General features: G+C 34.6%; 1 protein-coding gene and 1 long non-coding RNA gene across 7 annotated transcripts; both read right to left on the bottom strand.

The window, feature by feature from the left end:
• Positions 1-25,079: 25,079 nt before the first annotated feature.
• Positions 25,080-46,860, bottom strand: LOC128239824 (uncharacterized). Of its 6 annotated transcripts, none has more exons than XR_008261936.1 (9): positions 46,709-46,860; positions 44,141-46,298; positions 41,311-41,742; positions 40,723-40,774; positions 37,254-37,595; positions 32,552-32,893; positions 31,455-31,631; positions 27,478-27,663; positions 25,080-27,195 (listed from the first exon to the last, which is right to left on the bottom strand). XR_008261936.1 is itself a non-coding variant. In XM_052956261.1 (8 exons), exons 2-8 carry the CDS (start codon positions 44,174-44,176, stop codon positions 27,629-27,631), a joined length of 1,416 nt encoding a protein of 471 aa, XP_052812221.1. In that variant the 5' UTR covers positions 44,177-46,298; positions 46,709-46,860; the 3' UTR covers positions 25,080-27,628. The 6 variants fall into 6 exon arrangements, 4 of the variants coding, with proteins under 4 accessions (XP_052812221.1, XP_052812224.1, XP_052812222.1 ...); XR_008261937.1 differs by having other exon boundaries at positions 27,539-27,663; XM_052956261.1 differs by having other exon boundaries at positions 25,080-27,663.
• A 12,215-nt stretch (positions 46,861-59,075) lies between these two features.
• Positions 59,076-68,192, bottom strand: LOC128241667 (uncharacterized). Its single transcript, XR_008262430.1, has 4 exons — positions 68,127-68,192; positions 66,167-66,215; positions 64,648-65,013; positions 59,076-61,092 (listed from the first exon to the last, which is right to left on the bottom strand). It is a non-coding gene; the product is annotated as an uncharacterized LOC128241667 (long non-coding RNA).
• Positions 68,193-72,089: the final 3,897 nt, after the last annotated feature.

Here is a 72,089-nt window from a genome sequence, read left to right as displayed (position 1 = left end):
GCAAATGATTATGTCACTAATTGACATAACGCGCGCTGTCAGTCAAACTAGCCGGCCAATACCCGACCGACCAATCAGCGTCCAAATAAGGCGTGGCTTATCAGTCGCCCTTTGTTATCCGCCATGACCTCCGACAATCTGCACTTCAGTAGTATAATACTCTTTTTTTCTAAATATTTATTACAAATGAGTTCTTTATGATTGAGAGAAAGATTAAACAAATAACGAGAGCCAAAAACACTGACATTAACACAATTACATTGATTTTGACTTCCTTTGCATTTCTTTTACATACATAATAATAAATGAGTATTAAAACTGCACTCTCACAGATTGACAGTTTTGACAACTTTTTTATCTGGAATGAGTCAATTTTGTGTAATATTCTGGCATTCAATGATATAAGACTGCTGACAAATGATCAGATCACAATTGTTCATATTTAGGTTTGAAAATTGATGTTTTATGGCTAAAAGCGTTACAATAATACTAACGTTTTAAAAACACTAAATATTTCGGCAGTTTTCAAACAGTTGAGATCTGTTATACTGTGAGGTGTCTTATATGACTGAAATGAAGGCATTGATGCCAAATTCATCAGATGAGACCAAACATAAAAAATGTTAAAATTGTCAATCTTTAAAGAGCATCTTTATTTCAACTCCCTCATACCAATGGGAGGATTAGGGTAAACTGCTTTTAATGAAAAGGAAGTTCATAATAGGAATCAAACGATGAAGAAAGTAAGCTAACAATTAGACCCATTTTCAATAAAATTAAGATCAAAACAAATCTGGTTCCTTCAAAATTATAGCTTAATGCCGTTTTAATAAAATGCAATTAGAAAACGTGAAATCGATGAATATTTTTGTTGTGTTAAATAAGTAATCGGTCTCTTTTGACGCCTTATCTTAGATATGATCTTCTTTTATCAGCATTCATCAAAGCAGATGTCACAGATAATATTAACTTGTTTTAATACAATTTTAAGTGAGATATACCTGCTGGATATTTATTAACTTATTTTATTCATTCATTTATTTATTTACCATTATTCAATTCATGCATAATATGATAATAATATTTTCCGCAGCTTGTCTGTGAAATTAATTAATAATTTTAATAATTCGTGTTTCGTAGATTTATGACCAACTGGCCATATGGTTATGAAAACAAATGACCTCCGCGCGACATGCACTAATTGAAAAGGCCATAAAAGTACCCGAGAAAAAGACAGTGATGATACTTCTTAATTATATTAGGTGCCACCTTTGAATATAAAAACAACATATATTAGTTATGCACCCAATTTCTTCGGTCACCCATAAATTCGTCTGTGGACTTATCTGAAAAATGTATTAGTTAATTCCTACGATTTACTAGAAGTGATATAGCCTTATGTGTTTATATATACGAGGGAACCGATGTTTCGAACGACCCGATTTTCAATTCTCCAGTCTGTTATGAAATATATTTCAGTGTATTTTAAGTTTGAAGTCGTGTGTTTACTAAGACACCGATTATGTGTTGCGTTGTGGAAATCGCTTATATGTTCAAAGGCTGTCGTATATTATATGTATACTAAATATAAATTTTAAAAGAAATATCAATAAATTAATAAATAGAAATTTTATTTTTACAAAATTGCCATATTGCATACTCATTTACATTTCTCACAATTAACTTCTCGTCGTTAACTTCTCATAATTATCATCTCAAATGCCTATATCAACTAATATCGGTCATGTGTTAACAGTAATAAACGGTTTTTCACACCTTATCAAATTGAGTCTCAACTGTCACTGCAATTTTTACAACTTGCGAAAATGTTAACACCTAGCAAATGTTTGTTTATTTTGGAACACGCGTTCGGGAAAAAGTGTGAAATTATGACCTCGAGGGAGCCATAAGGTTATGTGCACTATTTGTATACTTGGGACCGAGGATATTGCTCGACTGCTCGACATAATTAGGTTTTGATGCAGCGTGGGTATATTCTATATGAAAATAGAAGGAAAAAGTTCGGGATCAAGCTCCGACCTCGAGGGAACGCCGGTTCTCGAACGACCCCTATAAGTGAACCCCTCCACTCATAACCTATATGCCCCATTGGTATATTCAGCATATACGGGGGAACTAAACACTAAGCATGTACGGGAAACACAACATGTCCGTGTATCCGTTTTGTACGTGTAATGTTACTTGTATATTTCCGAACATCCATAATATACGGGATTTGTACACGCCAGTATATTCATCATGTACGGGAAACTAAACATTCCCGGGCCCTAGCCGTGAATTTATCCACCCAGCATTGTCGAATTCAATTATTTCGTATCATATAGATGTCATTGTAATTTCTTCAACGGCTGTTAAAACACATAAAGGCGTTAATATTTCTACAAAACGCGACTCCTGTTACTCTGAAACACGGAAAAACGAATAAGTTAATGGTATATGTAATAAATGTTGATCGTATCATATAGCTGTCAAATGTAACACCACTCAGCATTGTCAAATCTTATTCTTCTGTATCATAAAGATATTCTTGTTTCTCAAAGTAACACGGAAAAATGTATACACGTCAATGGTATAAATGTTGTTCGTATAATATATGCTGTCAAATGATAACAAATTTCCAAACTTTTTTGCAACATGGGTGTACGGGAAAAAGTACATTTCCGTATATCAATAATGTACGGGAATTGTTACTTTTCCGTTCACTCACCGTGTACGGGAACTTGTATATTTCCGTACATCCATAATATACGGGAATTGTACATGCCCGTATATTCATCGTGTACGGGAATTGTTACTATTCCGTACACTCACCGTGTACGGGAACTTGTATATTTCCGTACATCCATAATATACGGGAATTGTACACGTCCGTATATTCATCGTGTACGGGAATGGTATAATCCCGTATTTTCAAAGTGTACGGAGACCGCACATGCCCGTACACTTAAGGTATACGGAGATGTACGGTACCGTACATCCATCAAAATAGTAAAAGTACCAGTCGTTAGTCAAATCACTCAGCATTGTCGTATTTAATTATTTTTTAGTATTCAGACCTCTTTCTAATTCCACAAAAAGCAGTCAACACCGATTAAAGCATTACATTTGCTACAAATGTGATTTTTACTAACACCTTCCAATTTTCCTAAGTACAGTGATTTTTTTAAGTCAATGGTATAAATGTTGTTCATATTATACATGTTGTCAAAGTAAACACGAAGAGACCTAATTTGATTATATAATTCATGTTTTGATTATAACATCGATGTACGGGTTAGTACACGCCCGTACATCAAATCCCGTATACTCAAGATGTAGGAATTTTGTGAATATACGGGTCCGAACACTCCCGTATATTCAACATCCCGTACACTTACCGTACACGATGGATATATGGGTTTCAGTACATTCCCGTATATTTACCCATTTTCCGCAGTGACAGTACAAGAGTCTTTATTCCGCGTTCATATTTGAAATTTCAATGGAATTGCGTCAAGGAATATTTTTTATTACGGACAGAAAGGAATGCACGCAAGTTTATCAAATTCCAATTTAGACCAGTTTGATTGTACAAACTAAAGCCCCCTTGTTGGCCTGGATGGGAGTATAGCTTGTTAGAATATTTTTTTCTATTGTGATTTTTTTTGTATCCTGTTTATTTTGATATCCTTATAATGTATAATGAAGTTCCATTCTATACATGGTCTATAAACGTATGCTTGTTGTCTGACTCATATATAATAGTTCAATGGTTTGTACATACTATACATTAATAAATCCTGCTTTCTTGCTAACTGATTTGTTTAGTGTGGCCTTGACCTTAGAAGCATGAGCATGAATGCCTTTTGCAGTAAGTATCAGACGAATGAACACACGAACTGATGCACGAACAACGTTACTATAATATGATATCCTTCAGGAACATATCATGTAAGACGATTACATTGTTTCAAGTTTTATTTGTTGGAAACAAAAACCATACAATCTATTTTATTCGGCAAAAGAACGTGCATGCAAGCTTAAAGAACATAAATAAAAAATAGATTGATCAACAATATAATAATTATACACTCCTTCATTTTCAACGTACAATAGAACCTCGCATACGCGTCCTCTTACTTACACCCTGGAAGAGACAGCACAAAACATAGTCAAAGCTTTTTTGAAACTGTTGACAATGCAACACTGCAGATGGTAGCGTGCACCTGCTTAAGATGTATTCATTTTTCAATATCTATAATGATACATTCAATATGCTAGAAGGACCAGAGACAACTGCACAACCAGTCCTATTCCAGCATGTTAAACAAGCCTTTTTTACCATGAATAATTTTCAAACGAATGATGAAACATGTTCTCCGCAAACCTAGCACTGAGAGTGTAGGGTTAGGATATGACTTAACTTAAGCGTTATGAAAGGGTGCCACACTCTGTCCTGTTTGTAACACCCTCCTGGTGAAGGGAAGTCCCGCATGGGTACTCTTTTACCTTCGGAGAATGAACTGCTGAAAACTGTCAAATATTTATTTTGTTGTGATTAAAACTTATATTATTTGACATCAACATGCAAATTTTATATATTTAAACAGTTGACACCTGCCATGATGGACATGTCGGAGTGCTTTTTACAACGGTTGTGCAGAAAGTTATATATATACCTATGCTAAGTCACTCTCGTTTGCAAAATGTTGCGCGAGAATGAGGGCTTGTATTGTGTGGGGAACTTGGAGAAGCCGGAGAAAACCACCTTGTCTAGCTTGGTGACTATCAATCAAACTTGCATACGCTCAGGCCGGTAATCGAACCCGGACTGCCTTGCTGACAAGCGAGTGCGCTAATCACGTGACGTACGTAGTAATGGCCGCGTTTTTCAAATCGTATAGGAAAATATATATTTTGGATATTTAAGTGATATTCGACGGTTCAAACTTGGGAATTTATTTGATCATGATGTGGAACTTCTTATTAACATGACTAAAAAATCAAACAAAAAGCGCAAGGATAGGAATAGTAGTGGAAATAATAGTGATTCAACAAACAATAGAAAACTCGCAAAACAAAGAGGCCCTTCAGAGGAACAATCTATTGACATTTCTGTCAGTGAAATTCTTGGTCAAACTAATTATGTTTTATATGCAGAGGATAATGTTAACACTGCAGTAGATACTAGTGTATTTTGTGCGGACTCTGAGGTGAACGTTACCCCACCCATCAGCTCCAATATGGCAGAAGGTAGTAAGGAACCCACCAACTCTTATATTGTGAAGCTACTCGAAAGCATAAATGGCAGGTTGGGTCAAGTGGAAAATAAGCTGGGGGCACTCGATAAGCTTGAGGAAAGAATGGGGAATTTTGAGAAGGAACTGAAAAGTATGTGGGTTGTGGTGGACGAGCGGAACAAACGGACGGACGAGCGCGTTGCCAGGGTGGAAGAAAAGGTAGATGGCATGGACATTGAGACGGGGCTGCTGCAAAACAGAATCTCAGACCTTGAGAAAGATAGAGCCAGTTTGCGGGACGATGTTGCGTATTTGAAATCCCAATCAATGCGCAACAACCTTGTGTTTACTGGGATTCAAGAGGACGCCGGTCACGAATCTATTGAGGCAACAGAGAAAAAGCTGCGCAAGCACATCCAGGAGGCGATGAAGATTGCGAAAGAAACCGCCGAGGGCTTCCGGTTCGAGCGCGTTCACCGCTCCCAGAGCGCACCGACTCCAGGCAAGACGAGGTCTATTGTGGCCAAGTTTACCTATTTTAAGGATAGGGAGCTTGTACGTAGGCAATACAAAGAGCTTATCGGTACGTCCTTCAATGTGTTCGAACAATTTCCCCCGGAAGTGGTTGCCAAGCGCCGCAAGCTCGTACCGAAGATGAAGGAAGCACGAAGACTTGGTAAGACTTCCTGGATAGCCTACGATACGCTATATGTTAACGGTGTCACTGTAAGGGACTAGGGATGCTTGGAGGATAAACTCCGTGTGCTCTCCTGGAATGTTCAGGGACTTACTGCTATTAAGCAAAATAGTGCCGATTTTGTAAATATTATTTCATCTCATGATATTTGTTTTCTTTTTGAATCATGGAGTAATTCTAACAGTAAGATTAATTTGAATGGTTATGTTTCGCATAATTTATATAGAAAATTCCAGCATAGAAATAGTGGTGGCGTTTTAATATATTACAAAGATCATTTAAAAGATGGTATTACAGTTGTTAAAAATAATTTAGACACTATTGTTTGGCTTAAACTCGATAAAACATTTTTTAATATGGACGATGATGTATATATTTGTGGTGCTTATATATGGGGAGAAGACTCACCAGCATATAATACTATTAATGTTGATCTTTTTGAATTGTTAGAAAATGATGTATCTTTTTTTGAGGAACTAGGGAAAGTCTTTGTTTTTGGTGATTTAAATAGCCGCGTTGGCAATAAGCGTGACTTTATTACTCACGATCATTTTAATTCTTCCATTGATGATATAGATTATGAGCCTGATTTTGCTTCTATTAGGGCCTCAATCGACCCTAGAGTTAACAATCATGGTATACGTTTATTAGATATTTGTAAATCTAAATGTTTACGCATATTAAACGGTCGAGTAGGCAATACGAACCAATATACATATTTTTCCCATAACGGCTCTTCTGCTATAGATTATCTTTTAGCACATGAGCGAAATTTTTCATTGTTAAAGTATTTTACAATCGGATCATTTAATGAGTGGAGTGATCACGCCCCGTTATATATTTCAATACATTGTAACAATAAAACACCTAAGCTTAATAAATACAATGATGTTAAGTATAGATGGAATAGTAATTGTAAAGCTCAGTTTCGAGCAGGAATTATTTCTATGTTACCACAATTTAATACTGTTGTTAGTCAAATTGATTGTACAAATAAGGAATCCGTTAATAATGTTGTAAATTCGTTCACAAATATTGTTCGGAGTGTGGCGGATCCTTTATTCTCCAAACAATGTACGTTTAGTGATGTACCTGTATTTGACAACGATGATTGTATGAGAAATGCAGATTGGTTTGATGTGGATTGTATAAATGCACGCACTTGTTATTTAGATGCTTTGAAATTGTATAATGCTAATAAGAATGATGAAAGTCGTTTGATATTATGTCAAAAGAGAAAGTTATATAAAGATTTGATCCGTAGAAAAAAAGGCCAAATGTATAGACGTAAAATGCAGGAAATAGAAAATTTGAAGACACACTCGCCAAAAGATTTTTGGAAGTATTTTAAAACTAAAAAAAAGAGTGCAAAGAACAATATTTCGTTAGATGAGTTCAAATTGTTTTTTGAAAATCTTAGTAATAATAAAGTAGATTGTTCCAATGAAGAAGCAGAATCGTTTTGTAATAATAATGACTTCAGCCAGCCTAATATTGTATACCCTGAATTAGATAATCCGATTAGTATTGATGAGGTGAAGAAAGCTATTAAAGCATTAAAACGTTGTAAATCTAATGGTAATGATTGCATGTTAAATGAATATTTTATTGAATGTGCCGACATACTTGCTGCACACATATGTGATATATTTAACTGTATTTTGAACTCCGGTTGTTATCCGGATAAATGGACAGTAGGGATTATTGTACCATTGCATAAAAAAGGCGATGTAAATGATGTTAACAATTATAGGGGTATTACTCTAGTTAGTTGCTTTTCAAAATTGTTTACGACTGTATTAAATAAACGCATTGAATTTATATGCGATAACAATAATATTATTTCGGACGCACAATTCGGATTTCGTAAAGGTCGATCGACTGTCGACGCTATATTTTTACTTACGTCATTAGTGCAAAAATATATGAACGAAAATAAACGATTGTACGTTATATTTGTCGATATGATGAAGTGTTTTGATACTATTTATAGAAATGCGCTGTGGCTGAAATTATATAAATGTGGTATTCAAGGGAAAATATTGAATGTTATGAAAGATATGTATCAAAATGTTAAATCTTGTGTAAAATCATGTTCATCATACTCAGAATACTTTAGTTATGCAGTTGGCTTACGACAAGGGGAGGTAATGTCCCCAATATTATTTTCACTATTTGTCGAAGACCTAGAATTGTTTTTACAAGATAGCGTTAATTCTGGTATAAACATAGATGACGTTATATTAATTATGTTACTGTTTGCCGATGATATGGCCATTTTAGGAAAGACACCGGCTGAAGCTCAACATCAATTGGATTTACTTAATACTTATTGTAATACTTGGGGTCTTAGAGTAAATACAAATAAAACTAAAATTATGGTATTTCGTAAGCGCGGACGTTTATTACCGCATGAAAGCTGGACCTATGATGGCCAAAACATCGAAGTCGTTAGCGATTTTAACTACCTAGGAACTGTTTTTAACTATACTGGTAATTATGCATTAAACCAAGAATATTTAGCTGGAAAAGCTTTAAAGGCTTTAAATGTGTTACTGTATAAATGTAAAGAGTATGATCTAAAGCCTCATATATTTTGTCAGTTGTTTGACGCCTTTGTAGGGTCTATATTAAACTATTCATGTGAAATATGGAGTTATACTAAATCGAAAGAAATAGAACGTATTCATTTGAAGTTCTGTAAAAGATTATTACATGTTAAAATCAACACTTGTACTGCTAGTGTATACGGAGAATTAGGTAGATATCCTTTATATATTTCTAGATACATACGTATAATTAAGTACTGGTTGAAAATAGCTAACACTAATAATATATTGATTAGTGTTGTATATCTGCAAGCAGTAGCTGATAGTAATAAAGGATATTCCAATTATGTTACCAATGTTAAAAAACTTCTTAATGATTATGGTTTTACACATGTATTTGATAATGTACAAAATGTAAACGTAAATACATTTGTTCACGAATTTAAATGTAGAGTTATAGATACATTTAAGCAGGAATGGCATGGTTCATTATCTAATAGCTCTGTTCTTGATATGTATAAGGTATTTAAAAATGCATTCCAGTATGAAGAATATCTGAATATACTACCAAGGAAATACCGACTTTATATTTGTAGATTACGATTATCTGTACATCCATTAAGGATACAAACTGGACGATATGCCAGAAATAATACACCGCGCAATGAACGCTACTGTATGTGTTGTAACCATCTTGATATTGAAGATGAATACCATTTTGTATGTATATGCCCATGTTATTTAGTTATAAGACAGAAATACATTAAACGTCATTATTATGTTCGCCCCTCCGTGTTTAAATATCACCAACTATTAAACTCTGTTAATAGATTTGAGCTTATTAAGCTCTGTAAATACGTTAAGGAATCACTATGTATCCGTAACTGTATTCTAAACAATGATACATAATTCTGTTCATCCTCTTTTATAGCCTGTTTATGAAGCTGTTACACTACTGCATTTACATATTTATACCTTATAGTAGATAATAATAATTGCATAACGCTCCTGTAACACAAATATTTGTTCAACTTTTAAACTTACCTTGTACAAACACATGACATATTTAAGCGAATTATTATATGTGATTAGACAATGTACATTAGTATAAGTCTTAATAAAATGTCTGTTCTGTTCTGTTCTGTTCTGCTAATCACTGGGCTAATCAGACAACCGCTACAATCCACAGTATTAAAACAGCAATCTCGGTTTGATTTAGATTGATTACTGACCGTAAGTGAAACACTTTGATGCAACGGCGCATTTTCAATACTACAAACATAAACAACATAAACAACTTTTTATCACATCTGCATTTAGACGCATACATGTTACCCAGACGTTAACATAATGAATAACGTTAACAAATACTTCTGACGGTAATGTAAACGTCACGATAACAGTTTTGCAATACACTGCCATTATAAAAGTTCATGGACTTTGTGACGTCATTAATGACATTTCAAGTGATGATAGATTGTTCTGTATTTATCAATGATATATATCATAGTCCTTCGCCCTTGTGCCAATCGAATATATTGTGATCACCTCTTACGGCAAGAACATGGAACTGAAATAATTAAAATTAATTGTACTCTATTATCAAAAATCTCATTAACATGTATATCAACTGATTTATTAAATGATCTAGATATAAGTAATGAAAAGGTAAACGTGAAATATCACTTGATAACAGATTATTGAAAACAATCAAATAAGAAATAGTTACCCTTTCTCTTGTTCAATAATCTAATGCAAATGATTATGCAGATCACTCCACCAAAAGTTCCAAATGGGAGAAAATATTTCCATTTACTGTCACCTTCATGCATTTCAGCTACTAAAATGAAACATCAAACAATGAATAAAAAAGGATTGATACATAAAGGATAATTGTTTAATTTGCTTCAGTATAAGATCGTAATATATTTCACCAAGTGATCAGCAAAATTTATATTCACTTTCGGTTTTCACGAGGTGACATATTGCTATCTTATACTGAAACTAATATATTTTTAATTATATGCTTTACAATGAAATTAAAAGTCAATTATTTATACCTAAAGTTATATATAGAAAAAGCGCCAATTCGTATGCGCACGTAACGTCATTTCAGCCCAGTGTGCGCTAACGTTTGATTTGGAACCGATAGCGGACTAAAATAACAAGACTGTGAAAAATATCAAAGTGTTATAGTTTCACTGTTTGAAATAGTGAAATATCAATTTTGTTGTACTGATAAATCTCTATAAACCACCGAAAAGCACATGTACATTATTTTATTTTTAGTTTTCAAACAATGTTGTGACATTACCCTAACACATTCAAGGAATAATTTATTTTAAACACATATAATACGCCTTTTTGCTAAACCATATTACATGGTACCGTTTCCTTAAATTCAACGATTTCTTTAACTGTTTTATTTTACTGGTAGAACGTGTTTTTAAAAATAATGACATCGTTTTAAAAAATAAGATTTTTTTCAAGAAATATATATGAATTCCAAATTTTACACAAGTTAAAATATGTTTAAAGTTTCTTAAGATCTCTTTGATGATTTTATAGTAGTTCACTACTCAGTTGAGAATAAATTAATTTCGTAACATGGATTTCAATGGGTATGGTACTGCTCGTAAGAACTTGGTGATGATGGCAACTATGAAATTATTATTTCTAATGAGTACATTAAACTGTACAACGGGAACTGTAAAGGTAACAAAGAATGGCGTGTTTCCTTGGTCTTATTGTATCATACATCAAACTGCATTTCCTTGCACTGCCATGAAATATTGTGTTATATTGTGTATGTGATGTAAGCGAAGTTATTATAATTACTAAACGATGTCGTCAGTGATCTAAGAGGTTTTAACACTTTAAATGACGAATACTTAATAATTATGAAATGTACTTCTTCATCTTTTACAACTTAGTGGTATTACGTTTAACTCTTGCATAAGCCCATGAAAAGTTGGTTTCTGGGACGTGAACACTGCTGATAAGAACGGCCTTCAGACCTTCTGTCTCCGAATGAATGCGAATAAGACTTTCTTGTTCAAACAATTTCTTGACCGTTAGAACACAAGTTTTATCCTTGGATATTGAAGCATTGTAAGCACTGACATCTTCTCTGTGGTAAAGATGCGCTTCATTAAACAAAGGAATACAATTCCCTATAAGTCTCTCTCCGACAAGGATATCTGTCATGTGCACATCGTTCGTCGTCCATGTTATATTGAAAGGCAATCCAGGAGCATAAAATATAGTATCTGTGCTCACATTATCTGTGGATAGAAAAACGATATCACTATATTAAGGACCCCGACAAACAAATTATTTAGATTTTAATAGCTCCATTAAACTTAATGACCAGGTATTTTTTAAAAGGCGTTTCTAGCTCAATACTAATATGTTAAACAAATAAACCGAAACTACATCGCGCATAAAGCTATTACAATTTAAATAGTTGCTGTTCAATTCAACTGAAAAAAATAATCAAACAAAACATAAAACGGCAAAGAAATAGAGGAAATAAAAAACCCATAAATAAACAACAGTGAATTATATTTATTAATGTTATAGTCAATGTTTGAATGAGTAAAATGCTTAACAAACCTAAATTAGAAATGAGCAGCAGAAGTAAGCGCATTCTGCACATCTGAAAGATAAATGTGAGTAGATATCTTACACAAGTTATAACAAATACACTGATAATAAGTAAGTACGGTACTCCACATTGTAGTGATAAAGTTCAATTACCAATTCATGACTGAATAAAGTATTCATTGTTACTGTTGCACGCTGTGTAAGGTAGAGTGTAATGATAAAACAAGTCGCAGATAAATACAAAACTCAATCAATATATGGTATTAAGTTACTTTTCAATAACTGATATGTAAACTGGTTAGTAAAAATGATGTATTAAACTGCAGATGGTGATCTATCTTAATATGCCTTTCTACCCCTTTCTTGTTTTGAAAGAAATAGGTTAACAAATTTCCCCTGTAGCATGTTTGCCAATTTCAACCGCTACACAATCAAACAGGGCTTTTTTACCTAAAAAGTTGTTCAGAAAACGTATAATTTTATCTGCAAAAATTGATGCTGGGATGTTAAATGTGATTCTAAAAAGTACAACATTTTTTAACAATTACATTACCATGGAAAAACAATGATTACATGGAACTACAATTTACTTGACAGAATCACGTGTACTACGATATGGGAAAAGGTGTTTTAACGTTTGCCTTATGTTAAAATCATTTCCATTGTCATTATTAGAAACTTCCAAAAACGCAAATATTCATAATATGTTTACATACGTTATGAATCGCCATTCTGGTTTTAATCCTTCAATTTGACATTAGTTTGAATATTTGGTATCTTGTATACAAGGTTATCGTGTAAATAACGATATCAGAGTGAAATCATTTGTTTGTGAATTAGCCACGTCTATCTAGATGTGGTATCCCAGTATGAAGTCTTAAAATAACTTATACAGTTGTTTAGACTTTCTGGTTAATATCTATTAAGTTTAAGGTTAAATGAATATACAGTTGAACATCGCAAAAGGTTTGGTAAGTCAACCAAATGTCTATCGCTTTTGCATTGAAATATGTATTTAACAAGTTAACAACTATTACTTACTTAATTAAACTAGTCATTACAGCCATATAGCAGATAGCTCGAATGACATGCAATATATTTTATCGAAACAAGTGTAACCACCACCAAACGCAACGAGGCAAGAGAAACAAGCAATTAACCTTAAACAATGACAACATGTATTTCCAATTTATATTTAAAACCGGAAAAGTGACAATTTAAATACCCCGCATAAAGAATAAAGTCCAAACATTATCAAATATTTTCACTGATTCAGGTATTTTTTAATGTAGAATTAAATCCACATAATATATTGAGCACTATATGCGCACGAAAATAATGCAGTACATTCTACAACGACCCTCAGAGACTTACCTTCAAGTTCTATAAAATCTGATACACATAGAATAAGTAGAAATATTCTAACCAATTGGTTAAAGTATCATACCAGGGAAAACGTTTATTTTTATGAATCAAGGTCACCATGCAGAGAAACCTGGATTATTAAACACTGAAGTACTGAATTTAAAATACATATACTTATATAATACAAACAACAACCTGTTTTATTGAAACAATTACACGTTGAACTTTTTGTCCAAAGCGCAACACATTTAGGGAAACTGGCAAGTGTAGCGTTTTCACGTTGTCAATTACTGCACATGTATATAACCATTAATTCCCAAAATGATCAACCAGGCTGAAGGAGAAAGCGATTCTTGAACGGGTTTTTTATCACTTTTGATACGAAAACAACTGGACTATGAACGTTCTTAGACCATTTATAGACTTTGCAAAAATGTAAACAAAAATCCAAAATGGCTGCCACGAAGTAAAACTAGAGTTTTCACTAAGTCAGATGTTTGATGATGACAGATTAATGCATAATATAGTTGCTGACAGCTTCAAACTGCAAGTACACCTTGTGTAAAAAGGTGTAAACATTAAGAATGAATACATTTTATGTCTATTCTTTAAATATTTGTAAAATAACCCATGTTTTTTCACAAAGTTAGTGTTTGCCGTAGTTTCGTACCGTTTCGTTCTCAAATATGTTTACAGTATGTAATAAAGACGTGTTTATATAAAATAAAGCCCAAGAAAAATGCCAGATTTAGGTTACATCAGTAGTTTTCAGACTGAAACGGGATATTGGGTTCATCTTAAAGTGTTGGCTTTATCGCACCTGTCATGAGCAGCTTTTGGTCGTGGAGGAACACTTAAAAGTTAAACCCATCAATTTAAACTGGTATGCCAGAGATGTGTTAATTGAGTATGTTGTATAGGCTATATGGGCGTCAATGATTGTATGTTTGGGTAGACCTTGTTGTTGATTTATTTATTTTCCTTTCTTATTATTTTAAACAGACCCGGGAGGAACTGTAAAGAACCGCCGAGCTGCCCACCCGGCCGAGCTGTACTTGATGTATGCCAACATGCCGACATGATGTAATTTGTTAGTACTTCAAGATGACATAATGGAAACTTGTATCCAAACTGAAGTATAAAGTGAGTAAGTTTAGGTCATATAAGCCCATTGATACTGTTTGTTCCATTCCTAAATGAATTTCTTTCATGTTGTTTGTCGATCATTTCTGGTGCGGCTTTAATAATAATATTATTTTCTAATGAAACTGCTGACTTGTATTAGTCTTTGAGCTGTATTGTGCATCTATTCGCACATTTTGTTTGCTATTTTAAGCAAACATTACATTAATTTAAAATTCTATAAGCAATTAAACAAAACTTACTGCACATTTAATGCAGAATGATGTTTTATTTAGTGTGCATATGATTTTCAGCTTATGGACAAGAAAACATTACTTCAACAATCACAGCAACACAATGAGATCCCTATTTTAAAGAAATAATGCCACCTTTCATTAATTCATTAATTCATTCTATCAATCATTCATATATATATATTCATTTATTTATTTATACATTGAAAAACTTGACATTTTTCAAGACAAAGAAATAAAAAGTGAGCCGCTTTCTTAAAGATTAGAGCCTTTTCCCTTCATGCATTAAAAAAAACGTAATACATTATAAATGTATTAAAACCCTAATGTATTGTTTATTTCAATAGCCAGCCTGGTTGCTGTAGCCACAGGAGAATCTTCAATGACAAGAACTAGTGCTGGTAAAATGTGGTCTCATGTGGTTTTCCATACCGGCTCTCAGCAACGATTTCAGAGAAAGAAATACCGTCTCCAAGTAAGAAGAAATTCTAAGCATGCCTGGTTTTAATGCTTTCAAAATGCATCTGGGTACTCAATAAGATGAGATTAACCTTTGAATTGTTAAAAAATGATAGCAAAATGTCCAAAAGACTACGTATTTCATAACATTTGTCCTGAATATCTTTCAATTCATGAGCTTTTCTGCATATTTATCACATTTATGACCACATAAAAAGGTTGTGTATGCCTCAAATGAGTGTTTACAGGCCTTTTTCAAACTTTAACAGTATTGGCAGACAGTTTTATAAGTGTAAAACATTGCTTTTGTGTCTTGCTTGCAGATCATGATGTGCTAATAAGCTCCAGTTAGCTGCGCATTTATCCTCCCGGCAGTAGTCCTGCAATCTGAATCCAGGAGATGCAGCTCTGAATCCAGTATTTCAGAAGAATGAAGATGTAAGTCAACTCTGTAGTACTTGTTTGTGTGTAAATGATCAAATGAGTGAGATTTATAGCAAATCAGGTGTAAATAAGCAACTTATAGACATTGGTGAAGTGCTGTACTCTGAATTAAATGCCAAATATAGCCTTCAAAACAGATACTTAAAGTAAAATAAAAATAAAAATGGGCATATTAATGCTATCTCTGCATTTTCTACATCATGTAGCCACCTCATACATGAAAACACTAGCAGGTATGAATCTTTCAGTTTTGGTTTTTTTTGCCATTTCTTTTGTTGCGCAATTTGTCCCAGAAGCAAACAATTTGGCATAAAGTGGTGTTTAGACTGTCTATAAACACATTATCACTAAATTTCTTTTGCTAAATTGAACAGTTCTGTTACCTTTGCATATAACTATAATAATTGGATAAGAAAAGCAAAATGTTGACAAGTTGGAGCATTTCAGTTGGCTCTATGTCATTTTTTTTTGGCCAGTAGAGCTTATGCGTTGGTAATTTGTACGTAGTATGTGCGTCCGTGCATCTGTAAACAATTCATGTTAACACGATACAGCCTTCAGTTTTGATTGTATCTTGATGAAACCTGTACAGTATCTACATATCCATTAGAGCTCGGTTCCTTTCGAAAACCAGCTAGAACCGACAATGCATGCCTAGATTATGGGACTTAATAGTATAAAAATCCTGTAAACAAATGCTCGTTAACACGATACATCCTTCAGTTTTGATTGTATCTCGGCGAAACTTGTACAGTATCTACAAATCCATAAGAGCTTGGTTCCTTTCGAAAACCAGCTAGATCTGTCCATGCATGCCTAGTTTATGGGCCTTGAACTGATTAGATTATGGGCTTTGATAGTATAAAAACATGTTATTGTGTAATAAATGCTTGCGAACATGATACAGTCTTCAGTTTTGAGTATTGAGATACCCATAAGGGGTAGGTTCTTTTCGAAAACATTGATGTTGACCACACAAACACAGCCAGTAGAGCATAGGGCCTTTTTAAGCGCAAACGAAGTGCAAAAACCTTATTTTGCTTAGAAAAAAATCTTAAAAGAGCAGGCAGGCCATTTTTGTGGTGCTGTTCTATAGACACCATTAAAAGCTACAAGGAAAACTTTACTTGGTCAAATTATTCCAATGCATAAGGAAATAATGGCTCTTCATAGGTTTGCAGCTTACCATTTGAGGGAAATGGCTGTTTCTGCTTTTTATGAAAATAACACAGGTGCTAATATTTGTCTCATTCATTTATTGTTTAATATATCATTTCCAAACTTTCAGTATGTGTTGCATATAGCTTGAAGATGAACTACAGGAGTTTTGAAGTCTGTTTCTGAAAAACATATTGCTTAAATAGGCTCAAGACCACAGTTATCTGTCATATATGTATTGTTAGGGTTTGGTATATTTTTCATCAACATTAAATGTTGCATGTAATTAAGATACCAACAGGTCAGGTTTTATCTACTATTTATTTTCATACAATTCTTTACATTGCATTGCATTTCTTTTTCCATCATACTTTAAATGCATGCATTTTTCAGAAATGAATCAGTTCCCACCATTTCACCTTCAAATGACGTATCTTGTTCATCTAGACCTGTTTGTGTGTGCATATAAGATGAACAACTACTTATAAATTTCAGCACACATAAAATAAAAATAGAAGTTTCTATTAAGTTCCAAAAAATTGTGTTGTAGTCACTTCCTAATTCTATAATGCAATGAATATTAATGACTATGTATGTGGTACATGTACTTTCAGAAAACTGAAGCCTTCAGGAAGTCAACGCCACCATGATATTGATTTACTCAGCTCTGATGTATACAGCTGTGATGTAACATGCCTTCAAGCCACTATCAGAAAAACATTCAGATGTTCTAAATGGACCATTGCCCTGTTGCCATGGAAATCATTATGAGGAGGAGAACACAAACTGTCACTTGTTTTGAATACGAGATGTACAACAAACTGACCATAAACATTTTGGATGCTCTGTTTATTTCATCAGCCAATTTCGATGTATACTTTAATGAATAATGACAAACAATCTTTATTAACGATGCTTAGCTCTTACTCATAAGCATCTCTTACTCATCCGTATTCCACAACTAAACATGCTTGCAATTACACTGTGCCATATATCATAATAAAGCAATGCTGCAATGACCACATTTTTTGTACCAGTTGTTGCTTTATACTGAAACTTTTATTTAAAATGGTGCATAAACACTGATAACACATAAATGTTTCATTCATACATTTGTACATGTTCATTCAGTGTATATGTTGATAATGTTGATACATTTTTCATGTGCATTTACACATGTGTTTATTGCCAACCTCATCAAAACATGCATAGTTTGCTCACATACATATTTTCTGAATGTATTACTACTTTACGTTGATTTTGATATGTAAATAAAACATTGTACTACTCGTTTGTACACTTTTCATTTGCTATTTTGTTTGTTTCCATATTCTGTCTGCATGCGGATGGTATTTTCATATCAAAATTTAGCTAAACTATTCATATGGAGAGCTATACTACTCACCCAAGCGTCGGCGTCAGCGTCACACCTTGGTTAAGGTTTTGCTTGCAAGCACACATACGTTAATATCACAGTTACAACTTGAGGTACCGCATTTCGACTTAATACAATGGTACTCAGCCATCCAACCTACTTAATTAACCAAGTAAAATAACTCTACTTTGCATTTAATGCAAATTATAGGCTTTTATTATTTGACTTAGAAATTCTGGTTAAGGTTTTGCGTGCAAGCACACATAGGTAAATATCTCATTAAGTACTTGAGGTATTGCATTGAGACTTGATACAATGGTACTCAACAGTCAAAACCACTGAATCAACAAGTCAGATACCTCAAGTTTGCATTTAATCCAAATAATAGGACTTTATTATTCGACTTAGATATTCTGATTAAGGTTTTGTGTACAAGCACACATTATATAAATATCAAAGCAACTACTTCATGTATTGCATTGAGACTCATACAATTGTACTCAACCATCAAATTTCCCCATGTAAGATAGCTCCAGTTTCATTTAATGCAAATAATTGCCCTTTATTATTCGACATAAAAATCTTGGTTAAGGTTTTGCGTGTAAGCACACATAGGTAAATTTCTCAGCAACTACTCGATGTATTGCATTGAGACTTTATAGAAAAGTATTCAACCATTCAATGTAATTGAATAACCAAGATATATAACTGTACTTTGCAAATAATTGCCCTTTATTATTAGACTTAAACATTCTGGTTGAAATTTTCTATGTAGCCACATTTATGTTAATATCTCACCACATGAATTGCATTGAAATATTATCTAACAGTGATCCATGCATGTTTCGCCAAAACGTTTCAATCGTTACACTGAAAAGCGGCGGAATAGTCGAACCCGCTGTCTCTGTGACAGCACTTGTTCAACATTAACGTGATGTTCATTTCCATTGTGAAACATATCCCTTGGGAACAATATTAACATCTTTTAGCATACATGACTGGATGAGTTTTAAAAAATGACCATATTATGCATACTTACTGCATGAAAATATACAATGGCATACATTTCATATCAACTTGTGTATCTGTGTTTCCCTTTCAACTACTTCGAAATAACAAACGTCCCAACCCTAAAATGTTCAAAAATATTCTACATACATTTTTTTTATCTTACACTGTATATATATGTTCTATATGTATATATCACGCCTAATAAAATTGAAGCCTGTCAACTCGTACGTTGTTGTGAAACATATGAACCCCACCTCTCAACTTCCCTGTGTGTTCCTATCAATTTGTTTCTGAAATTCCTGTCATCATTCGAATAAATTGCTTACTCTCTCGGGGCCACCGTTCCTCAGCGCTTTCAGCGCTTTAATTTTATTGAGGATTTCTCTGCCTTTGTCGATCGTTTAAAGATGGTTTCCACAAATGCGTTAATAAAACAATATTAATGTGTCTGTTGCTTTGCTTGTTATATAACTTTTTATATACTACTGCTAAAGTCTCTTTAATACATGTAAAACACTATTACCGAGAAATGAGTACCAACTTCCGATATTACTCAATCATTCGTTTTATTACAGTTTTCCAGTCGACCTCCGAATTGTTTGTAAGCTGATGATTGAATGTAAAGCCAACGATGATATTATGCTGACATCAATTTCATTGAGGACATTATTTATGCAATGCAATTAGTCAAATAGAACCACCAATATGTCTACTTCCAAATACACATGTATCCTTTCATTGTGCCAGTAACATGTAACTTGTTCATGACTTGCTAATACTCTTTCAAATCCTGCGTACCATGACCTACAAAACGTTCTCCATGACACAATTATCAAAATAAAGTCGTTGGCAAATATTTTGGCAGTGAACAAGTAAGAAACTCACAATAAGTTACAACATTTAAAACAAACAATAAAGATCATGCGGGCACAAACAATATATAACAAAAGTTAACAACAAAATACTACAAAACAATAAACTAAAAGCATTCGTTCAGAACTTTTACTTACAGGGCTGGTGTTTTCAACGCTTTTCAATTATACCGTATTGCTAGAATAACATGATGATATACATAACATATACATACTTATAAAGAAGGTGGTATAGTTGCGAGCTCCAGAAATGGTTCCAGTTTTTTGGACACCAACTTTAAATATCTTACTTGTAAAGCTGAACGATCCATTGTTAGCGACAGATATTTGTCATGCTATTGCTATAGCATTCTGGAGATGATTCGCAGCAGTAAATTATATAAAACTTGAAAAAGTTATCCACAGCTTATCTGTTGACTTGGCTGCACATACAAATGGTTTGGTCCACAGTAATTATAGGATAACATGGCCCGAGCAATAATCATAATAATTTGCTAACTTTAATCGAACAAACAAATACCAGTTTTATAAATTTGGCTTCCGATTTTCATGTCCGACTAAATTTGCCCCTTCCGTTCAACCACAAAAAGTGCATCACCATTGCCATTATCATACATTAACGGGCGCAGGCGAAAATCTGATTCTTTGTTCACATTCATTTAGGATCTTTCCGTTTTTATTACAAAAAATATTGTAAATGTGAGTTTATCTTTAAAAATCCAAGGGTTTGCCTTTAAAGACATGACTGATTTGATATGTAAGACTTTTTTTATTGTTCTTTGGGGTATAGTGGGGTATCCAGAGATAACCTTGCAACGTTTCTTGGTTGATGACTACAATCCAAAATAAGCCCAGGCGAGGAATGAAGCACGAAATGTCTAGATAAGAAGCGTGATCACCGTCGCGTTGTAAGGGTGTGCAGCTTCTGTGTACAGCATTATGAGTGACGCCAGGCGTGTAGCTATGGCCAGTTTGGAGTTACGCAGATCGATGGCGGACAGCATATTAACCCCTTCATCCTCTAACCCCTTCGGTTTTTATTCTAGATATGGGATTTTCGGTATAACATTTCCTATATGAGACTGAGACAAACATGTTCGAAAATGACTGATAAAAAAACAAGCATTAGGCACATATAACGCAAACTGAACTATCTGGTCAGACTGGGGTCGTCTATACCACCACGATCCAGCGTTATCCCACCACCACCTGACGTTACATGCACCACTTCACCTGGTTCGTTTGGACATTGTGGTATTGTACTCTAGTGAAGTATTCCACACCACTGACAGTTAGCCATAGCAGCATCATTGCGCGATATTAAAATTGCGTCGTAAAACAATAATGATTCAAAAGTGTTTTCTTAAGAGATTTAAAATATCAATGCATATAAAAACATTCGGTAACTATATATAGGATCTGACACGAGTTGTCATTTAATACAATATTTTATTAAACGAGTTCATGAAATTTGTTAGTAAGCGAGCCTCATGGCGAGTTTAATAAAATTCTTGAATTAAATGACAACTCGTGTCAGATCTTTTTTATCACATGCTTAAAACGGTGTTTTTATTACCAATTAAGTTCCACTTTGTGAACCGATTGTTTGACAGCCAAAGTACTCAGAGTAGAATGTCAACGATGCGCCATATAAATAGTTCCAAATTTAAATGAAAAAAGTACCTAGCAGTTATCAAGTTTTAAAATCTGATAAAGCGCTTAAAAAGTCACAAATATAAAAATGTGAAGTACAATATCCAACAACATGAATAACGAACGATTTTAACCAAAAAAAAAACAAAAAACAATAAGTACACAATTTGATGACGTCACACTCAGAGTACATGCATTTACGCGGTTTATGTGACCTACATCGGTCTGTCAAGTTTTACTGTGTGCACGGATTTAAAAGTTATTCGCTGTCGCTTTCTAGGATGATTTTGCAGCGTTTTCTTTGTGTACATGGTGTTTCACAACATGCAGATGATAACGGCGAAGCCTTACTCTGTACTGCATGGATGTTGATGTTGAAAAAGTTAATTTCCACCAGGAATGTTTCCAGAGAACATGATGTTCTAGCCGCCATGGGATGTGTAATGAGATGTCTGTGCTGCGGAATTCGTATTTGTGTTTTCGGTAACCGACAGCTGATTAAATTGGCAAGCAAATGGCATTGATTACATATTGCTTGTGTTGGTCAAGATGGAGATGTTTGAAATGTTCTTGTGGTGATTGTCACTATTGTGGCTGTACAGTATTTGTTGACTGACTGGATATTTCTGTGACTAGTAATCTGCATTATCTGGTTGGCGGAACATTGTTATCAGAAAGTTTTTGTACAAGATGCTATCTGGCACTATGATTCGTTAGTCATTTGTCTCCCGGAAGTCTTTCAGCTTCATTATTGAGGTAAGTATTTGTTGGCATTTAAACCATTTTGTTTACAAACAATGCGTAGGGATATCTAGGTTGCGTGTGATTAGTCTGGCCAATAGAAATGTCTGATAGGTTATCTTACACATGTGTAAGATAAAAATATTCGTAATGGGTATATTACACGGAAAACAAGGGTAAGCATGTGATAAAATGTTGTATTCGACTCACGTAGATTTGTGCAGATGAATATTTCACTTGGATTGCGCCTCGTGAAATCTGAATCTGAAACCAATCGATTCAAGTACATCTGCCTGTTCAAAACACAGTTCTAATAACCGCGTTATATTGAGTCCGTAATATTGGACTCAATGTTAGAAAGTTTGAAAACAATAAAACGACGAATTCGGCAGCACAGCAAGATGTTCGTTTATGGCACAAGGACCAATGCCTTAAAGGAACTGTACAGCATTTGTTTATTTAAAGTAATTAATTTTAGATCGATTTTGAAAACAACTAACAGCTGTAATGAATCGTTCACAAATCCGTTTCCTGACGTGCTGTGTTCAATTGTAGAGTTCAAGAAAATTTCCACTGATTTCGATTAAACCTACGACGTCTTGGGTGAGAGACGGACACTTATACAACAAGACCACTATTCTCCTTTCATTATCTATTTATGAAAAAGGGCAAAGAAATTACCGCTTTTTCCTGAGCACTCGATCGTGTTCTTTTTCCCGGAAATGTCTGGCTTACGTGATCGAATTTCTGCAACCGAAGTGTTAGTTGATTTCAACCTAAGCTTATTTGTAATTATCGGTCAACTTGCCGCATTTGTAACACACTTTTTTATCAATTAATACCTTGTCTATAAATGATACCCCTTTGCACTGTAGCATTCTTTATAACCAATGTGCCAACGACATTTCTTTCAATACGTCAATGTTTTCGCCCTTTCCCATTCTTATAACAGTTTAATACGTTCGTATTAATTTTGGTTGTTAATTATATAGTGTTGCCATCAAACTATAAAGTATTAGAATTAAATTGCTTGATAGCCTCATTACATTTTGCTGCGAACGCGTTTATTCGAATAAGTTATGTCACGTTTTTCGTCCCGAATCATATTGCATCTGAATGCATGCATTTCTTTTACTGACATTTCAAAAATGACACCTTACGGCTGAGTGTATTGAGATACATAGATTGAAATATTTTTTGCGAGTCCCTCTCTTTGGCGATAACTGAACTTTTGTTTACAAATAATCACTGTTCACATTGTTTTTTTTTTTTCTTTTTCATGTATTATTAGGGAAATTTGTGTAAACATTTTAGCTTATCAATTACCTTAAACACATGGACAATAAACGATTAGCATTGATATATTCAATGCAACGCTGTTGAAGTGATTCTCGAGATGAGGCCCGACATTTAGTGGTAAGACAGTCATGTATCTCTTGAGGAAAATGCGTAGGTTTTTTTGCATTGCTACATGGCCTGATTGCGTATTTTTGATTTCCGCTATGTATGCGCAATGATTGCGCATTCATAAGTAAACCTAATGTGGACGACAGGTCACTGCAAGACCATATGTCTGAAAATGCAGTGGCATTATGTGTCTTGATCGAGTTTTTCAACTGTCTTCAAGAGATTAATACCATGTTTGCTACGCATGTTTAATACAGTCTATAAAACACAGGTCCTGTTCGACTTTGGTGTCCGGACGAACCCTTTGACAGGTACGATGGATTTTGATAAGTGTTCTTGCACAGGTTTGACACTATAAAATTCAAGTCAATATCGACATTGGTTACATTCCACTAATGTTTGATGAAGTTATGGCCCTTTAATAACCCTAACCCGTGCTCTGATGGAGCTTATATTTTGAATTTAATATGTATTGATAAATGTTGGAATAAGTAGTCTCAGGTTCTAGTTAACTCGGGTTTCACTGACAGTTTAAGACGGTAATCCCATCATAAATTGGTAAAGCTTAATTGATCAGTGTGTGTTCTGTGTGAGGTGAGTGTATTTGTATATATAGTGTTTATATACATTTGTGTCTCTAGTTCATTGTCGTTTAGGCCCTTGCCTTGTGACTCAAAATAGTTTGTTTGTTTTTAAATCGGTATGACCAAAATGGGTTCATAAAATTTAAAAAAAAATGAATTAAAGGTACCGTCAGACCCAGAAGGCTGATAATGCTTTGCTTGGACTGCAAAATGTTTACTGATCAACAAATGTATGTTATCCACAGGGCTAGTCGCAGTAAAGCTGATGAATACCAGCGCAGTCATATAGGAGGAAGACCGGAGTGTTTTCAGTATATTCCATGAGACAAGGTAGGAGGATCACATCAGAACATTCCTACACATGTAAAGCAAAAATGGTAAAGCATGTACTTGCATAACATAGGTCGTCGTCACTTTCATGCATCACATAATAAAATGTCATCATCATCCATCCTCATCATCATCACCACCACCACCACCACCATCATCATCGTCGTCATCATCATCAATCGAAAAAACAATGAGTGATGAGAATATTTTAAAAGGTTTATTTAAATGAATCATATAACACAATGACTTTGAAATATTAAAAAATATGTCAATTTGATGTTCAATATTTTCCAAGCATAAAAAATGTGGCAATTTCATTCAAGTGTAGATGTTATCAGAACTAATACCTTTTACAGAATAGTATTTTATTACATTTTGGCTCAAAATATCAGCATTGGTTTTATGCGCCAACTTTTTTTACACTGTCCAATAAACAATACACTATGGTGATAGCATTTATCATAATAAGAAGGAAACATAATATTCTTAGTCAATTTTTAACATCATTGAATTGAAAAGAGCTCTAAATTATAAAGATCGATTTAACATTCAAGAATTATTTACAGAATCATGACCAGAAGGTTATAGTACATTTTGACAAATGAAATTAATATACAATACAAAGTTTAGAGACGAATCAATCATATACAAAACAAAATTAACCAGTAATATACCAAAACTCAAATAAGCATATGCAGCAACAAAACAAGTTATGTATATCAAATAATTTCATATTGTTATTTATTGTAGTATATAAGGTAATATTTATAGTAATGTAAATCTTTCTTTTAATTTATTTAGTTACAAGATGACTACAATGATTGCTCTTTAAATTAAATAAAGTTATATTTACATTTGACCAGTACTCCCAATATCAGACAAAACAATAGGGAGCCTAAGGCAAATTTCTAAATCTTAAAGTATACTCTTGTAATATTATGACTTGAATTAACTTAGATTGGTTCAAAAACTGTTTCGGTAAAATACCGAGACAATCTGAATTTCATTACCATAGTAATATAAATGACTATTGGCCAGCAGCCGTCCTCCCTTTCCTTATTTGTTTATATTTATCAATATTCACAAGTAATTTCCAACATTCATATTATTCTGATAATAAATAAATACTTTCTTGCAATTCTACAGCATTGTGAACAAAACAATATTATCAGCATTAAGCATAAGAAGAAGTTAAACGAATCTATGTTGATACCATTATTAATTGTTCAATAGAAAACAAGGCTATATACATAATCCGTGTCGTACACCTATATTACACATTCATCTAGTCCACTCAATTCAATTTTAAATTCAAATCATTTATTTCATAAAAGTCACCGGCCCAAAACAATCATAATGCACAAACATATAGAAAAAAAGACAATAACAGGTGAATTGTGAAAACAAGTTGTAGATCAAGAATACTTCACTGAGAACATATGTAGCGATAAATGTGCATATAATACCATGTACAAAGAAGAAAAACATTATATACATTTATGAATAATCATACCCTAGTATGGTGATTTTAATACTGTTATGGATGGTCATATATGTCAAGAATGATTTGACTGAGAAAAGAATATGTAGTGGTAAATGTGCAAATAATACCATGTACAAAAGAGAAAAACATTATATTCATTTATGAATACCCTAGTATGGTGATTTTAACACTGTTATGGAAGTTCATTATTTACCAATTCTTCCCGCAACTCTAAAGCATAGAATATGAACATTAATAAGTTATTGACAGTGCTATCTGTTGTTGTGTTCAGTAAGAGATAAAATTTCTGCATGCTCGGATTTATGTAATACTTGCTGGGGAGAAAGGAACTGAAAGTAGTACATTTCATTATAAAATGGTGATCAGTTTCAATTTCTAGTTAGCATTGTTCTGAACCATATATTAATATTGGCGCATTTTTTGTATCAAATATTTTAAAATACGACGTTTGATGAAGATGTCCAAATTTGTATAGTTAACAACGAAATCAGCACTTTCCAGTAGTAGCCTGTCCATTTGTCATTCTTGTAAACGATAGTTGTTGCGAAAGAAATACACCAACATATTGGAAGTCGTTTAAAATATCCCTTTTCAGTCTTCCAGAGTTTGCCCCTATTTTTGTAAGCCATGTCATTGGTTTTCTTAGTATTGACAGTAAGGTTAATCCTGTGTAAAGATTAATAGTTTGTTAAGTATTCTTTGAAGGCCTATTACAGTGTCCGCCTATAAAGCCAAATCGTCTGTGGATAGTAGTCATAATATTTCTCGCCCATCAGCGAAGAGCTAACCTCCTTATTCCATTCAACTCTTTATAATACTTCACTCTTGAAAGCAAAGATATAACAATGCAAAATGTTTTTCAATAATAAAATCGACAAACATACAGCATACAGTCACCTATAATGATCAAGAATACGCGTCAGTAATCAATGATGTTCAACATGTTATCTACCCATACTCAACCTAAGATAGCCTGTGCTTCAATATATACAGAGTAACCTTTGGCCAACTAAGATATTATATTAAGTTAAGCTGAAAAAATAACTAATGTAATCATTGATAAGTTCTGAACTTAACATATGAAACAAACAGATCAACAACGATACCTCATGCAGATATGGATAGGCTATCAAAAGCCACCGTTTCCATTATATCTTTTTTGCTTACTCTTTTTCTTTTCTTTTCAAATGATAATGTTTGTAGCTAATCAGTTGCAAAAAAACGATGGTGTAGCATCACTTCCTCTATAGAATATGCTCATGCTGCATCAGGAAGATTCTGTCTGTCTAATTCTGAAACAAGATGAAACTCTGTGATTAGCAGAAATATAGTTATTGTTCTTGTACAATGCACTTCATCGAATTGTGCTTCACCATTGGATGAAGTGTAATTGAATTCTATCCAGTAGTTATGAAGTTATGCTCTGGACAAGAAAAAATAACAATGGTAATTAATCTATGCTAAGCTAAAATAGCTAGTAGCAAAGATATAACAAAAGTGACAATGCGATAGACAAAGTCATAACCAAAGTGGCGATGCCATAGCCAAAACGGCCATTTAATAAGCAAAGTGGCAGTGCAATAGCCAAACTGTAACGTCGCAACAAAAGTGGCAATGTCAAAGAAAAAATAACAATTCCAAAGCCAGAGTGACAATGTCATAATCAAAGTAGCTTTGCCATACCCCAAAATGTCATAGCCAAAGTGACAATGCCACAGCCAAAGTGACAATGTCATACCCCAAATGGCAATGTCATAACCAAAGTGACAATATCATAGCCAAAGTGGATATGTCAGTGGCAATATCATAACCAAAGTGACAATGTCATAGCCAAAGTGGCAATGTCAGTGACTATGTCAAAACCATAGTGACAATGGCATAACCAAAGTGACAATGCCATAACCAAAATGGCATTGTCATAGCCAATTTGCAATGTCCTAACCAAATTGATTAAGTTTTAACCAAACTGGCAATGTTATAGCCAAAATGATTGACAGTGGCAATGTCATAACTAAAGTAAATGGTAAGGTCAAGACCAACGGGGCAATGTCATAACCAAAGTGGCAATGTCATAACCAAAGTGGCTATGTAAAACAAAAGTGGCAATGTCATAGTCAAATCGCAATGTTATAAGCCATAGCCAAAGTGACAATGCCATAGCCAAAGTGGCAATGTAATAGCCATAATGGCAATGTCATTACCAAAGTGACAATGTAATGGCCAAAATGGCCAAAGGGTCAATGCCATAGCTACAGTTGCAAATCCATAGCCAAAATGACAATAATATAACCAAAGTGGCAATGTCATAGCGAAAGTGGCAATATTTAAGCTATAGTGGCAATGTCATAGGCAAGTGACAATGCCTTAGCCAGAGTTTCAACTTCATTACCAAAGTGGCAATACCATAGCCAAAGTGACAATGCCATAGCCAAAGCGACAATGTCATAACCAAAGTGACAATGACATATTTAAAGGGGCAATATCATAGCTGCAGTGGCAATGTCATAACCAAAGTGGCAATGCCATTAAATAAATATCATATGGCAGCATGTGAGACATTGATATTGTCAATCCGATTGCAGAATATCACCCGAGGCGTTAACTGTGGGTGACATTCTGTTTCGAGGGTATACACTATCGATGTCACACATGCTGCCATATGATATTGATTTTATTATACCGAACAAAATTAAGTACATACAAAGTTTTAAAATATTTTCAATCATTTAATTAAACAAGTTTAGCAAGATAAACAAAATATAGAATAATAAATTGATTATATATAGAACAAAATTCCACCGTTAATTAAGCTAAAATTCCTTCAAAATCTGACAGTTCCTGTCGTCTGATGTTTTTGTGCACACATTGAATGGTGACATCGCTGCTGTTAGTGTATAAGGGAGGCAATCACTTCATGATTTAGCTAAAATATTAAAGCAGGTATTTTCCCTTATATGACATTCAAAATATCACTGCGGTCACATGACCTGACAGTGAATTTTCACTTGGTCACGTGTTAAAAAGGTTGAAAATGTTTCTGATTAAGTCAAAATATCTCTTTTTCGGGTAATAGCATCAAAACGACAATGTCATAACCAAAGTGGCCAAGTCCGTGGCAATGTCATAGTCAAAGTTGAAGTGTCATAACCAAATTGGCAATGTCAAAACAAAAGTGAGGACAGTGGCAATGTCATAGCAAAAGCGACGATGTCAATGGCATAACCAAAATAAGTGGCAATGGCAGTGGCAATGTCATAACGAAAATAAGTGGCAATGTCATAACCAAAGTGGCATTTTCAGTAGCAATGTCATAACCAAAGTAAGTGGCAATATCATAGCCAAAGCGACGATATCAATGGCATAACCAGAATAAGTGGCAATGTCATAACCAAAGTGTCATTTTCAGTGGCAATGTCATAACCAAAGTCAGTGGCAATGTTAGTGACAATGTCATTACGAAAGTAAGAGGCAATGTCATAAGCAGTCAATGGCAATGTCATAACTAAAGTGGCAATGTCAGTGGCAATGTTATAACCAAATAGACAATGTCAGTAGCAATGTCATAGGCAAAGAGGCAATGTCATAACCAAAGAAGCAATGTCAGTAGCTATGTTTTAACCAAAAGGGTAATGTCATAACGAAAGTAAGTGGCAATGGCATAACCAAAGTGGCAATGTCAAAAATAAAGTGACAATGTCAGTAACAATGTCATAACTAAAGAGTCCATAATTAAAGTGTCCATGTCAGTGGCAATGTCAAAACTAAAGTGGAAATGTCAGTGGCAATATCATAACCGAAGTGTCAATGTCATAACCAAAGTGTCCATGTCAGTGGCAATGTCATAACCAATGTGGCAATGTCAGTGGCAATGTCATAACCAATTTGCAATGTCAGTGGCAATGTCATAACCAAAGTTGCAATGTCAGTGGCAATGTCATAGCCAATGTGGCAATGTCATAACCAAAGTGGCAATGTCATAGCCAATGTTGCAATGTCATAACCAAAGTGACAATGTCAGTGGCAATGTCATAAATTAAGTGGCAATGTTATAGCCAATGTGGTAATGTCAAAACCAAAATGGCAATGTCAGTGGCAATGTCATAACCAAAGTGGCAAAGTCATAACTGAAGTATCAATGTCATAACCAAAGTGGCAATGTCAGTGGCAATGTCATAACCAAAGTGGCAATGTCAGTGGCAATGTCATAACCAAAGTGGCAATGTCAGTGGCAATGTCATAACCAAAGTGGCAATGTCATAGCTTAAGTGTAAATGACGAAATGTCATAGTCATGTGTTGAAATGAATATAAAGACCATATATAGAATACAAGTTTACAGCTGATAAACATATTTAGCAATCCTTTAAAGCCTTACTCAACCCGGATTTATGGTCAGGTTAAAAAGTTCTCGACCACCGACTTAAAAACCTCAGAATTCCCAGGTCTAAACGATTAAAGTATCACAGTTTGACTGTTCTGAAAACTTTGTTTATCTTGGAATGAGGCAATTTTTGTGTAAATGTCTTGAAACCAGTAATAGAAGATTGCTGACAAAATATCACATTTTTTCAATAACTAGTAAATTAAAATGCATGAAATTTGATGTTTAAAGGCTAAAAGCGTTACTAATGCTTTAAGAAAAATGTAAATTATTATGTAATTGCAAACAATTTAGATCTGTTATATTGTAAGCTATCTTATATGTCTGAATTGAAAGCATTCCAAAATTGTGTTACTAAATATCAAAACTGTTAATCTGTAAGAGTGCAGCTTTAGGGAGTGTAAGAGCAAGGTAGAAGGAATGACAACGAAAACTTCGAGAGCATTTAACTATCCGTGTTTCTTTGCAATAGGGCAAGGTAAACATATTTGTTTTATATTGCTTTTTAGCCATAGGACAAAGCATACTATAAATATCGATCTGACAAGCCTTTTTGTGCTCGACATCTGACAGAAAAACAAATAATGGTCATGAACACTTACCTCCTTACCAAATATAAGGACCTTGGACCCAAGCATACTTTAGTTATGAATAGGGCAACTTTTAGTCCACCGACTGACCGACATATGAAAAGATGACATACCTTGTTTTCCACAGAACCTTAATTTAGATATCCAGCCAAGCGCGATCAGAATAGGTACTGCCACAAGCAAAATCAACCAATCACTGTTATCCGTTTTTGCTTCTATACTGCCAGCAAATTCTGCTTTTTTCCTGCCATCTGTTTCTGCTTCTTTACTGCCATCAGTTTTGACTTCGACTATAAACGATACATATGCATTCAAAATGGGCATATGCTTAATCTAACACATTGAAATTACTTTCTAGCAATGAGAATGACGGAATAAGGAAAATTCCAGTAAAACATATATACCCCGGGGGGAAGGCAATTAATTTTATAGTATATGGGTGGGTGTCTTTTTCTGCTAATTTGGACACCAATAGGGTAAATTTGCTTCTGTAGGGGTGGCATGATTTAAAAGTGCCTTCCTCCCAGGGGGTTATATGTTTAAATGGAATAGCCCTAAAATACTTTGAAATTACATAATATGCAGGCCTTGGCCAGTATATAATATTGATCTTATGCTTATCCTTAGACATGCCTCAGTGATTCCATTCAGCCTATTGGCAAGCTAAATATTCAAAACACTTAGTTTCAAATCTTAAATTTAAGCTCAATCTAAGTTGCTCATTAAATGCAACGGCCCAAGTACACACTAGCCTAGGTAACTTAATCCTTTCGCTTTCCTTCTGACCCCATTTTTTTCATAAAGGTAACAAGCTTAAGCATCTTATTTTATTACAGTACACCAGATAATTTCTTACTTTATCTTTGTTTTACTAAGTGAACCTTATTTTGTTGTGAGTATCATAAAGGTAATAATTCTTTTAAAAGTCAAAATTTATAAGTCTTGATAATACATAATTATACCAAATTGAAAATAGTGAGCTTAGCACAATATAGGTTACACTTAATAGATGCTATTTGTTTTTATTTTAATGCATTACAAATTTATTATGTTCAACTCATTTTACTTTAATGATCAATCAAAAAGCAATCCTTTGTGCTCCAGTTGTGCCTTAGTTTATTATATATTCAAGGACTGACAAAGTTATTGGATTTTTTTTTTAATATAAAAGGGCATTTTTGTACTTTGCAATATCTTAACCACTTTTTACCTGTGATGTTCGCCAAAGCCATTGTAGCATTATTGCAGTGAACAAGTTGTCCATTGACGTGTACTGTGTCCAATCCGCCAGTCACTGACTCTATTTGAATAGACATCTCCGTCTGGGATGGTAGGCTAAAGTTGACCCTGCATATACTGCCATTCTCAAAATGGGCATGGTATACACCATCATCGGAGGCATTGCTCAAATAGGCGTTATTATACATAGGATCACAGTAAGCTATTAGGCGTCCGTTGCCTCTGAAAAGGGTACTGTGGCCATTTGTTGTGCTCCAAGTGGCATTTACCACCTCATCACGTAACTCCAAGTTGCAATGACCACTGGTTGCACCTTTAATTATAGGATAAAATGATAGGTATAGAGTAAATGTATATCAGTTTGATTAAAGTTCTGGGCTTTTTCTATAGTACCCATGGGTCTGACTATCCGACCCATTCCCAAAGCAAAATATATGATATTTTTCCAAATCTTAAGAAAACTAGAAGCGCCGAAATGCGACGAAACCAGGTTTTTGTTATGGGCAATCAGAAATTATAGCCAATTAATTTGTTGTATGAGCAAGTTCATTCTGCAGCTTCATATAAGCTATATTCACACTAAGATTCATCACTATCCATCAATTCTAAATAAGTTGTTGGGCAGAAAAACATTTTTCTATTTTAGGAACAGTGACCTTGACCCCACCTCCCAAGCTAGCTCTTCACATAAGCAACCTTCGCTCTAAGTTTCATCAATATCTATCAATGCTAACTAAAGTTATTGGGCAGAAACCATTTTTCTATTTTTAGCAACAGTCACCATGACCCCATCCCCCTCAAAAGAAATTCCAAGCTTGCTCTTCACATAAGCTACTAGTACCTACACACAAAATTTCGTCAATATCTGTCAATCCTAACTAAAGTTATTGGGCAGAAACCATTTTTCCATTTTCAGTAACAGTGACCTTGACCTTCGCTCCACCCCCCTCAAAAGCAATCCCAAGCTAGCTCTGTACATAAGCTAACTACACACCAAGTTTTATCAATATCTATCAATGCTAATTAAAGTTATTGGGCGGACACCATTTTTAAAGTTTTAGTAACAGTGACCTTGACCTTAGCCCCACCCCCTCAAAAGCAATCCCAAGCTAGCTCTTTACATAATCAACACACACACCAAGTGTAATCAATATCTATCAATGCTATCAAAAGTTATTTGGCAAAAAACATTTTTCTATTTCAAGTAATAGTGACATTGACCGTAGCCCCTCCCCACTCAAAAGCAATCCCAAGCTAGCTCTTCACATGCTACCTACACACCAAGTTTCATCAATATCTGTCAATCCTAACTAAAAGTGGGTGGAAACCATTTTTCTATTTTTAGTAACAGTGACCTTGACCTTAGCCCCAACCCCCTCAAAAGCAATCCTAAGCTAGCTCTTTACATAAGCTACCCACACACCAAGTTTAATCAATATCTATCAATGCTATCAAAAGTTATTTGGCAAAAAATATTTTCTTATTTTAAGTAACAGTGACATTGACCATAGCCCCTCCCCACTCAAAAGCAATCCCAAACTAGCTCTTCACATGCTACTTACACACCAAGTTTCATCAATATATGTCAATCCTAACTAAAGTTATTGGGCGGAAACCATTTTTCTATTTTTAGTAACAGTGACCTTGACCTTAGCCCCAACGCCCTCAAAAGCAATCTCAAGCTAGCTCTTTACATAAGCTACCCACACACCAAGTTTAATCAATATCTATCAATGCTAACTAAAGTTATTTGGCAAAAAACATGTTTCTATTTTAAGTAACACTGACATTGACCGTAGCCCCTCCCCACTCAAAATCAATCCCAAGCTAGCTCTGCACATAATATACCTACACACCAAGTTTCATCAATATCTGTCAATCCTAACTAAAGTTATAGGGCAGAAACCATTTTTCTATTTTTAGTAATAGTGACCTTGACCTTAGCCCCTCCCCACTCAAAAGCAATCCCAAGCTAGCTCTGTACATAAGCTAACTACACACCAAGTTTTATCAATATCTATCAATGCTAATTAAAGTTATTGGGCGGACACCATTTTTAAATTTTTAGTAACAGTGACCTTGACCTTAGCCCCACCCCCCTCAAAAGCAATCCCAAGCTAGCTCTTTACATAATCAACACACACACCAAGTGTAATCAATATCTATCAATGCTATCAAAAGTTATTTGGCAAAAAACATTTTTCTATTTCAAGTAATAGTGACATTGACCGTAGCCCCTCCCCACTCAAAAGCAATCCCAAGCTAGCTCTTCACATGCTACCTACACACCAAGTTTCATCAATATCTGTCAATCCTAACTAAAAGTGGGTGGAAACCATTTTTCTATTTTTAGTAACAGTGACCTTGACCTTAGCCCCAACCCCCTCAAAAGCAATCCTAAGCTAGCTCTTTACATAAGCTACCCACACACCAAGTTTAATCAATATCTATCAATGTTAACTAAAGTTATTTGGCAAAAAAAATGTTTCTATTTTAAGTAACACTGACATTGACCGTAGCCCCTCCCCACTCAAAATCAATCCCAAGCTAGCTCTGCACATAATATACCTACACACCAAGTTTCATCAATATCTGTCAATCCTAACTAAAGTTATAGGCAGAAACCATTTTTCTATTTTTAGTAATAGTGATCTTGACCTTAGCCCCTCCCCACTCAAAAGCAATTCCTAGATAGCTCTTCACATAAGCTACCTACACACTAAGTTTCATCAATATCTATCAATGATAACTTATGTTATTGGGCAGAAACCATTTTTCTATTTTTAGTAACAGGCGAACTTGACCTAAGCCCCACCACCCTCAAAAGCAATCCCAAGCTATCTCTGCACATAAGCTACCTACACACCAAGTTTCATCAATATCTGCCAATGCTAACTAAAGTTATTGGGCAGAAACCATATTTCTATTTTAAGTAACAGTGACCTTGACCATTTTTCTATTTTAAATAATAGTGACCTTGACCTTAGCCCCTCCCCACTCAAAAGCAATCCCAAGCTAGCTCTTCGCATAAGCAACTTGTACACCAAGTTTCATCAATATCGGTCAATGATTACTAAAGTTATTGGGCAGAAACCATTTTTCTATTTTAAGTAACAGTGACCTTGACCTTAGCCCCTCCCCCCTCAATAGCAATCCCAAGCTAGCTCTTCACATAAGCTACCTACACACCAACTTTAGTCAATATCTATCAATCCTAACTAAAGTTATTGGGCAGAAACCATTTTTCTATTTTTAGTAACAGTGACCTTGACCTTAGCCCCACCCCCCTTAAAAGCAATCCCAAGCTAGCTCTTCCCATAAGCTACCTACACACCAAGTTTTATCAATATCTATCAATGCTCACTAAAGTTATTGAACAGAAACCAATGTTTGACGAACGCACGCCCGCCCCTCCGCCCGCCGAACGACAACCTCATTCTAATAACCCAATTTTTGTTGAAAACCTGGTTAAAAATCCCAATCATTTTTTTTATGAAAGCATTCAGAGATCAGTATGAAATATTATTCATGTCATGATTTATTGCCATAGATACTTACACCCCTTGGATTGATATTTCAGCTGTTTTAGGTCTTTTGAAAGGGAAAAGAAACTAATATTTAATAATTTTCTCATTCCCGAAATACTGAAAAGCTTGTTCTTTTAACTGTAAAGTTTACCAATCTAGGCATATTTTGTGACGCAAATTTTCCAAAAATGTCTAGGATCTTTTTCCCATATTGAGCAGAAAAGGCCCTAAATGACAAAATGCCACTTTTACATGTACTTGGGTGCTATTTTTAATGCCATATTCACAGGGTGCTTGTGTGTTGCATATTGCACATCCACAATGTAGAGGACACATGTAAAACATGTGATATACAGTAGACAGCTAGTTTTTTTTTAACCAAGCTTAATATTGTTACAAAATCTAAAAAAAGTAATAAACTGTATTTATAATTATAAGTTGTGTGTCAGTGAGCATACAAAAACCATTTAGTAAGCAAGATAGAACTTCAATATTATATTGTATGAGTAGCAACATGTCTAAGTATTTAAAAAAATACAAGTATGACAAGTAGTGAAGGGTTCTCAATAAGTTTTCATTAAACTTAAATAGTGAAGTAACCAACGAGGTACTAATATTTGTATTAAAAATCTGAAACAGCCCAATTGTCATTTGAACTGCTTGCTGGTCATGATCAACCTGCTTACAAAGGTGTAGGTCAAAGAGATTGAACATTCTTCAGCTGTTGATTGGAAATGGATTTTCAGCCTAAGTTCACCACAATCTTGACCTTTGACCACAAAATCAAAAAGGTTCATCTCCTGACATGAACAACCTGCGTTCTAGGTTTTGGGTCCCTGAGCCTAAGTATTCTTCAGTTATTGATCGAAAACAGATTCTCAGCTAAGGTCACCACGCCTTTGACCTTTGACACACTTACCTCAAAAGTAAAAGGATTCATCTGCTGGTCATGACTAACCCAGCCAGGTGTGAGGTCCCTGTGCCTTAGCTTTCTTCAGATATTAAGCAGAAACTGAAGGGTTTAACACACCGAATATTATATGCCTCCCTTCGGGGGCATAAAGATACTTTAAATGTACTCAACATAATGATATAAATGTATATATACATGTACTTTTTGCAATATATATCTAATTTACTTAATACCTTTGATGTTCGCCAAAGCCATTGTAGCATTATTGCAGTGAACAACTTGTCCATTGATGTGTACTGTGTCCAATCCGCCAGTCACTGACTCTATTTGAATAGACATCTCCGTCTGGGATGGTAGGCTAAAGTTGACCCTGCATATACTGCCATTCTCAAAATGGGCATGGTATACACCATCATCGGAGGCATTGCTCAAATAGGCGTTGTTAAACATAGGATCACAATAAGCTATTAGGCGTCCGTTGCCTCTAAAAAGGGTACTGTGGCCATTTGTTGTGCTCCACGTGGCATTTACCACCTCATCTCGTATCTCCAAGTTGCAATGACCACTGGTTGCACCTATAATTATAGGATAAAATGATAGGTTTATAGAGTAAGTACATGTACATCAGTTTGACTTACCGTTTTAAAGTTACAAAGTGCAACTTTTACATGTAATTGTGTGCTATTTTGAATGCTATATAAGGTGCTCGAGCATTGCGTATACACATTTAAAGCTTCTAACAATGTGATAAAAACATAAAAATATAACCCAAATTGTTTTATTCATTTTAAGAAGTTATTAGTTACAGTCGAAAACAATACATATGAAAAACGTCCTTGTTAAAATAATTAATACTTAATATCTCATATAGCCGTACCAATTGTGCTTTATATATTGTGCATGCTAATGCCGCCCCTATGTGGGGACCTTATGCTTTTGTGAAATAAAAGTTGAAAGTTGAAAAGTTGTAAGATATATTGAGGACACATGTTAAGTATGTGATCTATGACAAAAAGGTCAGAACAAGCTCAATATGGAAACAACGTGTGAAAAGTAAAGTGTTTCAATGCGGGAAATTGGGCATTCATATAGCATAATATAAAGAGTGATTTGCAAACAAAAGAATTTATCATTCTTACATGCTCAAAGTATTAAGATGAACCAATTTCTTAATTTTTAGAAAGAACTTCTTGCTCCCGTTTCTCCCCTAAATCTGGCACCAAGGTACAGTTTTACAAACGTGATTCATTAAATAATATTTCTTAGCTCATGTAATTGAGTAAAAACACAAGTTTCACCACTAGATATCAACTATATCTAAAGTTCTGCAATGATAACCATTTGCTTTTATTTGAGTTACAGTGACCTTGACAATGACCCTAATGACCAAACAAGAGAGCCCTGAAGGCCCTGTATCGCTCACCTGATCCAATAAAGATCATCAAGAATAACATTCTGATAAAGTTCCATGAACATATGGTCATAAATGTGGCCTCTAGAGTGATAACATGCTTTTCCTATTATTTGATCTGGTGACCTAGTTTTTGACCGCACGTGACCCAGATTCGAACGTGGCCTAGAGCTAATCAATATAAACATTTTTACAAAGTTTCATGAACATACAATCATAAATGTGACCTCTAGAGTGCCAACAAGCCTTTCCTATGATTTGACCTGGTGACCTAGTTTTTTACCACACATGACCCGGATTCAAACATGACTTAGAGATTATAAATATTAACATTCTGACCAACTTTCATGATGTAACTTTTATAAATGTGACCACTAGATTGTTAACAAGCTTTTCCTTAAATTTAACCTGATGACCTAGTTTTTGACCGCACATGACCCTGATTCGAACATGGCCTAGAGCTTATCAATATATACATTCATATACATTCTGACAAAGTTTCATGAACATGCAGTCATAAATGTGACCCCTAGAGTGCCAACAAGTTTCCCATGATTTGACCTGGTGACCTAGTTTCTGACCACACATGACCCATTTTAAACATGACTTGGAGATTATTAATATAAACATTCTGACCAACTTTCATGAAGTAACATTTTTAAATGTGACCTCTAGATCTTTAACAAACTTTTCCTTAAATTTGACCTACTGACCTAGTTTTTGACTGCACATGATCCAGATTCGAACTTGGCCTAGAGCTTATCAATATATACATTCTGACTAAGTTTCATGAACATACAGTCATAAATGTGACCTCTAGAGTGCTAATCAATATAAACATTATGACAAAGTTTCATGAACATAGAATCATAAATGTGACCTCTAGAGTGCCAACAAGCTTTTCCCATGATTTGACCTGGTGACCTAGTTTTTGACCGCACATGACCCAGATTAAAAATTGACTTGAAGATTATTAATTTAAACATTCTGACCAACTTTCATGAAGATACAGTCATAAAAGAAACCTCTTGAGTGTTAACAAGCTTCAATTTGATCTGGTGACCTTTTTTTTTGACCACACATGACCCAGATTCGAACTTTACCTAGAGATTATTGATATTAACATTCTGACTAAGTTTCCTGATGATACAGTCATAAATGTGACCTATATAGTGTTAACAAGCTTTTCCTTTAATTTGACCTGGTGACCTAGTTTTTAACCCAAGATCACCAATATCGAACTCGTCCAAGATCTTATTGAGGGTAACATTCTGACCAAGTTTCATTAAGATTGTGCACAAATTGTGACCACTACAGTGTTAACAGTCAAATTGTTGACGACGGACTACTGACGACTACGACGGATACAGGGCCATCACAATAGCTCACCTTGAGCACTTCGTGCTCAGGTGAGCTAAAAAGCAATACCAACTAACTAATTTTAACATTCAGAATTGAGTGTCAACATTTTTTTCTACTTTTAGCAATAGGTACCATGACCTTGTTCCCTAGATTTGAACAGCATGTACATCTTCATAAAAGCTTGTTACAACAGCTTTAAGTAATGGAGATTATTTTTTCTATATTTAGTAACATCGACACAAACCTTGATCCTACCAACCCCAAAACAAATCCAAAGCTATGTCTTCAAATAAGCTCCCTTTATAAAAGATTTCATCACTAACCATCAGTTTGCCCCAGGACTTCCGTTAAAGGATGTTTGGAAGTATATTACTCCCTAGAAATAGGTTTAAACTTCCAAACTTAATTCCTTGGAAGTACAAAAACTTCCATAATTTTAAAGAAAACTTCCAAAGTCAAAAGCTTGGAAGTTCAGAATATGAAAACCTGGTGTCAATATTACTTTTATGCTCACAATTTCAATCAGTCTTGAAGTAAAATGAATTATTATAATATATTATATCTGTGAATTCGGCAAGATAATTTTTTATATAGTTTCAAATTATTTTATTTTTAACATCTGTCATCCTATTTTGAAAATACTGGAAAAAGTGTATTCGGGGAGACTTAAACTTCCACATTTCAGTGAAAAACTTCCAATATTGATGGTCAGGAAGTTCATACTTCCAGTTTCAAATTCTTAATGGAAGCCCTGGAACTTCGCCCTTAATGAGCGGAAACCACCTGTCTTACACCCGCCAGCCTAAAACAATGTACTGTACAGTATGTACCCCAATCAAATAACCAGGATGTTTAAACCTGTCCACAATGTTTTGTAATCTTGAACAAAATAATTAAAATCTCACAAGAATATGTAACAAATTAATTACCTGCAGACTTCATATGGTTAATGAAAAACCATAAACAAATCAGGTACTTCAGCTACAACAAAGTATAGAATGAAACATGAAACATGAAGAGCCATCTTGTGTAACTGTCGAAAAAAACACTAACTCACAAAAATTTCATACCATACCATTGACAAAGTTTATATATAAATGTTTAAATAACATACTGTAAGTAAAATGAATCCCTCATGTTTTTGGACCAAAAATTAGTTTTCCCGGTAATGCATCTGAAAACACTTAATTTATCATTTGTTTAACTCAATGATATTGAAATTGCAGAAAAAAATACAGAAATAGCATAAAAAAGTATTTTTGTTTTAGTTGGGTTCGAACCCACGCCAGTAAAGTCAAGAGAAAATTAGAAAACAGGCGGCTGGTCCACATGGCCACTGGGACTTTAACAAATATATAGTGGATAATTATGTTGACCTGTTAATGATACATTGATAACATCACATGATAATGTCAATGAACCAATCATGAAACACCACAGCCGTAATTAATTTTTGCATTTTACAAACCATGAGCGAGTTACTTCAAGATGAGTTTTCAAATATGCAATTATATTACCTTCTTATCACTTATACACTCTGTCTGTTCCGTACATACAGCAGGTGGCATCTCCTTTTCTTTATCTCGTCTGGCATAGTTTTTAAGCTTCACTTTTGTATTTTCAATACTTTCGTTCATTTTTACATTTTTACATTTTTTTAATGAAATGTCTTCACTAGTTTGATTGTTGACATCATAATTGTCTGGTACAACAGCTTTAACCTGTGAGTAATATTTGAAAGGGTTGGCAAGCACACCCCAAAACGATGTTACCAGATCAGGTAAAGATGGTAATCCAACAACGTCTTTCTGCATGGGTTTACTATAATGAGAATCTGTGGAAGATGGTGATCCCATTTGAACTTGAGGTCTGGATGACTGAAGAGACATATTCCTATACAGCTTGGATGCCCGGTTATCAAAAACGGCTGTCAATGATGTATTTTTATTCTGAAAAGAAAATGACATCAGAACTGAATAATTATATTTAATAGTTGGCAAAGACAAAAAAAAATATAGAACAAAATTATGAATAAGTGAACATTTTCTAAATTAAGATAAAAAAATGATACATATCTGCTGTAATACTATTTACTCATTTTTAATTTGAGCTTTTATTGAACTCTTTTCTACTACAGTTGAACACCGCTATTCCAAACACCGTTTATCCGAAATTATCGCTATTTCGAAATTATTTTTCTGTCCCGATTTTACCTCTTCTTTGTTTTACTAAATTTTAGGTCTTTATTCCGAAATCCCTATTCCGAAAAGCGATTTGGAAATAATCGCTACTCCGAAGTAAATATTACGGTCCCGATTTTATTTTTCACTCCTATTTAACAATTCTTATTTCAAACTTGATCGTGTTAAAGTTTTTGTCATACCATTCTGCGAATGCACTCGGGCTTGAGGTGACAATGGAGCACAAATCGCGCTTGTTAAAAAATGACATTCAGCACGCGTATGTTACAAACATCAGTCAGAAAATGAGCGATTCATTTAGGTGATGACATTCATGTAGTGTGTATATACATGTAATTGCTGGTTAACACAATACGAATATCATTCGAAAATGTCTATCTCATCTGATTTGATCGCTGCATTGTTCATTCGACCCGCTACCGAACAATCTGAATGCATACAATTGTGCTGTCATTATATTTTTAAATGTTAGATGTTGTTTTAAATGAAAAAGTATAATAACGAATTGTTTGTCATTTATTAAACACTAAATCAACAAATATTTTTGTATATGAAAGATAACTTAAACCAAGTGTATCGTATTGGTAACGTGTAACCGACATTGCAATATTTATGACATAGTATTTCACGTCATCTATAACTCGCAAACGCTGTCATTTGTAAAAAAATTGTTAATCCGAAACATCGCTATTCCGAAGTAATTTGTTGGGTCCCAGTATGATTTTGGATTAATGGTGTTCAAATGTATTTTTATTCTTGATATATTCATTTTGAAAATAAATTGTTAATTGCTTTCTTATGTCTAAGGACCCCTTCTACAGACTTGGTACAAAGTGGAAGCAATGTGAATTTGTGCACCCAGCAAGAATTAGAACTCTGGGTTATAATTCTCATTGAACCCCCTTCCTAATTTTTTTAAAACGGCCAAAAAATATACTTCATATGTTAAATGCCAATAAAAATAGGGTCAGATTTTTATTTTTCTTTGCACATGAAGATGTTGCACATAGATGAGGCATAAATAAAGAATACAATTATATTCAGTGTTGAGTTTTATTTATTCAACATTTGTCTGGTGAATCCTGACCATAAAAACTAAGACAAAACACAAAGTTGTTCATAGTGGGTATACTTTTTGCTAAACAGCCTCTGGACAATTGCATTTTTTCCAGCAGCCAGTGTTTGACACTAACAGGGTCCAAGGATCCCGAAGACACAAAATTTCCAGAAAAGGGCATCAGAACTTTGAAGTGCGGAATTCCGTTGGGAGACTTAAATTTCAGACTTATAAAGGCTACACATGAATAAATAAATAGCGTTTCACCAATGACTATTACTTAAGTTGTAAAATGATATTATTATTATTATCAATAATAAGTCACACACATCAAACCAAAAGTATGGCTTACTTTGTTTTTTACTTACGTCATGAATATATAAATGAACAGGTCTTTCACAGTGTGCATGCGGGTTAATATGCTTCCGTTTTGTTGTTTACATTATCTACAAGATCAGAGGTGACAGAGATTTATCATCGTTACAATATATGTGGAATTATATCGCTAATGTGTCAGAACCGCCCAAAAAAGATGCCAATACTGCTGACATTAATGCATTAATGATGGGACCTTTTAGTTGTTACAGTTACATTTACGGCACAAAAGACTGGCATCCTACTATTCAGCATTCTTTGTTAATTTGCATCCAACAAATCAATATTCTTTGTTAAATTTAAAGACATATTTTATAGCTTTGATAAAAAATTATAGAAATAAGTTTCCGAAAGTTTTATTAATTATCTTCAATCAATGCATAAAATTTTACAACAATTCCATTCTGCACACATTAAACAGATGTCTAGCAGTCTGAATGATTTATCAGCAGCTCTACTAAATATAAACTTGAGTTTTCACAAGCCAGACGTAATATTCCTACTGTTTCTCAATCAAAAGCACCGACATATGACAAGACCCTGGACCATCACATATTTTATGCATATTTTCCGAAAATCTAAAAAGTCGAAACAACCATCAAGATTTTGTTAACATTGTATCCATCTTTGTTTCTGACTGAAAATAAGAAGGACTTTGACATTCTACCGCTTTTGAACCCAATCTATCGACATGAAGACCCTATTTATATCTACCTCTCTGCCATTGCCAGAGGTTCGCATGTAGGACATTGTGCTACAAACTTGTCATTATATACTATGGTGTATCCTGGAATTACAAATTAAAAAGTAAAAGACACAGCATTTGTATGTTGAATTTAATATTAAAACTGGCTTAACAATGAAAATAATGTAAAAAGTGGAAGGGACTCCTCATTTCAGGAAGGGACACCTGATTTCAAATGTTGGTGTCCCTTTGGGATCCCTTGGAAAAAAGTTAGTGTCGACCCCTGCCTGCTCTGCAATTTATTTGTCATACCCCGCTTAAAAGTTCAGTGATGTTGAGGAAAGATCTCAGGCATTTTATGCCTGAGAAATGTGGGTATTTTCTGATGTCCACTGACATTTTGGACACCACCAATTTATTCTTCCTGTTGACAAAGAGTCTCGGTAATACAGATCAAAAATGAGTGTTTATACTCCAGATCGCACAGGACCCCAGGACCAGAGACACCGAAACAACGAAAATAACGACAATATATTTATTTTTTGAATTTTTACCTTTATGCCTAAAAAAATTAGGGTCGGCAAGGAAAATTAGGGTTGGTAGTGTAACACTGGTATGTTTTTGGCCTTATTCCTGGCAATTATAATGTGAAGGGGTCCAACTGATGATTGCCATTACACGGCCTCTAAACGCCAGCTCCACCACTTTACGGTGGTGCAAAGAAAAGAGCTTCAGTGGTGGAGCTGTGCCCTATGTTTACTTGAACAAACGTGAGTATGATATATATTTTATTTGATAATTTCATTTAACGGACATATTTCGAAAATCGAAGAATGTGGTACCATGTAAGAACACTTCTACAGTGCAGGCTGGTTACTATTTCGTTTCAATATTGTGCAAACTGTGGTGCCAGGAGCTTTTCTCCCGAATCGGACTTGTGCATATTTTGAGATCTGATTGCATAGCAAGTACATTTCGGTGCTTACACACCCCGTAAGAACATTCTCACGCATGCAAACAGAACTGTTATGTATAGTACCTATGCCGGAACACAACAAAACCAATAAGCACTTCCTAAAAGGGAAAAATACACTTTCCATTAATCAAATGTTGCAATAGAGTGCCATTTATGAGAATGTCAATAGGTTAGCTGAATAAAATGGGTTTTTTTCTCATTTATTTTCAACATAAATCATATTTACATATATATGAAAAACGTTTATATATGTTAAAACATCTCTATATTGTATTGAAAAATAATTTCTATCACACACACGCACGCACGCACACACACACACACGCACACACACGCCCGCACACACACGCACACACACACACACACAGAGTGATGTCCCTGTTTTGTTCAAAAGATTACTTTATTCATATACATGAGTAAAAAACAATATAAATAAGATATGCATTGTTTAGGCTAAATGTGTCTCTTTTTCCTATAAAAAATCTGAATAAAATGTTAACATTAAATGAAAATTATATTTTCCCCCATTTTTGCCAAAACGATGTTATTTTACCCGTATCAAATGACCCCAACAGCATTCTCTTAAAAGTGGAAACTCACTGGAATTCAATTTTGGTGTCTTTATTCAACATTAAAAAGTCAGAAGTTTAATGGAGTAGCAGTGTTGCCAAAAAAACATGATCAGTGGTGACGTAATCAACAAGATGGATACTGTCAAAATTTGTTTTGTGAATTATTCAAAATTTATTCATTGATTGTAACATATATATGCATACAAAAAGCTCAAAAGTTATGTTTCCGATGAGTTTTGATATAACAAAGGCTTTTTTTTAACCCTTAGGAAGTGCTCTTCATGACCTAGATATTTGGATTTTTCGGATTACACCGGTTATTTGTACTTGGGGATAACTTGGTAATATTGTTGCAGGATAGTCCGATAGACATCAGTTTCCGACCGAAAACAATGGTTTCTAGTTATCTTTCTAATGCTCCAGTCAATTGTAACCACGGCCCCCCAGGTCCGGGGAATAGCGGGGACTTTGACTTTCCGTCCACCAAGCCCGGGTAAGATCCCCGTCCTGCGGAAACAAACTGCTGGTAAAATCCCCGCCAAATGCCCCCGCACACCAGGGACTCTAAGTAAGGCCCATTCCCGGCCATTTTGGGCGCAGAGACAAAACCACCCCATTCACCCGGCACTGCAGGGCCACCTGAAAGATAAAAACACGACCCATTTCCACGGCTATCCCCACGGACCTGGGAGGATCGTGGTTACGATTGACTGGTGCATAACCATGACCATTCAAAGGGTTGAAAATGTCTTTGTTTTAGGAGTGGTTGATAAGTCTTTGGCTTTTCATGAGTTGGAAAAACAAAAGGTTTGAAAAGTATTTGGGTTAAAAAGTCCCGATTCCTCTACAGCATTTTAATTTATTTCATTTATATTTCTAATAATACATTTTTCTGAAGGAAACAGACAAAAGTCAAAGGTGACATCCGACAATAAAGATAAAGTGGCCTGAACGTTTCAAAAAACTTGGAAGATGCAGATTTGTAGATGACGAAAGAAACACTTCCGGGTAACGAAAACATATTACATTAATTATATTAAGCCCATTACCTCTCTTCATCTCCTTTTTTGAATGATAAATCGCAGACAAATCATTCTTTTTCTGTGTTTTCAGATATTTCATCACGGACACTGTAATGTTCGTCCGGCTCTAGGCCGATGTTAATGGATAACTTGCAGGTGTAAACCCATAACATGCACCATTAAGGGGCTACCAGACAAATCGGCCCCTAGCTCAAACGGTTACCTTTTCGGCCCCTTACCAAATCGTCCCCATCACGTAGACGTTTCGGCCCCTGATTACCGGGACGTTTCGGCCCTTATTTTTATTTTATTTTTTTTATTTCTAAATATAAGTAAAAAACATGTAATTTCATTTTTTTTTATTTTAATAGACAAAGCTATACTGTATACATGCATACAAAGGTATAGATAAAAATAGATTTAAAGAAAATATCTGTACACTTGAAAACGTGTAAAGATTTATTCACGAGATATTTTTATAAAACGAAATAGAGTTGAAGAAGAAATGTTAAAACTCATTTTTTTAGATAATCTTTAAATATAATACATAACTATGTTGCTAATAATATGTATAATGACATGTCCATTGTTTAACATCAGTCTTGACCAAACACCTATCGGCCGCCGTAGATGGCACCAACATTTTTTAGGAACTCTTCGCAGGTGACCTCATGCGAATCGTATGAGTCCCACTCATCCATGATCCTGGCGTCGATGTCTCTGTAGCGCTCTCGACGCTGACGGCCAAGGGCTGCCTCCGACACCAGTTGATGTGTTACCTTCACTATTTTGGAATCCCTCAGCAGCAGACTCGGCAATTTTACCATGATCAATTGTTATTTTTGTCATTTTGCTATATCCTTACCTGCTTCAAAATCCATCACAAAACCTTCGACTTTCGGCACCTCTTCCATTATCTCTATCAGTTTTTGCAACACCTGCAGTTATCAAACATCATTATTAAATTGTATTATTGAAATGTACGAAGGTCAAAAACGTTCCATGGTCAAAACGTCCCCATTTTGGTCAAAACGTATATTTTATTATATTTTGTTATTAATAATAATTATATTTACGTAGATAGATATTTTAAAATGGTATTGCATTTACTATCCGATTTACTTACAGCTACATAATCCTGCTTCCTGCGCTTCGACATTAGCACGTATAGCAGTGGAACCTGCTTCACCGACTCCCCTTGCTGCAGGAAGGCGTGCACGGACCAAAGTTGTGTGAATCGTCTGTTGACTACCCTGAAGGTGCCGTCAAGGTACATACCTTGACACAGTACGAAAACCCATCCGATGACACCAGCTTCTGTCGCTTCCGGTTGGAACCCTCTTCGACGACCTCGTACTCTACTCGCCATTCATTCTGATATAGAAGTGTTCATGTGTCTTAACTTAAATTTACTTTTAATGGATTACAGTTGTGTCAACAGGTCCATCTCTGGTTACATCGAATAGCTGCTCGCGACTGTCGTTGAGGTTGAGGCTGGGGCCTACGGTGTAGGTTGCATCTAGAGCGGATACTTCATTTGAAGTTTCATCAAGGAAGGATTCCGCTGTGGCGAACTGCGAAAAATCTGAAGTGGTTGATTCGGTGCGATTCGGTGTCGATGCAGAACTGCCTGTGCTGAAGTCAAGTGCGAACGTCACACTGAGATCATCGCGTACTGGTGACTGAAAATAAATAACAAAGGCATACGAACACATATAAAATATATAATCTGTTCAACCTTATAAATTAATACTATTAATATATATAAATAGTGACGTTATTTTATTTTATACTTACATCAATAGGTACCAAACCGTCCCTCGTAACATTACAGGGCTTGCAGACGAACTGTACTGTGGTTAACTCTTTCCTGGCTTTGAAGTAATCTTCTCTGGAGATGCCTTTTAAGATGGATATTGAGGGATAATAATTTATGAACAGAAGAGAACAGATATTTTATAAGAACTATTATACAGTACATCTTCTTATTAACTACAATTTAATAATAAACAAACACATGGAACGACATAAGTTATACATTTTATGAAATTCAGTAATTTATATTCAAATCAGGTAAGGAAGAAAAAACCTATTATTAATCTTATATTGAATACGTATGCAAAACCATACTGGCTTAAAAGGTGTTTGTAGACAGACGGTCTTATGGCGAATTGTCACATTTCACAGAGGTATCAGGCGTTGGAATTGTGACACTTTGTGTTTACAAGCTTATAAATACGTCTACAGGGATTGTTCCGAAAGTTTTATACATTTCTATACGTTTTTTGTGTCTATAAAACATATTACTTGCACCTACCTGTATCGTAGACTCGATGCTGCCAACGGTCACATACATCGCAGGTGATGGCATGTTGCAGCGGCCTCACAACCTTATCACACTCAATACACAAATCAAACATTATAATTTTTAACAAAATTCCATTACAAAATAAAATAAAAGTAGCACAACAACGCGTTTATAATATCCAATACACGAAAAATTAACAGTAGCACAGCAATACGTTTAAAACAAATGGTACCCACTTTTAGAAACAATTTAATATATATACTTACGTTGTTTATATCACTCAAATCTTCTTTAATCAACTGTAAATAACATTAACAAATCAAAGACAATTATTCATTCACACGTTTTTAATGTCTTTTTCACACCCATAACACTTACAGTTTGCCTTGCAAAGAACGCATGGTTCAAGGCAATTTTTCTTTGAAATCTCTAATGATCAATTGATAATTAACAGTTATAACCAATAAATTTTCTTAGATTTTCTAACATTTTATATTAAAAATCAGGGTTAATAGTTATTTAGATTTTAATTATATTTTTTTATTATAAGTCATATCATAGTTTTTTATGCATATTTGTCTAATTGTAAATTTGAATATGTTATTTACAACTTATTTACAGATCTCATTTACATTTATAAGACGACCTACAATGTTTTTCTTTATACTCAAGATAAAAAAATTAAAAAAAATAAGGGGCCGAAATGTCTCTGTTGAAAATCACTAAGGGGCCGAAACGTCTCGAGTCATTTTAATTAAGGGGACGAAATGGCAGGGCCGAAACGTCTTAGGGGCCGATTTGGTAGTAGGACGATTTGGTAAGGGGCCGATTTGTCTTGATCCCATTCAAGGTTACTATTTTAATTCCCAGAAGGGGACGTAACTCATATGGCTACCAGACAAATCGGCCCCTTACCAAATCGGCCCCTAGCTCAAACGGTTACCTTTTCGGCCCCTTACCAAATCGTCCCCATCCCGTAGACGTTTCGGCCCCTGATTACCGAGACGTTTCGGCCCTTATTTTTATTTTATTTTTATATCTAAATTTATTGTTTAAGTAAAAAACATGTAATTTCATTTTATTTTTTTTAATAGACAAAGCTTTATACATGCATACAAAGGTATAGATAAAAATAGATTTAAAGAAAATATCTGTACACTTGAAAACATATTTTTATTTTATTTCTAAATATAAGTAAAAAACATGTAATTTCATTTTTTTATTTTAAGAGACAAAGCTATATACATGCATACAAAGATATAGATAAAAATAGATTTAAAGAAAATATCTGTACACTTGAAAACATGTAAAGATTTATTCACGAGATATTTTTATAAGACGAAATAGAGTTGAAGAAGAAATGTTTAAACTTCATTTTTTTTTAAATAATCTTTATATATTATACATAACTATGTTGCTAATATTATGTATAATGACATGTCCATTGTCTAACATCAGTCTTGACCAAACACCTATCGCCCGCCGTAGATGGCACCAACATTTTTCAGGAACTCCTCGCAGGTGACCTTATGCGAATCGTATGAGTCCCACTCATCCATGATCCTGGCGTTGATGTCCCTGTAACGCTCTCGATATAAGTTATAAATTTTATGAAATTCAGTTATTTATATTCAAATCAGGTATATATATAAGGATGAAAAAAAATATTATTAATCTTATATTGAATACGTATGCAAAACCATACTGGCTTAAACGGTGATTTTAGACAGACGGTCTTATGGCGAATTGTCACATTCCACAGAGGTATCAGGCGTTGAAATTGTGACACTTTGTGTTTACAAGCTTATAATTACGTCTACAAGGTTTGTTCCGAGCAATAGTATACCACATAGATAACAAATTAATGGTTAAAATGTAAAAGGCATTTTCAAAAAAACGCAACACGTTTAAAACAAATGGTACCCACTTTTAGAAACGATTTAATATATATACTTACGTTGTTTATATTACTCAAATCTTCTTCAATCAACTCTAAATAACATTAACAAATTAAAGACAATTATTCATTCACACGTCTTTGAATGTCTTTTTCACACCCACAACACTAACAGTTTGCCTTGCAAAAAAGAACGCATGGTTAAAAGACAAATTTTCTTTGAAGTCTTTAATGATCAATTAATAATTAAAAGTTATAACAATTTCTTAGATTTTCTAACATTTTATATTAAAAATCAGGGTTAATAGTTATTTAGTTTTTTATTATATTTTTATATCAGTCATATCAATGTTTTTCATGCATATCTGTCTATTTTTAAATTTAAAGATTTATTACTTAGAACTTATTAACAGATCTCATTGACATTTATAAGACGACCTACAATGTTTTTCTTTATACTCAAGATAAAAAAATAAAATAAAATTAAGGGGCCGAAATGTCTCTATTGAAAATCACTAAGGGGCCGACACGTCTCGAGTCATTTTAATTAAGGGGACGAAATGGCAGGGCCGAAACGTCTTAGGGGCCGATTTGGTAGTAGGCCGATTTGGTAAGGGGCCGATTTGTCTTGCTCCCACTCATATTGCTTGTCTAACTAAATATAGGATAACATAAGTAGTCCCCCTTACCCTGTTAATACACTACAGACACATACATAGTTTTGGTGTTGTTTTTGTTTTCATTTAGAATCACCTTTCATAACCGGAAAACTAGCACCTGGAAACACACCTGTGCCCCGAAAGCGATCGACCGATAACCTTAAATGGCTTGATATTTTTCAAATACGTGGAAAAAACAAAGCCAGAGACCCAAGAAAAAGGCTACAGTTCACTTATTCACGCTTCCATAGCGTTTAAATATTCACCGCTTTGTATTGCTATTCTTAACAATTATTGCTCCCTTTACAGAGAACAATAACTAGACTGGTACCCTACGTCACTTTTTGGAAGTAGTACATGTATTGGTAACTGCGACTTTCGGTCTACATTACATTATTGTAATTGAAAGTTTAGAGTAACTTTATGGCACGAGTGGCCCACTATTTCTTTTGGTTATGCGACATTTGTTAATGGCCCAAATCCATGTTATATTAAATATGATCCGGTGTTTGGACGACAACGCCCATGATCTTAATTTGTTGCATTTTGTGTCGAAATAAATAACGTAGAATAATAAGGTAATGATAGTAAGGCGAGATCATTTACATGAATAATATTAGGAATATTTCACCCATTCCAACACTCTACGGTGGGTCATTCAACTATATACACATACATCGTAATTATATATGACAAGTACCTTTGTAGCAGAGATGAACGAGAGTATAGAGTATAAAGCTCAATTGACCTTGTATTTAAGATGCGAACGTTTTGGTATAAAATAACTAACATGTTTTTGTGTAATATATATACGGTTTTAAGTATTACTACACGTATGAACATGGCTAAAACTTAGTAATATAGTAGTTGGAAGTTCAAGAAATACATTATAATAGTACTGATCTACCAATGTCAATTTTGGTAAATACTTGACGGAAGAGAACGCAGCCTTCAAAATGTAAAACAAATGAACTGAATAACGAGCAAGATAGGTATGGGCAATATATATCAGTTGTATGACAGCCTAACGCGCTTGCGGCAATAATGGTGCCGTGCCGTCATACACGTTTGCCATGCCACCCTATACGCCGGCAACGAAACGAAAGGGTGGAACAAAAAGGAGAAGCGGTGGCCTTTCAACGATAGCAGTCTGCATGTCATTCACTATATATCCTTTCGAATACCACTACCGTACATCGACGTGCTACCGTAACCGCCTAATGCAGACCAATTTTTAAAGGGTGCTGTACTGTAGACGACTAAAACGTACCGAAATAATAGGTACATCCAGATTCACAGCCGCAAAATGCCCATTTTCCACAAATTTATGGTACGTTTTTCATTAAAATAAGAAGGATTGTGAATGTTAAAAACAGCATTAGTACGCTATGGTACTTTGTCTTAGAAACGGTTACTACACTACGGAATTTCTTTCCAATATAATAACCATGCAAAAATAAGCAACGGTAATTCTTAAAAATCATCATTCAACATTTTTCGGCTCTGGCTTTTGTATACTTGCTGTAAAAAAACAGCATGCTTATGTTTTTCCTCTTGTATCAAGAGTACGCTGTGGTATCACTGTTAAATTTAAGAAATCAGCAAAACTGCGTAGTGGTATTACTGTCAGATTTGTTTTACGGATCAATGTGTTAACTGAAACCACGCCGATTACGATAAGGCTACGCCTACAGTGTCACGTGACCCTTCAGAAAGGCCCTCCGACATGAACACAGAAGCAGACGATAATTATACAGAATAATCGTAGAATATATTTACAATCAGATAAAAAATGCATGGATCATGGTAAACATAGCGATAAAAGCAAGTATAACATTATATCAGTTAATTATTATAATTAATTTAATTCAATGCTTGATTCAGGTAGAAATAATTTAATGTCTAAACTTAATAATAATAATAAATAAATAATTTCTAAAAAACATCGGAATTTGTTTCAGCAGTAATGTAAACATAAAATTTAGGGAAACAAAACATGTATTAATTTCCTTTTAAAAGTCAACAAAAAAATGACTAATGTCTAAATCAAATGGATTTTGCTGTTTTTCTTCCTTTCTCCGTTATACAAGTTTAGTGATTTATTATTATTGATATAACAACCGTTATATTTCTCTCAATAAATTAATATCCGTATTAAATGAAATGCGAAACTGTTCTTACAAGGAACATACATGTAGGAGTTAGAAGTGATCATAGTCATTATAAATGTACAGGTTTAAACATTGATTTGCGTCATTTACGAAGATGACTTTGTCTTATCTATACTTATATACGTTTTGTGACCTTTAGCAATATGAACAGTTTGTACAAACAAATTTAAAAGCAAATTTATATATATGCTTCGGATTTGAAACTTTACGAACAAGAAGGAGAAAAAAATCAAAATTAAAAAAAAACAAAAAAACAAAACAACGCGAGATGTCGTCAATATTATACACTAATACTCATAAGGATATTTCGTGTTTTATGACTAACAAAGAAGATACGTATATTATCATATGTACGTTCACATTAAAAATGCATAATTTGCATAATTGGAGCAGCAATAAGGGAAAATGTCAGTATCATAAATTTCCTTGTCTTTACTATCTCTCAGTTATTAAAAAAAAGCTATTTTGTGTTTTATATATTACACTACTGCTGGTAGGTGCAGACTGTCGGAGGTCATGGCGGATAGCAACGGGCAACTGATAAGCCCCGCCTAATCTGGACGCTGATTGGTCAGTCGGATATAGTACGGCGTATTTGACTGGCAGGCCGCGTCATGTTAAGTTAACATAAGTTAAATAAGTTAGACATTTCATGATTGAATTGAACTATAACCAGTTACTTAAATGTACTTTGGAAGCGTTCTCGAATCCTAAAGTATGCAGCGGTATTTCCGGTATAAACATAACACGTACTCAACATAACACAACCCATTTCAAAGGCGAATGAAGTTGCATTTGAAGGCCATTTAACGCTAGTTAAGCTCCTTTTAACTGTTGAAATGTAAGCTATAACATTCTTTTAAACCCAACCGCCATCTATCACCTGATCGCTATAAAGTTATCATGGAAACCATAGTGACTGCAAATATATCAACATAACATCCATTACCAAATAGCTCTACAGTTGTCATGGAAATCACTGCAATAGAAAATAAACCAACCGGACAATTATCACAAGGCTATCAAGGTTACATTGGTTTCACAGTGACCCCTCTTATAGAAGCTGTATGGGAAAGTAGCATGACTTAATACAACATGCATCGATACATATCTGTTGATAAAGCAATGATCAAATGTCACGGTCACCATTCAAGAATCTTTGGTGATCCTTACAAGCCCGCAATAGGAATTAAAATTTTCGTGTGTCATGGGGTATCTCAGAAATTACCAGGTGTACATAAGTCGAAATATAGTAGTACGGTTGACTCAAACAGTTGTAGAGAACTAAAGAGAAAAACTCACAGGACGAAATAATGTTGTATTTGCCAACAAGTTTAAAACATCAGTTCCCCTGGCGCTTCGAAAAGATCTACACATTCGTGTCGCGCATTTTACACCGGAAAGAAATATTGGTCAATCGTAAAATCAGTCCACGAAAAGAGACTGCAAAGTGGGGATGTTCAGCAGATGGGAACAAATGGCACGAAATACCTCGGAAGGGAAGCTTATATACACTGCATGAGAATCAGCTAAACATGTGTGCAACCCGATTACATGTTTTAATCCTATTATTAATAGCCGACAGAACAAGATTTTGAGGGAAAAAATAAATACAAAAGGAAAGTGGGAAAAAGCATGCATCAAATTCCGCATGTTAATTTTAAATAAAAAAGTACATGGGTGTTGTAGACAGTCATGTCCATCTCAAAATCAATTACAGTGTACAAACACAAAGCTGTTGGTTTGTGGACCTATTTTGTTTGGTTTGCCGTGGACATCTCGCTTGTGATTCATCATGTATAAAGCGTCAACCCTCGGGCGACCCATGAACTGTTTTTAGATGGTAATACCCTTTTTTACAGTAAATTAAAACATGCTGTGGAATGTTAAATCGTAACATAATTACGTTAAATAATATATTGATCCTTGCATGTACTACCAAAATGAAACATGATCAACATCTTATAAAATCAATCAGCTGTTTAATGTTTTATGTTTCTGTTTTTAGGTTGCATAACAACTTATCGGCGGGAATAGCACACGTATAAGGTAATTCAAACAATCAAGCGCCATTTCTGAACTTAACCTCTTTGGCAATATGCAATGCAGAGTCAGCTTGCACAAGTACAATTATAATGTTAGTAAAATAAAACTCAAATAAAATTGTTATTTTATTTAAGGGAATGTTTTATTCCGTATCATGGCATTACCTCTAGAAATGGCCGAATGGAGGTCAAGTCCACCAAGACTATGGCTCCAGAAACACCGAGGAACGAAAAACAACAACTCAAGTATGTTTTTTAAAGGATCAAACATTTTGTGCTTAAAATGAGGACATATTTTACGAAAGTACGCATATAATGCAATTGACGCTAACAACGTGTCTTTATAACAAATATTCATCAATATGTGATTTCTTTTTACAGACCGATGATATTGCATTGTATCAGAAACTCTACTAGACTCTGTTGCCGTCTCGTTAATCGCATGCTGTGATTATAGTGGTGTTGTTTCCCGTGACATATCTTGTGATATTTTTTGCAAGATAAAAGTTACAATCAAATACTTTGATTTATGTTCTGGTCTATGTTTTTCTTTATATAATTACGTACATGTGTTCTTTGTTGATATAGAGGATATTATTATCATTATTGATTATCGCCATGTTTAATTGTATGCCTATGTATTCGCCAAGTTCCTATGATGTAAATAAATGAATGAAATTCAATCCATGACCTATATATTTTATAATCTTGATGTATGAATAAATTGTGAATTCGTATTAGGATTTTAGTCCTTTAAGTATACATTTATATGGGAAATGAATGAGCATGTGTGTAAAATATCATGATAGAGGATTGTTATCTTAATTCCTTACTGATTTGTTTGATATAAAACACATTGTATTGAGTCACTTTATGTATGTGTAAATAATAAAAGAAACAAAAATATGTATAATATAATGACAACTACAGGGACAAGCCCATTAGCTGAACATTTAAAAATGAACTAGAGACACAAACATATTAACACCACTTCTTAAATCATAAGTTTCACTTTTTGTTTTATTACTGAATTTTACATGAAATGACACGTGCCTGGAAAACTGTGATTATGTGATGTCTGCATTAAAATTAAGCACGGCTAAAATAGCGTATTTATACACACATGGTTCAGTCACACATGGCATTCCAGAGAGTGTTTATGTGGATTTCTTCAATTTACTTCGATTCAAGCACACATATGCATAAATTGATTGAAATAAAAAACTTTTCGCAACGTTGCCTTACAAACATCTTTTTAAGCATTGTACTTTTGACATATTTTGGAAAACCTTTTTCTACTACTGTTATACAACATTGCTGTTTTATAAATATCAAATACTAGCCGTAGCGTATTTTATGACGAAAACAACATACATTAATATCGAGTTACTACAAAAGTTAAAAATGCCATAGTGTATCTATGCACACACATGTGGTATAATTTCAAGATTGATAATAACATTAAACGTCTACGGCAATTTTGAAATACATATAGATGAAATGTCTGTACTAGAACTACCAGAGTGTATTAATGAATATTATCATCCTTTATGTATTTAACAAATTGTTAAAAGAAGCAATTCCTATCTACAAAACTCGCCTGTAGGAATTTTTTTTTTTTAAAGGAGCCAATACCGAAGATGAAAAATACCACAATCTACATATCACAGGATTACCATTGCGCTTTTTTGCATGTGCGTTTACCTACTGATGATGGTCTTAAATTTGCCTCGACACTAAAAGAGGACAAGCAGAATAGATTCGACCACCTATGCAATTGCTTCCACACGATAACGGCTAAAACCGCTGTGACAAAACATACACCTTTATGAAGAAATTGGTTAGGAAAGCGTAGAACCTAAGTTTTAAATCTAACCTCTTCACATACACGACGGAAACACCCATTGGTGCGGCTTGTATGGACTACAGATAGACCGAAAACACTGTGCACATTCGTCATACATATATGTGTATCCTTCAGCGTTTGTTTGGTGCACTAAATCGATAAACGTTTTTATATTTAGAGCAGGGTTTAGCGAATTCATTTCTCACAAAGGCGACCCGTTTTCGGTTCCCCGTCTTGACGTGTGTGCGTTTGGTTGGTGGTACTCTCAGCCTAGTTGTTGACCTATCTATAAACAAATATCGGAATTTCCAGGCTCTAATTCCTAGGAAACGGCTAATGTACTTCGAGCATCTGGATATTCGAGCCAAGCAGGATTTTCTTTTATAAGTTCAATAAAGTAATGTTTACCGTGTTTCTTATATCCCATCATTATCTCCACTAGGGGAGAGTAATAAAAGGACATACTTCCCGTACCCTTCAGTATTAATCCTCTTTACACATCGAACTGTTCGCAAAATGACACATTTTATGCTATGACAATACCACTTTTTCTGATTTATTTACACACAAAAAATATTAAAATATAAGCAAATCTATACGAAACAATAGCAAGTAAAAGAGCAGTGAACATGTAGATTGCAAATTTAAGTGAATAAAACTAGTTAGCAGCCCGTTTTACATTTAAAAATATAAACACAGCACCAAGCTGAAAGGTTTTTGGCATAGAGATTTTTACTGACACAAATTTGACATTTGGTACTCATGCCAATTAAAGACAGCTTGCAATGGCAGGTTTGCAAAATCTGTTAAGCTGGTTGCATTTTATAATAACTATGACACCTTATCACTTCTTGTGCATTTGTAATAAGTATAAAGCTATACGCAAGCGATATATAATGTTTAAAGACCTTACATGATATCTTTTTTAGAATCGATGAACACACGTAATGAGAAACTTTAAAAGAAATTAGTGGCTTTCATTTATTGTGCGCTCAAAACACGAACTAATTTGTTTATTCAATGATGTGTTGTTGTTTTGTTGTTGTTGTTGTTTTGTATTATGTATGTTTCATAAAAATTAGACTTAAAACTATACTTTATGTTTGTAAATTAATTTGTTATTATTAATACAAGTATAAAATTTGCTTTGATAATATGAGTTTATGTTTGTTTGCCTTAGGAATAGTATATATTTGATATTTTGTAATGTATTATAGATGTAATACTAAATGGTATATTTTTACATTTGTTCATGTGTATAATCATGTTGATGGACGAGGATTTGTTCGTTAAATTCCAAATAAACTATTCCATTATATTCTATTCACCAATCAATTTACTATGACCAAGTAGTAAAAAAGTAAATCAACCCTTTACATCCACACTGACTATATACCACGTGCAAAATTACGTCATATATGCTATGTCGGAAGGCAATATTTTGCTTAAAATAAAGACTTAAATCAAAGATAACTTTTCGCTTCGTACACCATTTTAAATGAAATAAAGGCCAGTCTATGCAGCATAAAGAGCTCCACCTTTGTTTTATAACCGGAGTTTGATGAGGTGATTAGTTTCATCAAACACTTCGACAAACCTGTTTCCAAAACAATGTTTTGACAGTACTCCGTCAGACGGCCGTATCGTGAAAAGATTTGTGGAAGTGTTATAAGAAACTAAACTCTCAATAAAAAATTGGTGAAAGACCGAAGGCGGGGCTCTGTTAGCGGCATAGACTGCGCTATCTTTCATTTAAAGTGGTAAAGACAATGAAAAGTTATCATTGTTTAAAGTCTTCAATCGAAGCAAAGTTATTGCCTTCCGACGTAGCATTTATGACGCAATTTATCACGTGGTATACACACACTGCTCCAGCTAGAGCAAAGAAGAAATCAGGTCAAGCAAGCTCGAGCCAACCATGTATGATGTAATCCGATTATAAATATTTAAAGCGTGAATTTGCCTTCATTTTGAACAATGTCTCCGATTCTAGTTTTCTATCATAAGGTCATAATTAATATACAAAAAAAAACACCATTTTTAACACTTCATCGAATAAAACAAACTTTCTGACAAATTCCGTCATAATAAAATATGGCTGTCTAAAATATTTTAAAACGTAAAAATAGCGAACATTGTTCCGATGTGCTTCTTTTTTTTAAATCTACTTTAAAATAGTTTCACTCTTCTTATTCTTTTATATGGCAAACTATACAGCCTTAATACCGGTGGCCTCTAAACACATTAAAATAGTACATTAGTATTTGATATTTTTATAAACACTCGCTAGTTTAGTAAATATGATATTCACTAGTGGCCCCTTGTTTTCATAGTCCCACAAACGATCATGGCTGTCCGTGATTATATAACTGTGAGTTAATTTAATTATTTGGCGAAGAAGATTCACAAATTATATTTGGTTGTTCTGGCTGTCCGCCGTCGAACTCGTCGATTTCCGTTGAGCTCTTACATTTTTTATTATTAATCAACTATTACGTATTTGGCGAGATACAGAGACAATTGCGGCACCAATACCAGACAATTGAAGACAATATATGCCAGAAATCGCTCAATATCGACCAAACTCGGCCAATATCAACAAAAAACGTCTAATATGAGTTTCCATCGTTTTGATTGGCTAAAAAAAACTCGCCTAATATAGGATTTGAAAAATGGGCCATTTTCATTGGCTGTCGAAACTGGCCTAATATGAGAAATATGCCGGAAATAATTTTTAAAGGTAGCCATTTTGTTTTTCGTTTTCCAACTGCTTTGAAAAATTTGTGCTTCGTATTAACCTATTTGGAATACTTGAACCTATTGAATGATTGAACCACCTTGTACGGTTTGATATTACAGTTGTATTTAACCCGTTTGTGGATTTTACGACTATTACGATTTTGTACACCGACAAAATGGACGACGCAGGTGAAACATTTGACGTTTTGGCAAATGATTTACGAATTTAAGACGAAAAGACATGCTTCCTTACAATGTACAGTGCTTTATTCATAAGTATATGCAATGTCACTCTAAGGATGCATGTCAAAATCAGCAAAGTCAAGTATAGAAAAGCAGACACCATGATTGAATAAGGGATAAATACGGCTTCACTGTGAACTAAAGGTAATTTATAAGAATGTTTTTAAACAAAATGGAAATAGTTAGTTAATAAAATACTTATTAATTAGGTGATTTCATATTGGCCCAGTTATTTGTCATCGGTCATCTGTATTTGCCTGAGCCCGAAAGGCTAACCTCGGACAAATAACTAGGCCAATATGAAATCACCTAATTAATAACATTATATTATTAATTATGTTAAACAGGTTAATTCTTCGTTGGTGAAAACCTACACTGTCTTTTAATACATATGTAAAGTACACTAAAGATCGCCCCAACAACAACAACAACAACAGATGAAATAATTGCTACCGACGCATGCGACAGCGACGCATGACTGTTTTGGCTAGATCCCTCCCCTCCTGAAAATAGAACAATATATGTATATATCTATATCTCCTACTGATATTCAGTATATGTTGGTGTAACAATGTCACCATGACATAATAATAGATAAACGATATTTGTTGATTTAAGTGTAAGATCGTATTTTATTTCACGAGTGTCATAGAAAAACATATTTTAACGAGTGGCAAAGCTACGAGTGAAAATAAAGTCTTTTTTATGATCACGAGTGGTATAAAATACGATCTAAAACTAACATTAACAAGTTTTCTTTTTCTTTTACGCGTATTTTCGGAGTTTTATAGAATTTTGATTTTTTTCTTAATAACGCCCTTTTTTAAAAGTGTGTTATATACGCCACTACCCGCGGGGTGCCCCTCATGCAAAATTTTAGCTGTCAATTTTCTATTTCCGGTTTGTTGAGAAAGAGTTCTCTGATATTCTGTTTTATAGTTTATTATTCGCTCGTTTTTTGGTTCAAATATTTTATGAATAGTTATCAATGAAGATTTATATGTGCATCCATGTTCCAAAAATAACGAAATCAATTTTATTTTAAGCATAGTATAGATATATAACCAAATAACTACGCCGCCATTTATTGAATAAAAACTTGAAAGGTCGAATGAGTTGGCAAAACAACTGCGAATAATCATTGGATATAAAACATTTTTATTAGATTAAGATTGTGTTTCATGATACATGGCTATTCAGTCATCTTACTGTCAGAGACTAGTCTGTTTTGCTTGTAGACAGGTCGATTTCCAGGTTATGATGAGGACCACGCTAGTTTGCTGACAAATTTTAAGGCGTGGGTGGGGTAGAACAAATCTGTAAATTGTTGTGTGAATTTTTCCGGGAAGTTCTTATTACGTATTACAACGACAGATAGTTACACATATACATTTGAACGATGATGAAACATTCTATTTATGTTCGAACAGTTGTTGTCGTCTGTAATTTGCTTGGTATAAAAACAAACGTTCGAACATTCAGCTTCAAGATCAAGAAAACGTTTAAAAACGGGATAACCATTTTTCTAATAAACGGTAAGTTGTCAATTTCCAAATATATCTTTATTTAAACATATGTAACATTTCTTTAAATTTCAAGTATTTCATATGCAAACATTTTCTGTTTCAAAAGTGAAGTTTTCTGTTTTGATCGAGGAGAAGTAACTACAATGGATTTTAAAAGTAGTTCTGAAAGTTGATATTTTCACTTCTTATTTTGCAATTTGGTATATTCACTGTTGTTATTTCACTGATAAAACTCCATATTTCCTCGAAAAGCATGAACGAAAACTGATAATTTATGACATTTGACGCGATATATAGTACCTTACAAATCGATTATTTATACTACCTATTTGAGTTTTATTGTACAAAATTTAAAAACAAAAACAGCCATTGGCTCAACAACGACGTTAAAACCTTAAATTCACAATACAATTAAATACATCTTAAACTCAAACTTATACTTTGAGACTCTCTATCTGAGATTGGATACCTTAACATTTGTCGAAATTAACGAATTTGAACGGAATAGGACATTTAGAGTTAAAGGGGGCTTAGGTAGGATAATAAGAGTTTTACATAATAATTGAGTCAGCATCTTTTTAAGGAATGAATTGCGGGATTGATATCATTTTCGGCATATGAACGCAATTGGGCTGGTCAAAGTACGCGTGGAGTCCTTCGGTTTAATTGAAACACTTATGGCAACACTACATTTAACATTTCATAAATTTAACACTTTATAAAATGTTGATTTCAATTTTATGGGACTTGCTGAGACAATACAAACAATAACAAGATGAACAATTTCCATGTATATTTTTATGCAATTGCCGAAAAGCAGTACATATAAGGAATGGAAGTTGAGGTATAAGTATTGGAAAATAACAACGAATCAAAACATGAAAAAAATCATGACATTGGACAACGAATACAAAGTTTGAATTCAAAACGTTGCCACCTTGAAACTTTCCATTTTCGGCCGTTATTAACGTCCATTTCTCGGAGTCATGCTAAAGCCTTTATAAATTGATACAGAATGATTTATTTGAAACACTTTTTTGGAATTTGTTGTCAAGTTGTGTTTACTTCATTTAACTTAAATGACAATGGCATCCGAAGTACAGTATCGTTGAGTGCATACTATACACTTAGGTTACTGTAGGTTTAAATAGTATTTATTCTACATCACATATATATGTGTGTGTCTCAGAGGGCCGAGTGGTTAACGACTTTCTCTTCAAATCCGTCGCCCCGGTTCGATTCCCCAAGCCGGCATGATATTGATTTGAAAGGTTTATCTTATATCAGTTAATGCTATCTTTTTAATTCAATTGATCTGCCAAACATCATTGACAGCGACGCAAATGTTATTTAGAGGTTAATACACGGCATAGGCGGGCCGTTCAGTGATAATTGGCCCGAATGACTCATAATGTCCCGAGACGTAGTGGAGGGACATTATAAGCACGCGGGCGAATTTTCACTCAACGGCCCGGCTACGCCGTGTATTAACATTCCTATTTCGTAAGTTAAAATTTTGCTTTTCAAAGTTTACCTGCAATCCAGTTGTGCATTCTCATTATGTTCTGGCTTGACTTCGATAAGTTAACTCACTCTCAAATTATTTTTTGACTTTTTTAGTAGTTTTTATTACTTAGGGTTTAAGAGTAAAAAATTATTTTTTTCTTTAGTACTTTTTATTTCTTAGGTTTTTAGAGTAGGCTAAACAGCTAAACAACATTTTGTTGTGTTTTTTATGTTCCGATTCCAATTTCAATTGATAACCTTGAAAAATCAACAACGTCTATCCGATTTTTTCTGTACGAATCACTGAAATATGTATGTTCATGTCCCGAATAACTGAATTCAATTCAATACACATGCACACTTAGCAAGAAGAACGACTGTTTGTACTTAAATAAACCAATACCTCTTATTATTGATGTCAACATGTATGAACAGTTACATTTTTCATGTAAATTCAATTTTAATGTTGTTGCCGCTTCCTTTGTTCTGTTTTTTGAATTTCAATCTTGAATAAAAAACGCCGCCCTAACGGTCCATACTGGTTATCAAACACTAGCATATCTTCCTAAACTGCGTTCGCGTTTGCCTCCCTTTAGGATTTTAATAGTAAATATGTTCAAGCAGATCGATAAATGTTGATTATTTAGTCAAGACATTATTTTACAGTCGCCAAAATTGATTTTTAGGCGAATTCACATGCGAACGTTCTACTGGCTGCAAAAAATAATCGAATATGGGCCTAGGCCGCAAAACAGAAAATCGCTGAGTCATGCAAATAATCGCGAAAACCCTGTACAAATGTGTTACTATATATAGTAACATATGCTTTAACCCATGTTATTATATGATTAAAATAATGCGCTCAGTTTTATAATGATGTGAATAATTAGTTGTGCCCCCAATTCAGAAAGTCCTGGACCCGCCACTGTGCGTTCGATACCTGTATCATTTTTATATATATGTTTTTTATTTATAATGGTAAATTTTAATATTAAAATGTCCTATCTAATCAATAAGCTTACTTACTTTTAACCCTTGCACAGGCCCACGAAGCGTTCGAATGTAGCAAATGGTTGTTAAGCATTGCTTTATTCAAACCTCCCGTGTTTGAATTGATCATAAATGTGGTTTCCGTCTCAAACAGAAGTCTGACTATTACAGTGCAAGATCCATACTCATCAATATGCGCCTCATAGTCATCAGCACTCACGTCCGGATAAAGAAAGGCTTCACTAAATTTAGGCTCACAATTTGCAATGAGTTTTTTAACTACATACATGTCGGTACTTTGACCATCAGTTGTTGTCCACGTTAAGGTTATAGGTAATTCTGGTGTATATTCTTGTAAACAAATTGAAACCTGTTCATCTGCATCGGATATTTTCTGAGAGCCTGTTGAGGGTGAAGAGAAAAAGACCTTTTATATTAATATAGACGGGTTACTTTTAATAATAGTATTCCGTCAATTAGATTCTAGGGATCGTCGTTACATTTGGTTTCAATCCTTACTCAAAAATCGTATACAGAAATGCACCTAAATAAATAAAAAACACCTTAGTTTAATATTTCAACAACATATTTGTAAACAATTGTCAAACTTTGAAGGTCAATGCTTGTTACTCAGCATTATAACGAACGCAAAGGGAATTGCATATTCTGTTTGCTTATAAGCCTTCGTATATCCATAATTGTGTGTGTTATTTAATATCGGGTGTGTTATTTTTGCAAGACTTCTTTCACTGATCTGACGAACGATTTTCGCATTTCAATCGAGCTTTAAAATCAACAAATTCAAAAATAAACAACTAAATACAGTTCCGCATATAGTTTTGCAATATGAGGGTGAGTCGTAATGCATCAGAACTGTTTTTTTATTATATATAATCCCAATTATCAGCAGTAACATGGCTTCAATAGCATAGCCAGTTTACTAGCTCTATTTATCTACGTAAATGGTCTTTCCGTCTTTGTTAGGTGGAAATGAGAGCTGATATGCAATTAAATCAATATAACTTTAGGCCAGATTTGTACAGTTCAGCATAGCTCAGGTTTTTTTATATAAAATTTACAACTCTACAAGATGCAAGATCCACTCGGGCTACGTCTATATTTTGGCATATTCTTTATCATTTAAACAATAAGCAGCCGATTGCATAGTCTTGTATAATAGTATAGTACTGTTTTGGTGTTCCTGTTTACAACCAAAAGGTTTTGCTTGTATTAGCGAGTGTATTGTTACATATAAATAATAGATACTTAAATGATATTTTGCTGTATTTGAAACTTGCCTTTTCTATTGGAGTTTGCGTTTACTGCGCAGACCATTGTTGATGTGGTTACCAACCTTATCTTGAATATATCTTAAGGCAGAACCTATATCTATATTATGTAATATATCATCGGTGACCAATATATCATGATTTTATGAAAAGCATAATATCTATTAGATCAATCATAATGGCAATGTTATACGCACTCATGGAGTATATGTGCAAGGTAATTATCTACTTATTAAATGTTTTTACATTATTATGAAATTACAAACCTGCATATGATTGTGTGCTCGTCAACAAAACAACAGCAATGAAACAAACCTGAAACACATATTTTCTATAAAAATATTTATATGAAAAACAATAGAAACAAGTCCAGTAGACGAAATATTAAACATATGCCCCGTTCAATGAAGAAGGACCAAAGCTAAAAAAACCTAACAACATCACAAACATTCTCAATCAACTTACAACGATCTATAACCTATTTGACTTGATCATTTCGAACCAAATCGAGTGTTTAGGAAATAAGTCCGTTGGTATCGGAAACATAATATTTATACAAATGACCTGAAAAAGTCAGGTTCAAACACATCAATATACCGATGGCGCAATGACGGACGTATTAAGCAAGTTTCATTGATTTCAGGAAGGGAGTTTTGTTAAGGTTATAGGATTTGCTTTACCTAATTATTAATTTTCTCCCAGTTGATGCTTGCTCCGATTTAGCTTATATTTTTAATTCTGCTGCTGTAAATAAATGTTGAGACAAGTTTGAAGCTGATAATTTATCACCACGTTTAAACCTAATGGAGACCTGTAACTTTTCAGAGCGATATGCCAAACACATATTTATAAAAATATTTCATGCATGGTTTATAATGTTGCATTTAACTTGATGAGGTTTGTTTAAAATGAAAAAAATGTATTCTATGTATACAAAGCAACATTCTCATAGAATTTAGGAAAACAGTTTCTGAAGATGTTTGTTCATTTGTGTATGAAGGCAAGTCTCTCTGATTTGGGGTCTTCACCCAAAACTAGGACATTTCTAACATCTTTGATTTATTTTAATTTCACTATTCACGATTGCACTTTTATTTTACTATCTATCATGGGATCGATTCTTATAGTTTTGTATTTAATTAGTACTCATTGTATCAAAATATGTGGACATTCAGATTTACTAAAACATATTCTGGTTACCAGTTTCTCTTTTTCTGTTGCGTTTAATGATTATACAGGTTTGTAGGGTCTTCTGATATTTAATTTCATTTTGCTGACTACATGTTAAGTCGTTTTATATAAATGTTATATAATAATACACGAAATTCATTTGTGGTCAAAACTAACAACCTATAACCTTATCATTCATATTTGATAGCTATGACCCCTATTCCTTATAAGGAAGAGTTCTATTTGTCTAAGAAAACTTTTTTTTTCAATCTTGCCAGTCATTATGATGTGTCTGAATTCAATCTTCATTAGCTTTTAAGCAAAACAATATAAAAGTGGACGTGGTCAGTTACGAAGAGAGTGTTCTCTATCCCATGTTGAATCACTTTTCAGAAAGTTTTGATAAGCAATAATAAAAAAATAAACGACGTAAGAGCAATGTAATCAAACAACGAAATTAAGATTGGATACATACATATTTATTTCTTTAATTATAACAGTATTAAACACTTACAAAATATGTTATCAACAATATAAGTAATTAAAACACGCAGCGAAATTCTTAATGAACTTGTATGTTGTAAACAAATTCTAGATGGTTATGTGTAAACATATGTTGACCATTTTAAATTCTTTGTTCTGTTTTTCAATATCGAAATCCAAGCGCTGTGGCCATTATACAATATGAATCTTTGTCGGATTAATTTACCTGTACTGATCTTCTTTAAAGTCTACTTTATATATATTAATTACACGATATACACCTAGCCTTTATTTACATTTCAACTTCCTTGTTTGTTTGCCTTTTGCTTTCTTTTTAATTTGCCTAAATTAGGCTGAATATGCAAATATAAAGATATGTTTTTACTAAATGCGTAAATATCAAATACATTTGTTTATTTGTTTTAAATATCCGACCAATAATAGTTTGCAAAGAAATACGTATAAATATGTCAACACATTGTTTAAATAATTACAAATTCAATTGTAAGCATACTGTTAACAGTTGACATTTAAGTCGGATTATTTAAAGTGAAAATAAAGAATGGCGCTTACTCTCCATACACTTATTATCCTTTAATTTGTAATGACGCAGTTAATTTTCTACCATTTATAGTTCAGTTAACAAGCAATTATATTAGACAAAACGGCTTTCACATACGATCTTGTTCGCATCCTCTTCACAGTGACCTCCCCTTACAATTATCGGAGAACTCTTCCATCAGTATGTTGACTTTCCTAAACTAGTAAATAATAATTTCAATGGAATAGGTGATGATCGAACAAATAAAAACAGCAAAATACTGTAACATATAATTCAGACCTAAATGCATTATAAATTGCGAAGCACCATAATCCAATCAATACAAGTTCATTTCTAAATTGAAGTCGCATTTAAACGAAATTGCATCAGAAGAGTGTGTAAATAGAATAACAGCTTACGCTGCTACACCACAATGGTTATTCCTGTTTCGGGACAACTCTATGTATAAGTAATTTCCAAAAGGGAAGTGAGCGGGTAATAAAAAGAACGTACTAATATCTGCTTGACTTGGCGCAAATTACTAGCCCCGATGATGTTTAAATAATATAAAAGTTATCTTTTGAAAATAGTTTCTTAAACATAGACACCAGTAATCTGCAGAGATGACAAATGCATGATTTTAAAGCGGGTAAGTGTAAGGTTTTTTTGTAACAGCGAAAAATGGCAAACATCATTGTAGTTACATGCTGTAGAGTCGTTTAACTTTAACGGTGATGAGCGACAATTAAAGAAGTTAAAAACATGTATATAGCAAACAAAATGCGATTTGTCAATAGGTATAAGGCAAGGGCGGTTTGTCACCAGGTATAAGGCAAGGGCGGTTTGTCATCAGTATATAGCAAGGGCAGTTTGCCATCAGGTATAAGGCATGGGCGGTTTGCCATCAGGTATAAGGCATGGGCGGTTTGTCATCAGTATATAGCAAGGGCAGTTTGCCATCAGGTATAAGGCATGGGCGGTTTGTCATCAGTATATAGCAAGGGCAGTTTGCCATCAGGTATAAGGCATGGGCGGTTTGTCATCAGTATATAGCAAGGGCAGTTTGCCATCAGGTATAAGGCATGGGCGGTTTGTCATCAGTATATAGCAAGGGCAGTTTGCCATCAGGTATAAGGCATGGGCGGTTTGTCATCAGGTATAAGGCATGGGCGGTTTGTCATCAGGTATAAGGCATGGGCGGTTTGTCATCAGGTATAAGGCATGGGCGGTTTGTCATCAGGTATAAGGCATGGGCGGTTTGTCATCAGGTATAAGGCATGGGCGGTTTGTCATCAGTATATAGCAAGGGCAGTTTGCCATCAGGTATAAGGCATGGGCGGTTTGTCATCAGGTATAAGGCATGGGCGGTTTGTCATCAGGTATAAGGCATGGGCGGTTTGTCATCAGGTATAAGGCATGGGCGGTTTGTCATCAGGTAAAAGGCATGGGCGGTTTGCCATCAAGTATAAGGCATGGGCGGTTAGTCATAAGGTATAAGGCAAGAGTGTCATAAGGTATAAGGCAAGGGCGGTTAGTCATAAGGTAAAAGGCACGGGTGGTTTGTCATAAGGTATAAGGCAAGGGCGGTTTGTCATAAGGTATAAGGCAAGGGCGGTTTGTCATAAGGTATAAGGCAAGGGCGGTTTGTCATAAGGTATAAGGCAAGGGCGGTTTGTCATCAGGTATAAGGCAAGGGCGGTTTGTCATAAGGTATTAGGCAAGGGCGGTTTGTCATAAGGTATAAGGCAAGGGTGGTTTGTCATAAGGTATTAGGCATGGGCGGTTTGTCATCAGGTATAAGGCATGGGCGGTTTGTCATCAGGTATAAGGCATGGGCGGTTTGTCATCAGTATATAGCAAGGGCAGTTTGCCATCAGGTATAAGGCATGGGCGGTTTGTCATCAGGTATAAGGCATGGGCGGTTTGTCATCAGGTATAAGGCATGGGCGGTTTGTCATCAGGTATAAGGCATGGGCGGTTTGTCATCAGGTAAAAGGCATGGGCGGTTTGCCATCAAGTATAAGGCATGGGCGGTTAGTCATAAGGTATAAGGCAAGAGTGTCATAAGGTATAAGGCAAGGGCGGTTAGTCATAAGGTAAAAGGCACGGGTGGTTTGTCATAAGGTATAAGGCAAGAGTGTCATAAGGTATAAGGCAAGGGCGGTTTGTCATAAGGTATAAGGCAAGGGCGGTTTGTCATAAGGTATAAGGCAAGAGTGTCATAAGGTATAAGGCAAGGGCGGTTTGCCATAAGGTATAAGGCAAGGGCGGTTTGTCATGAGGTATAAGGCAAGGGCGGTTTGTCATAAGGTATAAGGCAAGGGCGGTTTGTCATAAGGTATAAGGCAAGGGCGGTTTGTCATAAGGTATTAGGCAAGGGTGGTTTGTCATAAGGTATAAGGCAAGGGCGGTTTGTCATAAGGTATAAGGCAAGGGCGGTTTGTCATAAGGTAAAAGGCACGGGTGGTTTGTCATAAGGCATAAAACAAGGGCGGTTTGTCATAAGGTAAAAGGCACGGGTGGTTTGTCATAAGGTATAAGGCAAGGGCGGTTTGTCATAAGGTATTAGGCAAGGGCGGTTTGTCATAAGGTATAAGGCAAGGGCGGTTTGTCATAAGGTAAAAGGCACGGGTGGTTTGTCATAAGGTATAAGGCAAGGGCGGTTTGTCATAAGGTATAAGGCAAGGGCGGTTAGTCATAAGGTATAAGGCAAGGGCGGTTTGTCATAAGGTAAAAGGCACGGGCGGTTTGTCATAAGGTATAAGGCAAGGGCGGTTTGTCATAAGGTATAAGGCAAGGGCGGTTTGTCATTAGGTATAAGGCAAGGGCGGTTTGTCATAAGGTATTAGGCAAGGGCGGTTTGTCATAAGGTATAAGGCAAGGGCGGTTTGTCATAAGGTATAAGGCAAGGGCGGTTTGTCATAAGGTATAAGGCAAGCGCAGTTAGTCATAAGGTATAAGGCAAGGGCGGTTTGTCATAAGGTATAAGGCAAGGGCGGTTTGTCATAAGGTATAAGGCAAGGGCGGTTTGTCATAAGGTATAAGGCAAGGGCGGTTTGTCATAAGGTATTAGGCAAGGGCGGTTTGTCATAAGGTATAAGGCAAGGGCGGTTTGTCATAAGGTATAAATCAAGGGCAGTTTGTCATGAGGTATAAGGCAAGGGCGGTTTGTCATTAGGTATAAGGCAAGGGCGGTTTGTCATAAGGTATTAGGCAAGGGCGGTTTGTCATAAGGTATAAGGCAAGGGCGGTTTGTCATAAGGTATAAGGCAAGGGCGGTGTGTCATAAGGTATTAGGCAAGCGCAGTTAGTCATAAGGTATAAGGCAAGGGCGGTTTGTCATAAGGTATAAGGCAAGGGCGGTTTGTCATAAGGTATAAGGCAAGGGCGGTTTGTCATAAGGTATAAGGCAAGGGCGGTTTGTCATAAGGTATAAGGCAAGGGCGGTTTGTCATAAGGTATAAGGCAAGGGCGGTTTGTCATAAGGTATAAGGCAAGGGCGGTTTGTCATAAGGTATAAGGCAAGGGCGGTTTGTCATAAGGTATAAGGCAAGAGTGTCATATGGTATAAGGCAAGGGCGGTTTGCCATAAGGTATAAGGCAAGGGCGGTTTGTCATGAGGTATAAGGCAAGGGCGGTTTGTCATAAGGTATAAGGCAAGGGCGGTTTGTCATAAGGTATAAGGCAAGGGCGGTTTGTCATAAGGTATAGGGCAAGGGCGGTTTGTCATTAGGTATAAGGCAAGGGCGGTTTGTCATAAGGTATAAGGCAAGGGCGGTTTGTCATAAGGTATAAGGCAAGGGCGGTTTGTCATAAGGTATTAGGCAAGGGCGGTTTGTCATAAGGTATTAGGCAAGGGCGGTAAGTCATAAGGTATAAGGCAAGGGCGGTTTGTCATAAGGTATAAGGCAAGGGCGGTTAGTCATAAGGTATTAGGCAAGGGCGGTTAGTCATAAGGTATAAGGCAAGGGCGGTTTGTCATAAGGTATAAGGCA

This window comes from Mya arenaria, chromosome 7 (genome assembly GCF_026914265.1).
Source record: "Mya arenaria isolate MELC-2E11 chromosome 7, ASM2691426v1".
Lineage (NCBI taxonomy): Eukaryota > Metazoa > Mollusca > Bivalvia > Myida > Myidae > Mya > Mya arenaria.
This window is presented reverse-complemented; position numbering and strand designations above follow the sequence as displayed.

Bases quoted from the DNA above. Each gene is read 5' to 3' on its own strand.
- LOC128239824 (XM_052956261.1), bottom strand. From the start codon at position 44,176: ATGTCCTACATGCGAACCTCTGGCAATGGCAGAGAG. The intron at 32,894-37,253 runs GTATTAAGTAAA...CTATAATTAAAG, and splicing joins GGCTTTGGCGAACATCAAAG to GTGCAACCAGTGGTCATTGC. The intron at 31,632-32,551 runs GTAAAAAGTGGT...TATCGTTTATAG, and splicing joins GGCTTTGGCGAACATCACAG to TCGAAGTCAAAACTGATGGC.